The sequence below is a fragment of the Pseudopodoces humilis genome, chromosome 4, assembly GCF_049639895.1.
Source record: "Pseudopodoces humilis isolate 2021_Gansu_Grassland_sample_001 chromosome 4, ASM4963989v1, whole genome shotgun sequence".
NCBI classification, from domain to species: Eukaryota; Metazoa; Chordata; class Aves; order Passeriformes; family Paridae; genus Pseudopodoces; species Pseudopodoces humilis.
The window spans coordinates 53,807,592-53,879,680 of NC_142203.1; the positions used below are offsets into that span (position 1 = coordinate 53,807,592).

Sequence of the window (72,089 nt, forward strand, 5' to 3'; positions counted from 1 at the left end):
TGAAGGCATCTTTGAAGCAGGAGGGGAGAGCACCAGGGCTGCTTCAGTGTGAAGCTCATTCTCCATTTTGGTCAAAGATTGACTCCTGCGCAGACAGGAAGGAGTGACGATGATTTGGAAATGTTTCTACTGGTATTTCATTAAGGATATATCATTCACAGATTAATAAATGGAGGCATCTCTCCAAAGTGCCTAATAAAAGAGTAAGATCATCTGTTTAAGAGCTTTCCAAGGAAAATTAACAACGTTGTGAAATAGGGGAGGAAATTCATACAATCTTGTAATCAACTGACAAGCTTGGATAAAAGAGACATCTTTTATCACACACACAAAAAAGGAAGCCTATATTTGAGAACATAAAAACAACATTTGTGGAAGAGCCAGCAAGCCAATTGAAACAGACATGTGACTAGTGTGTAACTCAGAAATATAATTCTGCTGTATATAAAAAAATTTTTTTGAGACATTCCTATTATAGTGACAGCTATGTGGCAAAAAATATGGCACATTTTTGTAAATGTTTTTTAATGCAGAAATTGAATGTTACTTTGTGAGATCCTGTTTAATGCTGGAGAAATGTGGTCAGGCAAGAATCAAAACAAAGGATGAACTGAACCAACTTAATAAGGTGTGAATGAGTACAGAGGCATTTTGAGTTCCACTTTCCAGTATTTTGTTAATATATTGTAGCAGGACTTCCCCTCTACCACAGAAGAGCTGATCTGTTTTGTCTATCAGCTGGTGCAATAACTCAGGGCATTTCCCCCCTCACATGAATCTGCTGACTGGTGAGATAACCCAGGCTGGACAGCTTTTCAGTAGTGAGTTATTGCTGGCATCAAGGGGGTGGCACTCCCAGCTGACAATAAACATCTTGCCTTTAGAGCAAATTGAAGGGAGGTAAGCCTTACACTTCTGACTGACAGACACTTCACTTTACAAACTATAAAAGCTATACAAAACTTTCTCAAAGAAGAAATCTTCTGCACATTCCCCAGAAATTCCCTCATTCCTTCAAACTGAGGACACCTGTCTTGAGTTACTTTCCTGGGAACTGAGTGAAAGTTGTGTGCTCCATCATCAATTTGGTGGTAAATTACATTGATTTCCTAAATCTACGCTATTTCTTCATTAGCTGTAATATACGTACATTTATCATGCACTATTTATGTATGTGCTAGAAGTAATTTTGTTTATCCTGTGTAGTAAACACTCTGTTAAAATCTTTTGTCTGTTAATCTTGTGTCTATTCAATCCATAATTCATTTTATAATAGACCTAAGTGGCCATCCTTAAGAGCTTGTGAGCAAGAGCAATTTGGGGTGCAGGTCACCTTAAATAAACCTAGTGCTAGAAATCTGAGCCTAAGGGAGGACTTGTCTAAGCTCTCACCCCATTTCTAACAGATATATATTAAACATATATTCATATTATTTAGTGCAAACTTAGGAGACTCTCATAGAATCATAGAATCATTGAAGTCGGAAAAGACCTCCAAGATCATCAAACCAAACCACCTTGCTGTATGTGATCCTCAGATTGTGCAGGAGGAAAGAAGGTAAGGGCAAGGATCAAAACTCCTGCAGACACTGATGGATGAATCCTGTATAATCTGGTTTGACCTCATTGCTGACTCTATTCTGGGCAGGAATTCGCTCTCAGGAGTTCTGAAGGTCCCTTGTGACTTGAATTTCCTTCATTCTCTTAATCAGGCACATATATGGATATTATTGCTGAAAAGTGGAGATCACTACATTTTCCTGAAATCAGCCACCACAAATGACTTAATTCAATTCACAAAATTAACTTTATTTATCATTTTCATCTCTGTATTTAGTGTGTAACTCGACTTCTGAATAAGAGGGATGACTCCAGAGATGGCTATCTCAAAAGACAGCATCTTTTAAGTGTTAGGGTTGGAGTCAGATTTGCATTCATACACAGCATAGCCTATTGGTAGATGTCATGGCATGACAGAAAAGTTTTATCACATCATAGAGCTTTAGGCAAGAAACTGGTTTTTAAAGATCATTTTAAGAAAGAAAGGCACCTACATCTAGAACCCTATTTGTACAATATCCTAATTTAACTTGCAATTAAAAGTGTGCAGCTGGGGATTTAACTGGAGTCATTATAAGCTACAGTGGTGGCCTACCTGTCACCAACAGCCTTGAACTCACTTGTGACGGGAAGAAAGTCTCCCCTGCTGATCTTTGATTCAAATAGAGACAGCACAAATAATTTCCTTTGGTCTTCCTAAGAGAAGGCAGCTCCCAGCCTGAGCAGCTGGGGTTGGCTTTAAGCCCAAAAAAGGCTGAATGGATGGATTTAGGGACAGAGTCATAAAATGACTAATCGAAATACTAGTGCCTAACCCTCTCAATAGTCACATGCTGTGCTGACATTTTCAGGCAGGTCAACTCCAGGTGGCCCAGTTACTCAGTGGCATTCAAATCAAATCTTACAATGTGGCCCTATTAGGTCCAATCATTAATACCCATTTTCACCAATGCTAAAACACTTAGACGAGGCTCCAGGTGACTCTGCAAGAGCTTGAGACGAGAACCAGTAATGAATGTACAACCTGCTGAGTAATGAGGCCATTTCTAGGTAGAGATGAATGTTTACTTGCGAGCAATCTTATGGTCCACTTAATCTGAAAACCTTATCAGAAAAATGCAGATGCTGCCTTAATGGATTCCGAGGGGAAACACTGCCTAGAGAACTCTCCAAGGCTCTGAATTTTAAAAAAAATTGTTTCAAAGGATTTCATAGAGCAATCACTATGGGAAAAGATATTTACTTGATCAGATTTTTCAGGATGAAGCATCTTATTAGCATAGTTACTTTTTGGCTATAGGGAAGAATTTGTAACTTGTGGGACATTACCATGACCCACCACCACAGCGACTGGAAAGATGAATTACAGGCACTGATAACATCCACACAGAGTACTGAACATTAACGTTTTGCAACGTCTTATGGCTACAGTGGATTTCAAGCTGCCCTGCGTTTTTATTTGGAAAAAAACCCAAAGAGTCTGGACCTGAAATCTTACATAATGGAAACACCTGTTTTCAGTGAACTTGGTACATACAGAACTGTTTGCACTGGCTTGTGTGAGCTTGTATGAAGTGTGCAATGACTGCTCATGCCCTACAAGTGCAGAGCATGCCTTCTCTCAGACAGAGACACCTTCACCAAGTACTGATGTGTTCTTCCACATATTTTTGTGTTGGATTTCTGCCAATCTTCTGTATCTGTGGGGCATTTCAGGAGAACTGTTCCTTCTCATTTCTTATGACCTGGGAGATCTTTGCACACCAAAGGCACTGATTGTACAAACAGGAGCTTCCTTTTCCCTCCAAATCCTGCCCCAGCCTTCTCTTTTCCTCTTTCAGCCAGTGACTGGCAGATTTTCTGACTATGATAGAAAATATAAGCCTGACTATCAAATGACTCACCGTGTTGTGAGCCCACTAGAACTGCTGCAATTCCATTTGTGCTCATAGCCAGGGGCTGGGGCTCACCCAGAGGGGCAAAACCAGCTCATGTCACCTTGGAAAACCATGCCGTCAATGGCATGTGCTTGTACTGCAGTCAACCAGCACCTAACAGGATCAAAAGGTTTTTCTGAACAGAATAGAAGAACCATATTTTCAACCACTGTAGTCAGGTATCTCTGAGGTACCTTAAGAATTGCCACATATTTACATAATTTACACATATTTACTAAAGAAGTTTCTATTTTATTTACAGGACAACTCTGAATGCCAATCCTTTGTGAATATCACCACCTTTATATACCAATTCTGTGTACAGATAACTTAGTGAAATAAGATCCATATATGTAACTTCATGCTTCACCTGCTGCTTCGAAAAGAAGTACGCAAAACTTTTCACAATGTGCTTATACAAGTAGGCGAAGGCAGAAGACAGACATACAGTCTGCCACATGTCTTCCATACTTTCTCATGGGCTTTCTAATCTGGCTAGGGAAGCAACTGAAGGGACATCACAGCTGTTCTTGTGTGTACTGGATGCTTTATAAAATCTGCCTCTGACGCTTTATCTGTCTTGCATTAATGATTTATAGAGTGGTTGCTAGCAAGCAGGTTTATTTACAAAGCACAGTTCTATCCCTGGTAGTGTCTGTTACCAATTCTAGGAGTGGTTCAGCTCTGGTACTATGGTACCTGCCCAAGTTAAATTACATTTCTCTGCATGGACCAAATCCAAATACATTAAAGGCAGCAGCAAGAACTAGCTCTACCTTAAATCTGTCACTATAGGGTTTGAATCCTAGCTATAGGTAATGTACTGGTTTTCCTTGAATGAAGACCTGGAATGTATGCATACAAGAACATGCTAACTATTTAAAGCAAGTTAGTCCCTGGTTTGTCTGCAATATTTTGAGATAAAACAGTTAGGGAGAGCTATGGTTCTATATGTAAAAGGTGAGGTTAGTCACAGATGATGGATGAAGCAGAGCAACAGGTATCTCCTGAGTCCAAGCACAAAACCATACTGTGCTCAGGTCTCAGCTGCAATTCTTCATGGCCACCAGATCCTGCACATCACCCTAATGATAAGATCTTGCAGCTGTAAGGAGCAATACACTTTTCTCTGAGAGACAGAACATCTCAGCAGCCCACACAAGTACTCAAATACTCCCTCCCTACAAATTTTGTTAGAAATCCCTGAAAAAAATCTCATTAATCTTAAATTTTGACCACAACATCTCAAGAAAACTTGTCCCAAGAAGGGAGAGTCACATGAGTCTTGAAGAGTCCTCTCACATACATTCAGTATTTGCCTACAGCTATGTGAGGGCAGGGAAGTAGAAGGCTTGCTTGTGTAACTCCAGAAGCTGAGGAGAACCTTGGAGGGCTGAATAGTGATACACCACAGCTGAACTGCCACTAAAAAAATTCAAGCACATATCGGGACAATCCTGAGCACAATTCCCCAGGACATCACACTTGTACATCACACTGGCCGCACCTGTGGCCCCACCGCTCCTGCACAGGAAAGAAGGACCCTACTGGCCACCCTTGTCTTGGGATGGTGGGCAGCAGGCAGAGAAGCCAATGCCTCTTGGGTCTGGCTATGGCCAAGGTGAGAGCATGAGGAGCACAGAACCAGCAAGGACCTGCTTTTCCCTTTCCCATTCCAATCCTGCATATGCCAGAGGCACTCACAGACGTGCAGCGGCTGAGGGCTGGGGCCATGGAGGATGCAGCCGCTGCTACAGCTGTGGCCTTTGCCTGCTGTGTCAGTTCTCCACTCCTGTGAGAGGGACTGACTTTCCTTGTTTTTGTTCACCAAATTCAGGCTTGAGAGGCCAGATTTACAGTTGCTGCTGATGGCTTTTGAACAAGCTAGCCCCTGGCCCCAGGTATGAGCCTTTCGGAAATCTTTTCCATTAGCTGTAACCATCTGTAGTCAGACCTGACAGTCCAGCTCCCCAGATCCTTCACATAACCTTGTAGGGTATCAGAAAGACTGGAAAAAGGATCAAACTGGTCAGGGTGAAACTTCACCATCCTATGGAACAAAGTGGTCTGAGATGCTTGATTATAAGGAAGAATGTTTGTGTTGTGAAATTTTCCAGTTTTATCTGAAGAGCTGTTGGACAAAGGTGCACCATCGAAGTCACAAACTTCTGTCACTGGCAGCCATCCAGCCCCTCCAAGACTTCTAACGGCTTGAGAATATATTTATTTCTCAGTACATTGCTATTGAAATAAGTTCCTAATTCTTGTCCAGTTTCATATCAAAATCACCCAATATTTTTATCTCTCTGTCCCTCATAGTTACTTTGGCAGAAGATAATTTATTTGCTATTAAAATATTTTCACAAATCTAGTTAGCACAGAGCAGATTTTTTCCCCCTCTCATCTGAAAAGCTATTAGTATGTTCCTCGGGGTAGAGGTGATTAGTTCATACTAATGCAACATAGTAATAAAATTCTCTCATTAGCCCTCTCATTATGCAGATGAAAAATACAGATGTTTGCACCAGAGTTATGATGCCAGGACTGATTACTGACCAAGAAGTAATTTGAAAAGAGGCACAACAGCATGTAGCATTACATTTTAATACTACAGTATTCCTGACACGAATAGCTGGGTTCTGAACATCATTGTGGGCATGAAAAGCAACTTCTAGAAGTGCTTGTGCTCCATCTGCAATGAGAAAGAGGACTGCTAAATGACTCGGCACTGGCAATATGAACAGCAAGGAAGAGGAGAGAAAGAAAAAGAAAAAAAGGTAGCAGCCTCATATATAATCTAGATTTCCATTCAGTTTTGCTACTACTTCAAAGTTGATTTGTCACCACTAAGTCAGTAGCAGGATCAGGTACCAGAAACTGTACTAACAGCAAGAAGTTTGGCTTTCTGTTGGTCTCACTTGTAGATAGTCTCATACTCTTCAAAAACTGGGCAGGCAAACCGGCACTCTGGAGTGAAAACAAGAAATCCAAACAGTGAGTTTTGGTGTGATTAATCAACAAGAGGCAACTGTTATGCTCTACAGCTGATGGGGATCTAGACAGAAAATTTGTGGTGACTTGTGTATTTGCACATGTAAATCTCAACAGAAATTTAAGGGAATAATACAGTGGTAATCAAACAGTACAGGCTAGTCAGTATCAAGGAAATTATAGCTAAGGAATTTAGTGTATTTGTGTTGGCAAAGAGACAAAAGTAGCAATTGCCACTTGGGTAACAACATTCTCCTACATGTTTTTTTACACACTAACCCTGATGTGCCAATTATAAAGAGGGGCCTGTTAAACCCAAAGGTTTCAAAGCAGCTGATTTTTAAGAATCTCCATGTGGAAAGAAACCATTGTAATAGCTTCTGGTGAATACCAATATGAAGCAATATGAATTGAGGACTGCTTTGAGACCATGGTCTTGGTGGAATTTTCACTGCTCACCTTCCTGTTTTCAAAACACAGATGCATTCCTGTTTATTTGCTGCACTTTTCTAACACACAGCAAGAAAATAACTTTATCAGACCTCTCTTCATGCTAAAGAAATACTGCTTTTTGTGATTTACTTATGTTTGGGAGGCTAATGAAGCAGAGTGGTGAGAAAAGAAAGACACCACAAATTTCACCATCATGTAGAGGGAACCCTCTGAAACGTGATACATCTCCATACTCTGGCTTGTCAGCAGTGTTTTTGGAGTTGAGCTGAACCACAGCTATTGACCCAAAACACAGTGTGTCCCTTTGATAGCACAACACTCCTAGTCACGCCTTGTGTCTTCTTTGCAGCAAATATTACTCCTGATCTGTTCTAAGACCTGATGGAATATATTGCAGAAATAACATAAATATTTCTGATGAGGATTATGTGTGGGGAATAAGGAATACCCCTTTAAGTCACTCTATTTGAGTAACCCAAAAAACCTGCATTTTTTTTATGATAAAAACCCTAAACCCTCTTTGATTCTCATGTATGTGTGACATGAAAATACAAGTTAAATGCAGATACAAATTCTGACAGTATATTCACCTTTTTAAACCTTTTTAAAGTTTTTATAGAAAGACCTGTTTCACATGGCAAACTGAAAATACTACAGCCTGAAAGTTCTCTTTCAGGACAAATGGGCCCCCAGAAGGAGAAACCACAGGAAAATCATAGGGGTATAATTGGGAACAGGATATCATGTTGAACATTGCTTATCTGACACAACTTTTGTTCCATTCCATAGGGATGGAAGCTGTTCTGGATGTGAGGAATGAATCAGACTCAAGAGGCTGCTGAGAATGAAAAAAGCTACAACTCCACAATCCTAAGTGTTACTTTATTATAGAATAGAAAATCTGGTAATTTTTGCAGAAAATAACCCTATATACTAGATAAAAATCAGATGTATTGCCTATGTCAACCCAAAAACACATAAAAATTAAAAATTTGGCTTTGTATCAAAACCGCGGATAGCCTGGACATTGAGTTGGATTTGGTTCTCATTTAATTATCTAATAATTAATACTGAAATTACTTTTTTCTTTTTTAACAAGAATAAATTCCATTTGGCTCCAATTCAGATAATAAAGTTATAAAAATTATTTTAACTCATCAGAATTCCAGTGGAATGTCAGGTAATTCATATGGCCTATGTATTTAAACATGTCATACTTGATTTGTTCTTAATTAGAGCCTCAACATAATAGCATTTCAATATGAATAATTACATGCATCTGTCCACGACTATAAATGTCGACAGCAGTTTTGGGATCACTACTCCATCTACTTTTTAACACATAATACACCTATAGAATTTCTCATGAATTATGAGTCAGCTGAAGAAACCTGCCAGTTTAATTAACCTAGTGATGAGTTTGCTTTATTTGCTTCCTATTTTCCTGCACAAAACTCTCTTTCACTTTTCTTTTTGTTTTCCCCACAGTGACTCAGATTGAAAAGTACTGCATTTGCAAGAAAAATTCCTTTAAAGAGAGATTTTTAATTGTTAGCAATCTATTTAAGTGTTTCAAATTCACACCTGCACATCATCCAGTATTTCTGTGTTCCTTTTGATTCTTTAGTAAAACCAGAACTTTAAAATGTAACTTTTAACTGGGAGGAAATGGAAATACTGCAACTTCCACAAATATGTGTAAGAATTAATACTTTAAGTATTACAGTATTATTAGTAGCAATTACAATATTTAAGAATTGCTGATCAAACAGGTGTAAAATTCGCATGCTCTTACTGCGTAATTGGCCATGGAGAGGTGGGCACACTTTCTGCCCAGCTATCACATGACAAAAAAACCCACACAGGTGGTTTTCTTGGTCTTAGCCATCTCCTTTTATTGACCTGTGTGAAAGTTTCTCTTCCTGTAACACACACTGTCATCTTTGATCCTGGGGCATGCTACAGGCAGAGAAAGGCCCTGTAGGCAATGTGCAGGCAAACTACATACTTCTTTGTCATTGCCTGGCCATTGTTAGCCTAAGATTTGCCAGAGGCCAGGGTGAAGAGCAAGAGAAATGTCAGCAGGGCTGCTGCAGAAGTGTAGATGGAGCAGAGGAAATGGGTTTGCACCTGGATACTTGGACAGAGCACAGTGGAAAGGCATGCTCCTTGGGTGCAAGCATATGCCAGGCATTGGACACCACAACACCATACCCCAAAGAAAAGTAAGAACTATCTCTCTGGCTGCTGCACTGACCAAAGGGCATGCATGACACAAGCTAACGAATTCACCATGACTGTCATGCCAGTGGGATCCTTCTGCAATGATGATGTAGAGGTAGGTACCCTGCAAAGTGGATTACCTGCAACTATTTTGGCATCATAAGAATCAAATGTTGTTTTTTCCGGGATCTTCAGCCTGAACCCCAGATATTGAACTCTGCTGTCTTCAGAGACCAGCCTTCATTTACCACTTTGACTCTTACAGATGACTGCATTCATTTATTTTTGCCTTTAGAACTGAGCAAAGTTGTCAAAGTTTATTTACAATCACTAAGGAAAGATGTCAGATATTTGGAAGCTTTATGCCACTGAAAAAAAAATGTGTTGAATGGCCTTTATAGAACATGCATGCAAAGTTAGCAGCAAAGCCAAATAGTTTAATTTGATGCTGTCCCTGTGACCTGTCCCTGCTGGCAGGTGTATGGTGATTCACACATGCTCTGAATGCTCACGTGCTGTTTGAGACAAGCTCCTCAAGGGGTAATGATAAAATGCATGCAGTATTATCTCTCATACAGCAAGAAAGGTGCATCTACCTTTATTCCTCTGCATTAATAGCAAGTTCAGAAAAGAACATTGCACCTTTGGAGCAGCTCAGGTGTCTGTGCTCAGGTATCTGTTCACTCTACAGCATTAGGGATACAGGTATCTACCAGCAGCAGAGACTCCTAAGGAGAAGGGTAGAAAGAAGCTGTCCCTTAGAAGCAGTTGATTCACTCTCTTTAGGGTACCAACTCCTATAGATACAATAGGCAAATCTTGCTCCATTTCTCTGCTGGCAGCCCTTAGATCAGATCATCTCAAGGAATAGCCACAAGCCAATTTCAGTGACTGTCTCCAGCAGCTGGAAGGAGGGAGGAAATTAGGTTAGCAATCCATTTGGCCTAGTTAGGCAATTTTCAATACTGTGTTTCGCAGCATAAAAAAAAAAAAAAAAAATGCAACTCACTAACAAAACCCACAAAAACCACCAAAACCAATCCTCAAATGCCACCTAGTGGTAAAAGCTATTTTCTTTTACCATCCCTGCTTTATAGGGAAACAGAAGTGGAAAAGGACCACTGCATGAAGTCATGGTTAGACCGTTTGGATTTTCTGAGTTCACATGCTTATCCTTGAACGTCTCAAGGTCAGAAGTTCTAGGAATATTGCAAGTATGTCCATAGAGCTCAAGCTCTGCAGTGCTGTGTGCTATGATGTCTCATTCTCAAACGCCTCAACATGGGAGCAGTATCCCCAACTGCAAACTGGGGAGCCTGTCCCTGCAGAAGGACAGTGGGAAGGTCTACATCACGCTGGTGTCTGTGTGAACCCACAAGCCTTAAGATGCTGTGAAGGGAGACAGACACCCATGGCGCAGGCAGAAAAGGAATCTCACGCGCAGAAACGTTAAAGCCTTATTAATATTGGTGTCTTAAAACTTATTCAAAGTAGCTGCAGCAGGACTGCAGCAAGTAGTTCACTGATTCTATTGGAAATCTCTGTGGTTGCAAAACAAGCTGTCAACACTGGCTGAAACGGTGTCTACATAGCATGAATTCCATCTCAGATTACTGACCTTTCGCTGGTACCTGCAGCCTTTCACAAGCAGTTCGTGGTCCTGCTTGACAATACCCCTATGCTGCAAGGTCCTCAGTACTGTCATAGATAGGTAATATGATGATTGGCTCTCACAACTAGGTGATGAATATTGTGTGTCTGTTAAAAGAAGCTTCATTGATGTATGGTTATGTTATTGTGGTCTGTTCAGCTGTCCTCTGTTCTCCCCACAGCCTGCACCTGCACCCCATGCATGGGGCACGTGAGCTTGTTACTAGGGGGCGCGGCATGGCAACACCTGACCTCCAATCAAGTTGCAAGAAAGCAGTTTTCACCAATGAACGGCGAAGAAGAGTTGACTGACAGACTTGGGGTGGGGCCATGGTTGCCTGACGCACCACACCCCCCCCCCCCACCACACCAACCCGCCCCACAGGGGTATAAAAGGCGGAATAGCCACTTTGTAGGGTAGGATGTGGTTGCTGTATCCAATGTCGTTGTCCTTTTTTCCTTATTCAGTCTTTTGTTGTATTTTGTTAAAGTTCACTAAACGTTTAAAATTTTACAAAGTGACAATTGTTTCTCACAGTACCTATCAGAACAGAGGTCACTGACCTCTTCTGTTTGAAAACATGAGTGTTCTGGGGTGCCTTGCTGCAGAAATACCCCTCATGTCTCTGAGAAGATGCTGCTGGGACCCCAGACCAAAGCAAAGTTGAGCCAGTGATCTGCCCAAGTTCTGAGGAACTGCATGAAGTTCTCTGGCCTGACACATTCTGCTCTCCTGCAGTTTTGACTCCACGTGACAGCAAAGGAGCCTTTAAATCGCTCACAGGCAATCTGCCTTCTTCAAAGAAGCACCGTGGCAAGAGGTAGACAATGTGACTCCAGTGGATGCACTAAAGAGCTTGTTCTCTGAGAAGTGCCACTCTAGACAATGTTCTCACCTTAAAAAAGCTTAGGACCACACCAGAGATCCTAGATCCAATTTGGAAACATCTATTTTTCAAGTGATGTGCATCCTTATGGAAAGCAGAGTGCTAACAGGGAAGAAAATCTCTGGATTCCCTGCTGAAAAGATCTGCAGCTTGATCTACTTCAACTGGTTTTCATTTCCCTGTAACTGACTTCTCTTTAAGATACACGTGTAGGTTGTGATGTGCACAGTAGTGCTACTATAACTTTAATAGGATGTTAGAATGCACTGAACTTTGCATTTGTCATTGCCTCATTAAATGTGAGGTGCTGATGTAAGAACCATTAAGTTACAGGAAGATACTTGAGGATTTTGCTGTGAAAATCCATTTCTCAATGCATGCTATCACCACCTGAAAAACTTTTTCAGAACCTCCATGTAATTGCAAGGCTCAAAACATGTATCTGCCAAGCCCATGACCAACATTTCCTAAGAAACCTCAAACCAGAAAAGAGCAGCCAGAGATTTACCCCCAAACCTGAACTGTAGGGTTTACATGGAGAAAGAGAAGACAAGACACAAGAATACAGGACTATGAGCACCAAGCTTACAAATCTCAAAGAATTTGGAATCACTATGTTTAAGTTAATTCTTACAATAGAACATGTGTGATCATATTCATAGAAGCTTTTACCATCTCAGACACGGGACAATGCCTTGAAGATGTGATGGCAATGATGGTTTCAAGCTCTCGCCCACCTCTTTGCACACCCTCAGAAGGAGAAACCTGCAAAAATAGGTAAGGACCACATCCTCCACTGGGGTAGGGGAATGAGAAAACAGAGAGAGAAATCCTGGAGCCATGCAGGCTGGGCTGGCCCATGTTCCTGCAACTCTTGGTTGTTCCTGCATATCATCAGTATAGGGGAAGAACAGGCAGTAGCAGAGCTCTGTGTCTTCGCCCCTGCTTCACCTCCATCCCCTCTCTGACAGAGTTGGGATCCTGAATTTTGCTTGTGCAGGCAGCATGCATTGTGGCATTTTCTTTCATGCAGGTCTGGGCCTGTGAAAGCTTTTTGGTGAGGAAAGGTCTTCTGGAGGTAATGCTTTTGGCCAAACAAAAGTCTGTTTCAGCAGCCTTGCTGTCCCTGCTTCTTACAAGTCACTTAATCTTTATTCTACAGTCCTCTGTCCTTTGTTGGCAAATGTCCCTGCGATCAAAGTCTTCACCTCCTTTTAATACAGACGGTGCAGGAGCTAAGCATCTGTTTTCTGTCTAGCTGGATTGGGATCCCACCTATACTTCCAAGCGCAACTACCCGAACCTAGAGGATCAAGGAGTACAGAGAGGGTGGTGGCAACAGCAGTTCATCAGTCCATGTCAAGGGCCCACCAAGAGCATGGGTAGGAAAGTGATTATTCAGAGGCACTGACAGATTGGTGGCAGGGATGCATGTCACCTCCACCCTTTCCATTCTTGTCTACTGCAAACCTATAAGAATAGGCACTGTTTGGAGAGCTGGCATCACTTTTCATCTTCTTTTCATTGCCTAAACTGCAACATCTGTTACTTTTACAATTGAATATTTAACTTCTGGATCAAAGGCCAGTCTTTTAATCTTTCCCTAAACTTACCAGTTAACACACGGCAGTGAATGAAATCTGCTCTTTCAGGAAGTATCTCCCTCCAGCTCATGATCTTTTTTTATTTATACACATTAGGTGCAACCATCCTGATGCAAACAAAAGCCATTACCTAAAATATAACACTTTTTGAGACAATACACTAATTCTCAACTACTGAGACGTATTTTTTTCAATGAGAAATTACAGAGAAGAAAAACTGAGGTCTGAAACTCTGTTATTTTATTATCTCTTAGGATCTTCAGTCCACAGTAGAGCTTTACATTCCTTTTACAAAATACTTTACAAGAGAAGACAAAATACGTGTATTTTTTTCCAGTTTCCTTTAAGTTAGGATATGGACAGAAGTAGATTTGTTTCTTGCCTGCTCATGTAGCCCACCTTATAGAGATCAAGCACTTGATTCTGGAAGTTCCCGGTCAGAACAGCACTTAAGGGTGCATGACTGCATGTCTTTGCAGAGAACAGTAGTATTCCTGTAAAATTAGCACTGCCAATGGTACAATGGTGTTCAAACTCGGGTGTCTTTGGACTATATTTTTGGAAATGTAATATGTTAAAAATATAAAAATATAAAAAATATATGCATGTGAATGAAAATAATATATTACTTGAAGAAACCTGGTGAAATCTGAAGTGTAAAGGTGGTGCATCGTTCAGGACATACCTGAAAGCAGATGTAAATGTCAGTGTATGCAACACATTCACTGTTGTTAGATCTAGAAGCTATTAGGCTATGACTTACTATGATACAGTTCTCATTTCTGCAGCAAGACACAAAAACAGAGTGTATTACAGAGTTTATTAAAAACTGAGAAGCACTGTGGGGATCAGAGACAAAGCACACTTCATATAAGAAGCCTGTGAGGCTGTTTTGAAAATTATGATATTGAGATGGGGCTCAGGGGGAAAGCCTGAGAACCTTCTGCAGCTGCTTCTAGAAATCTCAGAAACAGAAATTTATCCAGGGCTGCAGTGCTGCAGTTCTCAGAACTGACTCTGAATGCTATTTAAAATGGCTCCAAATGCAACAATCTCCAGACACGACAATTTCTAGCCAGTGGATATAGTGGGGTTTGCCACACTTCCTTCCTGCCACTGTTGTGGAAGGAAGTCTCAAGAAGCTTTCCCCCTCCCCACTCTAAAACAAACAAACAAACAAACAAACAAACAAGCTTATACAAAAATGTGCCCTATTTTTGCATGAAAGTACACACTAGAATTGCTTTTCATACTGTTCACCACCAGCAGCAAACTGCCTGGCACGACCAAGCGTGACAGTGGAGGTCGGTAAGACTTCGAGCACGTCCGGCGCCGAGATCGCCTCGCCCTTTGGGGCTTGCTGCTCATCCTTCAGCTTCTCCCCGACGCTCCCGATGTACCACGAGCATCACGGCCAGCCCCAGCTCCCCGGGCCGGTCCATCCCGGAGAATCCCCGCCCCGCCGCAGCTCTCTCCCGAGCGCATGCGCGCTGTCGCGCGCGCCGCTTCCGGCTGCTCCCGCGCCCTTTCCGGGCCCCGCGCCGCGCTCCCGCCCCCGGGACCGACCCTCGCGCGTTGCGCGGGACAGCTCTCGGTGCGGTGGCGGCGCGCCCCCCGCGCCGCTTCCTGCCCTCGCGCCCGGTGGGCGCCATGGCCATGGCCGGGGCCAGCGGGCGGGGCCGCGCGGGCGCTGCGGGGCGGGCGAAGGGCGGGCGCTGAGCGGCGGCGTAGGGGCAGGCGGGCGACCATGGCCTCCGAGCCGGGTGCCGAGAGCCAGGCGGACCCGGGCGAACAGGAGGCGGCGGCAGCGGGGGCGTTGCAGGCGGGGAAGGGCGCCTGGCGCGCGCAGCTGGAGCGGGTGCGGCGGGGGGTGCGGCGCACTCAACGCCTGTACCGCCGGGAGCGGGAGGGCGCGGAGGCGCTCAGGAGGCAGGTAGGGCCCCCCACCCCGGATACCGCGGCCTCCGACCCTTCCACCCGGGCGGCATGGAACTCCTGTGGCCGGCACTGGCCGACCGGGTGCCACTCGCCCCGCGCTCCGATTGTTCCCTCCACCCGACGTGCCCGTTCCACGCGGTCCCTCGGCTCCCGGAGCCCGCCGGCCTCCCCTGGCCTCCGTGCGGCCAGAGCAGGTTTGAGGTCTTGAGTCAGAGCTTGGTGTGGTGAGAATGGTAACGCCGTTTCTACCACAGGGTTAGATCTGCCTTCCAAAGGAAAAATTACATAGAGCAGAGGAAAATAAGTTTATTAAATGGAGTGCGAAGTAAAGAAAGAGTGGCACAACTTCTCTGTGAATGCTTATGGCAAAAGAGGGAAGTTTAAGGGAAGCCTCATCGTGGTGTACAGCTTCCTTGTGAGGGATGGCAGACGGGCAGCACTGATCTCCTCTCTGGCAGAACCCGAGGGAACAGCCTGGAGTTGTGTCAGGAGCGTTTTAGATCGGATATTAGAAACAGGTTCTTCACACAGGGGATGCTTGGGCAATGGAGGAGGTTCTGCAGAGAAGTGGTCACACCACCAAGTCTGACAGAGCTCATGGAATGTTTGGAAAATGCTCTCAGGCACATGGTGTGATGCCTGGGGATGTCCTGTGCAGGGCCAAGGGTTGACCTAATGATCCTGGTGGGTTCTCTCTAGCTCAGAATATTCTGTGATTTATAAATGCCACAGTCATCACTACAGAGCAGTGATCATTGCTTGAAGTCCAACTTTACTGGGTGAGCATTTAGGAGTAACCTTGATTAAGTTTCTCTGCTCCTTAGTGAGCAGAAATTATGTGTTTCTTTATGCCAACCATTGAAATACAAAATTGTCTCCTGCCAAACAAAATCACTTGAAACACCTAGGATGCTATTATGTTTTGTTTGAATTATGGAATGCAGAATAGACTGACTTTTTTGAGATGGCAGACCACTAAAATGCAGTATTGTGTTTTTAACATGCAGTTTTTCTTTCAGGTAGAAGAACTCACTAAAGAAATCCATAATAGAAAGGAGAAAGTTACGACTAGCGTAGAAGTACAGACAGAAGACTGTGCTGCATGGTCACAAGCAGGTAGAAAGGGTGGTGACTGTTTAAATGGGGATATAGAACAATATCTTAGCTTGAAAATGTTATAATACAGAGTACATTTCAAGTCTGTAACCTTTGCTGAATTAAATTCAGTAATATGACAGTTATCTTTCAGACCACTTCCTATTTATTGCAGGCATTAATTCAGGATAAAATGTAGCATGGACTAGCAGATTCATGCCATTGTAATTCGTTATGTAGTAATCTCATGTTGCAAGCATACACACCTTACAAATTTTGAAGTATATTAAAACAAGACATTATTTTTTCAGTAGGATTAGAATAAATTCAAAGCAGAGGCATTACCTAATACTTGATTTTTCATTAGACTACTTACTTGCATAAATTTCCGGTTTAAGATTTGGCATCCTTAAACTGCATTAGTAAAATACTGCCATGCTAATTTATGCAACTTCAACTTTTCTTTCTCTTCCCCCTCTTCCCCACAGACTATTACTACTATGAAAATTATTACAATCACACTGATACTCAAGATTGTGCATCAGAACTGCCAATGCAGCTCAGTCATGGGACTGAAGGCACTGAGCGTAATTCCACAGAAGAATCAGAGACAGCTGTTAATATTCCATTAAGCTCAAAAGCTATTGAAGATGGAAAAGAGGATAATTTCGTCCAGAATTCACAGGTTTTTGGGCTGTCTGGAGTTTTACCAGTTTTGAAATCAGTACTCTGTTAATACACTATCTAAAAGATATGCTTGAGGTCCCAATGGCTTTATACAAAATATACCAAATTATTTTTTGTGATGGTCTAGTGCTGATAATATCCTTGTACTTCAAAAATAGTTCTTTTTGTAGTATGTTCCAAGTGGAGCATCCTCTTAGATTTGTGTCTTGGAGTTTGAGAGTTTTTGTAAAAAGGCATATGTATACTACATAGCCTAGAAACAGGATATTTTTATCAGCAGAATATGTCCAATATGTCCATGCTGATTTTCTTAAATAGTACTTTTTATTTTTTTGTCCATTGACATAAGGAAGCAAGATATAAGGAGAAGAACACTGGTGGTGATGCTTATTATTTTGTGGTGGGTTGGTTTTCTTCCCTGCTTTCCAGCCTTCTCTTAGGTCACTCACTTAACTGAGTTTGTGCCTTAGCATCTGACAACTGAAATGGAACAGAGGGCAGAAATCTGTCTTAGGAATGCTCTGAAAGATGTTTCCTGTGTGTATTTTTGATGTGAGTCACTTTTGAGTAAACCTGGGGAAAAATGAAAGGCGCAGGCTGAAGTCTTGGTCCTGTTGAAATCATTAGGAGTTTACCAGTAAACTACAGCCAGATTTTTTCCTTCTGAAAAAGTCCAATTTCATAGAGTACTTCTCTTTCTTTCTGTTACCAGGAGACAGAAGAAACTTTAATACCAGAAGGTTCTTTGGCAGAGAGCTTGAGAGCTGCTGCAGAGGCTGCTGTTTCACAAACTGGATTTATTTATGATGAAAATACGGGACTGTATTATGATCATAGCACTGGATTCTATTACAATTCAGTAAGGATAATTTCCAAAATCCTTGGAATTTTTTGTCTATTGCTAAAGTTTTGTTAGTAAAAGTTGATATGAGCAAAGAGCTAAGATCCAGGCTGAACTTAAATTTTAAAAAACAGGTTACTGAAGATGAATAGTGTTAAAAGTTTGTTAATCAGTTTTTAAATTATTTCAAAGATAGCAGGCTAAGATACAAATTTAGATTTTAATTCAGTTCTTTTTGGTGTCTCCTAGATCTCTAAGTTACTTGGCATTGTAGAAATTTTATGCTATAAAGCTCATCTGTAACACTTTCAAACCTAAAAGCTTGAGCTTAAAGATGTCTTAGAAAAGGACATCTTCCTGAAGTAAGTCAGTTGCTTCTGCCCGGTGAAAAGACTGCTGAGAGAAAATACACAAAATGTTTGTGCTGTTACCTGAATAGTAACAGCACAATAGTAATATTGTGTAAAAAATAGTAACCTGTCCTGTAGTTTCATTCTACAGGAAATAAAACACTTCTTTTAGAAGTGTTAGAAGAAGATAAGATGAGGGTTCAGAATTTCTTAATTGTTACTTTTTGCTATACATTTTTATATAGCTTTTGTGAAAGTTTTCTTTTTGTTCTATGAGGTGTATTTGTATATGTGTACAACTCTGTGGAGAGGTAAGTATACACAGTACTGCACTGAGAACAGAGAGTTTTTTTTGCAGTGTTATGTTCAACTCAACTGCAAAAAATGCATGAGGTATACAACTGTTTTCGGGATGCTTCTGGACCTAACTTTTAAAGTCTTAAAGGATACCATTGATTTTGACATAGTTTGTGGATTTAGTTATACATAAATGTTTGAGGTTACAGATTACAGTTTATGGCAGAATTATCCAAAATATCTTTCCTTGGTACGTAAGTCCTCTGAATTACAGGAAATGTCCTTGCATGAAGCTATGAATCCATAGGTTCCATGCTGAAGCTACTCATAGTACAGTCCATGGATGATCCCACACAGAAGCAGCTCCTTATGATGCCTTTTTTGTCTACCTAAAAACAGAGACCAGACAAAATGAAGGGAACAAAAAGTGGTTATATTTATTGAAAGGTCTTCAGGTACATTTAGGGCAGACAAAGCCCCCCAGGGGCTACACCCAAAAAATGCACTACAGGTCATGGGTTTTCATATTTTTATAAGTTTGTTCCATTTGCATATTGGGGGTTAATCATCCAATTACAGCATCAGGTAATGAAGTAATTTTCCCCAAGTTTGCTCCCCCACAACTCACTTTTGTGTACATTTCTCAGGGCCTGAGACAATCAAGTGTCCTTGATTCCCAGGCCTAGAGAGGAATTGTTTTGTCTGACCAAAATGGGAAAGCAGTAGCTAACGCTCTGTAGGGAGTTTACAGCTATACACTAAAGAATTGCAGGATTACAAATACATGAAAAATATAAAAGCTAAAATCCTAAGCCATTACTTAGGGGACTGGCCTGTGGAGAGCCTATTCAAGAGTTCAGAGCATGTCTTCCTGGTAGGAGGTGTGGCCTGCTTGAAGCAGTTCTTGAAGATCCCTTGCTGGGCAGGGGAGAAGTAGCAGCAGAGATGGACTTTCCATGAACTGATCTCAGCCCCTCTACTCCTCATTTCCCTGCACCACTTGGGTGGGGGAGGACAGGGAGAGGAGCTGCAGATGAAGTGGTACAGTTGAACAGTGAAAAAAGAGAGACTGAGAGAGATGTTTTTAATTTGATCCTTATTGTCCAGCTGTATTTTACTATTTCCAAGTCGAATCTCACTTGCCCTCCATGAGCTTTTCGTCTTACTTTGTTTCCCAGCCTTGTGGAGGAGGAGAATTGACAGTGGTTGGATGGGCATCTGGTAGCCATCAAGGATCAAGCCACCACAGTTCTTTCATGTTATCAAAATTCAAGTGTGGTTCTTAATTAATCAGATGATTCTTTGAACAATATATTTATTGAAGTAATGATAACATTGTTCTTCATTTCTTAAAAAGGAAAACCAACTGTATTATGACCCAGCAACTGGAATTTATTACTACTGTGATGTGGAAAGTGGCCGATACCAGTTTCATTCACGAGTGGATCTGCAGTCTTACCAGGCCTCTGGTAGTAAGCACACCAAAGATAAAAAGGGGAAGAAGAAGAGAAAAGAACCAGAGTGGGTTGGTGCAGATGAGTATAAGGTAACTTCAGAACTGACAGAGAGAAAATGCAAAATCTGTTGGGTTTTCGTCCATGATGCAACAGGCTGTGGGGCTTGGTTTTATGCGGAGAATGTATGCTTATTTTTTGAACAATTTAAACATATTTAAGCTATATACAGCAGGTTGCTAGTGTGTAGTTAGTGTTCAAATAACAATAACTAATTGTTCAAATTGAGTGATTAAGGATGAAACTTTTAACTTGGATCCCATTGCTTTTTCAGTATTTTTTTATTGCTACAAAACTGTAAGAGTCTAAAACTGATTGTCAGTGAAGTTTTTTGAATAGCAGGCACAATATAATGAATTCAGTGTTGTGTGGGCTGGATTTACATCAGAAATTCAGTGTTAGTGGTAGTGTATTAGGTTGGTGATTTTGCCTTGTGATTTGGTGGTGGTTTTTTTTTTGGTTGGGGTTTTTTTTCAAATTAACATTATGAATCAAAAAAATATAAATTTTGAAAATACACTCATACTCAATCCTTTCTCTGTGAGTACATTCCAGAGCTTAGTCCACTGGCATTTTACTCTTTTCTTGTCTCTGCTATCATCTGGGATTGGTGTTTTTGAAGTTGTATTTCTTCGCATATTATGCTCTCCTATTGATACTTGGTCACTGTATTTTCACGGTCAGAATGCTAAGAAAGCATACCATATGGTGTGCTGCCTTGAAAAACATCACTCACTCCTAGTTAGTACCAAGAAGTACTAACGCAGCTGTTAAACCTCAGGAAGCGTTTCCATTATGAACACTTACTGATGTTGAGTTCTATTCTGTCAATTTGTTCTGTTATTTTAAGATAAAATTGAATATATTGTTTTCTCTAGTTTGAGTTCTTCTTGGTTTACATTCCTCAAAGCTATTGCTTTAACTATTACATAGGTTCATTATTCAGGCCTCAGACATTGATTGAAATCTTGAAATAATTACATAACTGTCCAGGTACCTGTACCTAATAGTCACAAAGCATCAGTGCACAGTTAAAAAATTTTATCAGTAGTGAGGTCTTCTGAAAGACTTGAAAATGGAGACTATTTACATTAAGAAGAAGTATAATTAGGTCAAATGGATAGTGGTTGTTGTCTGATTACACATTTTGTAAACAAGTTGTGGCTAATGCAGGAATTTCTACCGCTTGAGGAAACTTCATGTGAACCCTTCTATTCGGAAAGCTTGATCTGGATACCTAGAGACACTAAGCATAATGATTCTTTAGACTTAAGAGAGCTAATGCAGTGGAAGCACAGTTTTGCCAGCAGCCAGGTTCTGGGCCTGCTCTGTGCAAATGCTGAATTAGCATTCTGCCACTCTCGAAAGACATTGGTCAGTACAGAACTCTATCCATCATATGTCAGGAAAGAATCAGGAAAAGCTCATAGGAATAAGTCTTTATCATAAACTGATTAATAAGTCTCTTAATTTTAGTTCTGTGATGAACTGTTACCTAAACCAGCAAGAGTGTTCATAAAATTTCAAAGGCATATATAGCTCTGACCTATCATATAATGTTGACTGCTTTTTAGAATACTATCACAGTCTGCTTCTGTAATCTGATTATACTAGAAATAGAGGTTTGTCTCTAGCTTGCTTTACCAATATTTATTTAGATAGTCTTGCTGACAGATCTTTTCTGTGAGACTTCCACAGTCACAAGGTAGGAGGTAAACATCCATTGTTTCTCGTGTGTTTTGTTGATGGTGAGCTGAGTACTTTGCTTTATCTGTGCAATAACTTGTTTGACCTACGAGGTAACAGGCAAAACGTTTAAAGTACACTGTAGTGCACAGATCTTTTCTTCTGTGAACAGGGGGTGAAGATCTATGTCAAAGAAGTAATCATGGTCTTTATCTTTTTTTAAAAAAACAGGGATAATACAAAGTGAAACATAAAATACTCTCCATTTTAAACTTCAAAAATAAAAGAATGCCTTTTTGTTAGTGCACTTCTTTGTAAATGCACTGCTGTATTTAGAAGAAAAAAGTACCTTACTGACATAGTTTATATAGCTGAGTTAAAACATTTTATTCTTGTACTATGGTTACTAATCACTTTAAAATTCCATGTTGCATTAATATAAAAGATTAAGATTTTCTAGAATAAAATATGGTATTTTTCTCTTCTAAAGTTAGAAAATTAATTTATAAGCTGCATAGTCAAGTGCTGCATAGATGCATGGTATTTTTTTGGTAGTATAAATGTTGTCCAGTTTAGTCTTGTATTGGCAAAGGCCCTAATTAGTTCATGAGAGAATAAAACCATCTGGTTTTAAATAGGACTTTGTAGTTGAAGCATTATATATTGAAATGAGTTTCTTCAAACTTACTGCCCAGCCTTCTCCCTTTTCTTTCCCTGAATGTTGTTTAAATTATTAAAGGTATGACAGCGCTTTTGAAGACTAGTACCTCAGTACTGCTTTTCCCAATGGATTATTAAATTGTGCTGCTAGCCTGAAAAATGGTCCCAGCATTGCCTCATTTCTTGACCAAAGTAGGTTTTCACTGTTTTTTTTTTCTACAGATGGTGCAGGTAGGAGAAGGGTTTGGTTTAATGCCTGGGCTGTAGACCACTAGTGTTAAGAAAGCAGGGTGTCTTTCTGGAACATGTCGTTCACCCCCTGAACTTTATAATTCTTGGATGAAGCTGAGGTGGTTTATAAGAAATCCATGTAAAGCATGGGAAGACAGCAGTTCTTACAGAATCATAACTATTTTTTCTCTCTTTTTCAGTTAAGGGAATAAATGTAAGCAAGTATTTATAGATATTTATTATCGCTTAAAAATTGTCAAGTACAAGAAATAAGGAGGTTTAGCAGCTATGTGTGTATGATAATCCACACACAGCTATGTAGCAGTGTGTGCATTATCAAGCATGTATTTCTAGGTAGATGGTGTTGGTAAGCAATAGTTTTTACCAAAAATGCATGTGATTTTTGAATGACCTAGTATAAACCAAAGTTAATACCTTTTTTATTTAAAAAACTATTGTAACTGGAGCAATCTATTAACTTTCTGTTTCTGGTTACAGGAGGGTTTTTTGTTGTGGTTTAGTTTCTTGCTGTTGTGAGGAACTTCATAAATTCAGCTATCTAACATATAGTATTTATTTGTTAGTAGGAGATTAGGATACTTTACAGAAATGGCAAGTGAGTTGTCCATAAATATTGTGGCATTCTTAAAGAAAACCCAATTCTGAGAATATAAAGGGTAAAAATAATATATTAAAATATTACTGTACTTCCAACAAGCTGGATAATCAAACAAGAAAATTCTCAAGTGTCAGCTAAAATGAATGCACTTCTAATTTTAAGAAAACAGCAGAGGGAAAATCATGTACTTGCTATTACCTGGGGAATGATCATAATTTAAACAAGAATTTTCCTTAAAGACATCCTTTTTTTTTTTTTAGTCACAAATTGAAACCATATTACAAATAGTTTTCTTTTGACTTGTGAAACAAAGTATGCTGTCTCTTCTTGCTTGCCTTTAATTGACAATCAGTATGGTTTTTTTGCCAGGATGAATTATTAGCCTCTGTGCAGGTTATATTGGTAGATTACCTTGAAACTTTTAGATACATAGTTTAGTTCTGGTATCTTTGTAGGGGTAGGTCTGAAAAAAGGTGGGACAAGAAACACAGTATTTTCTTCTGTATGTGGAAAGCCTTTAAATAAGTAAATTTGGAAAAGTTTAAAAAGAAAAAAAGGTGACATAAGTGATAATAGGATCCCTGGCCCAATATTAAGATCCAGAGCTTCCATACAGTTTGGAGAATAGACTGTGTACAGTAGTGATCCTGCAGTTCTACTTACTGCATTGGGGTCATTAGAAGTACATAGCAAAATTTGGAAGGAAGGTCTGATACATGCCTTTTTTTTCCAAAAATTGTTTTTAAATTTAATTTTTTTTTAATTTTCAAACTACCACCTAGTAATTTTTATTTCAGGGTGGTACTCAAAATTAACTTCTACCATATTCTTTTCCATTTTAGAGGCACTGTAGCTACTTCTGTAGGAGAGACAAGGTGGTTTTAGTAGTGTTTCCCATAGAACTCTTGAAGCAGTGATTTTTACTTTTTTTATCACATGTAGTTTACTTTTTGCTGATATTCATCCCATCTTTAGGTACGTCAATTGACAGAAACCATGGCTAATCTGAAGATTTCTTCTTTTGGATTGGCAACTTCTGGTAAAGGTAGAGTTGAGACAAACACACGTTAGTCCATGGATGTTTACCTTTAACCTTGATATTTTTAATAAAGGAAAAAGAATATCAACAATATAGTAATTGATGTTTAGATACATTTTTTTCTAAAGGAATTAATAAATTTTTAAAGCTGTTTAATCAAAATCTGTTCACCTGCAAAGTAGCTTTGAAATTTGAGATTTTAAGTACTGTGTACGTAACATCTGAAGAAAACTTTGATGGCACTCTAGAATATTTGGGAAGAGTTTAGCATCGCTGTGTAACATAAAGAGTCTGGACTAAAGAAACTGCTCGTTCTTTAGGTAAGGTTATTTAATTCAGAGCTGTCCATCAGCGCATAAAATGGCTCCTGTGTACTGTAGGAAGAGCTTTTTGTTTCTGGCATTTAATTCCATTTTTTGCACTGGAAAATTGAGTATTGTGTAGAGTGGATGGGAGTAACTGAAGTACTTGTGAAATGATTTTAGTACATGAAAGCTTAGTCATTTGACTGAAAGAGCTATTTTTAAGTGTTTGAGAATATTTCTGTAGTAAAATACTGAACTTCACATTAATATTACAAATTGAGAGAGTCAATGCTAAAGATGTTCTCTTCAGTCCTGTAGAAGAGTGCTGAGAGCCCATGATTCTGGTAAATCACCTTCTGAACTTCGAGCAAACCAAAAAACAGGCTATACATATGAGAAAAGTTGTATTTTTCTATATGCTTTCTATGCTTTGTATAAAATAAATTTAGGAAAAAAATAGTTTAAACAGTGTAGGTCTCAGAATTGAGCTAATCATGCTCATTATTTATGGTAATGCTAAAGAATTGCTTGAACATGGATGTTGGTCAGCTACAGTACAGAAAAATTGAAGTTTTGAAAGACAAAATGTCTTGCTCTATAACAGTAATACAAAAATTATACTTAAATCCTTAAAATGCTTTGACTTCGTCATTAAAAACAGTTCAATGGTAATGCTAATTATATATTTTCTAAATAGGACAGTCTGCATGTCAAAAGGTCATTGTAATCAGTAGTTTGTGGCATATTATTCATAAAGTAAAACTATCAATTCCACTCACATGAGCATGATTTATTATTTTTATAAGATCAATCTTCATGGGATACATAAATACCCAGATTTCAAAGTACTTTTGGCTGACTTTGTCAGAGTTGCAGAAATATGAACCATCTCAACTCTATAGTTAAAAAATAGTTTATTACCAGTCAGATTGATCACCTCTCTCAGCTTCAGCTTAGTGAGAAAAATCCTAGAGATCATGTGGCAATACCCAATAGATAGAAACTTTTACAAACCTGGATCACATTGAGTCAATCCATATCTAATTCATGACTGTTGGTGTCAGTCAAGATGTATTGGGCAAAGCACCAATGAAAAAAATGTATGTTCCTAATATCATTGTGTAAAAGATGGTTATAATGAACATCTACTTGCATACTTTGTGTCTTGTGGCATGAGTTTGGGATGAAGAGTTAGTCATTGAGAAATTTTGTGCATTGCTAGAATTTAATGCATAGTTTAGTATTTACTGAATGTTGTGCTTACCTCCAGTTCCCAGTTTTTAAGTGATGACTATGTGGAGGCAAGGCATTAGGTGCTGTTTGCCTAGTTAGACTTTAATACGTGCTACACATGTTCTGTGTTAGTACTGGTAGTCAGCCGTGGCTTAACCCCAGCAGCAACTGAGCCCAGGCAGCTGCTCACTCTACCACCAGCACAACTGGAGAGAGGATTGGAAGGACAGGAGTTAGAAAACTTGTGGGTTGAGATACAGCCACATGCACAATCAAAAGAAAATGCAAGAAACTAATTCACTGCTTCCCAGCCTGGGCAGACAGGTGTTCAGCCATCTCCAGGAAACCAGAGGTCCAGCACAGGTAATGGAGACAAAGGCCAAACTCTCAACATCCCTCCTGTTTCCTTGTCCCTCCCCCAGCATTTACTGGTAAGCATGATGCCATGTGGTATGGGATACCAGGTTGTGTCTTGCTTCCAGCTCCTTGTGCATCCAGCCTTCCTGCTGGTGGAGTGGTGTAAGAGGCAGAAGAGGCCTTGGGTTGTGTAAGCACTGCTCAGCAATAAATAAAAAAACAAACTGTGTTTTCAGACATGTCTTCAACAAATCCAAACCACAGCCCTACACTAGGCACTGTGAATTAAATTAGCTTTACCCCAGCCAAAACGAGTACATAGTCATACATAATGGAAAAGGATTTCTGCCCCACAAGATTGTTTCAAATGCTTTAAGGTTCATTCAGTATCTGTGTGATTAATGTTTATACACTTTGTCCAGATGTGCATTTTGGTACAGATCCGTGAAATCATGAAGTGCTCAGAATCCATATTCAATTTTAAAATCCTTGATTTCATACAAGGTTTTCTAAATGTGAAGACTGCATTTTTATCAGTACTTAGCTATTTAGTTTATTTGTTTTCCTAACAGCTGAATGTAGCAATTGTGAAAAAATGTGGAAACTGCTGAGAAGAGGCTTAATGGTCATATTGGCAAAATCATTGAATGAATGTATGTGTGGAATCCTTGGTCTGTTTATAAGAGTGTTTTTTAAAATTCCTGATTTCAACACAGAACCAAGAGTCTGCTCTTCAGGAGACTTCAGGCTTTGAAACAGTACCTTTTTACTTTCTAGTTTAAAATACCTGAAATTATGCCAAAAGTCATGGAATATCACAGGAGATATTTTTTCGTGGAGAAAGAGTTGAGTGGTTGGAGCCTTCTACTTGGGCATCAGTGCATTACAGTTGTGTCTTGTTTTGCCTTGCTTGTGATTTGAGCAGATGGTGTAGTTTCATTGTTTTCAGATTAGATTAGATTAGAATACCCTGAACTACTTTATCAGTTTACCCTACTATAGAAGTAAGTAGAGTGCAGAACACCTTGGTATGTTCAGTGTCAATCTAATATCCATACCAAACATAAATATAGACAAGACAAGTACACTGAAAATTATAACTCATAAAAGGAAAAATCTGATTTTTCCAGAAGTATTTCTAATGGAATTAATGTGTTTGACATGTCTAAACTATGTAGGTTTATTTGTGGCAGGATGACTACATTTTTTGTTTAAAATAACATTACACAGTGACCTTGCTATCCTGTTCCTGTCCATTCAAAGACTTAAAGGATTCAGGGAAGAAGGCTAGTGCATTATAGAGAAATCCTGAACAAACTGATAGTCTTTCAGTTAAAGCATGAAAACAGTTTTAAAAAAAGTTCTGGTTTTACCTAAGAACCTGCTGTCTTAGTGAAGGTGTTTCAAAGGTACACTGTCCTGTCCAGCAACTGAGAGGAATTCTTGTGTTTGTCACAGTCTGTGCCACTGATGTGTTTTTACAATTCTGAAAGTGCATTATGTTAACATTCACATTATTTCACGTACCTTGAAATGTAAACACACAGAAAGAAGTCAAGGATGTAATTTTTACCTGTTGTGTTTCAATATTTGAGACAATTCTAGGCAACTGAATGCATTTACTCTGAACTCAAAATGGCATGTAATTTAATCTGAGATTTTATTTATCTTTTAAAGCCACTTCTGTTCTTTTCTGTCTATTTCCTATTTTTTTCCCTTTATTTTTTTAAGATAGTTGTCAAGCTACTAGATGGAGAATTACATTTTCAAGGTACTCCAGCAAAATTAATGTGAAACTAGATTTCCCAGTTTAAAAATGTTGGGGTTTTTTTTATTATTATTTCTGATGATGAAATAAGTGGAAGTGGAAGAACCTGTAATGATCCAATCTGATATTCAGTAGAGAAATTGAGACATTTTTGCAGTAGAAAATGGATTTTTAGTAGAACTATTTCACATAGCATAAGTTAAGCCTGTACTCTTGATCTGCTATCTTGATTAAAGGCTCTGTTAAAAATATGGTTTTGAAAGGAGGAAGAACAGGTCCATAGTTAAAGCATGAGTGGGCATCTGGATATTCTGGACTCTGGTAATAAAAAAGAAGATGAAAGCAGGAGGAAGAGACAATGATCAATTAAAGGCCTTCTAAGCAAGTTGCAAGAACTGAGTAAGAGAGGGACAGAAGTGAGTGTCATGAAAGCAAAATAGGGAAATATTGAAAGTCATGTTGTACAAGTTTAAAAATGAGGACAAGATTCTAAAGTTTCTAAGCATTTCTAAGGTGTGTGAAAAGACTGATGTTTAGAAGAGGAGTTGGGGAAGTTTAGAAGAGGAGGGCAGTCACACAAATAGAAGATGGTCTCAGTCACATCTAACCAGATGTGAAAATATTTTTACTGAAATGTAAAAAGTTCTTCTGACTGCATGTGTAAAACTTTATGGAAATTAAACTATTTTTTAATAGTTCTAAAAATAATTCTACCTAAACAAAGAATTTACTTCCAGGCTAGTAGCATTCTTTAGAAAAGCTCATTCCATAAAGACTGTAACATTGTATAACTCCCCTCCAGGATTTGGACACAGAAGAACAGAAATCATCTAACAGTCTGAATTGCTTATTTGTCACTGAGCAAGTAAGTTCTACTGAAGAAGATGAGCCTCCGAATGTAAGAAAGAAGACTAAAATGGACACGAAACCACGAAACAGTCTAACAGCCAAAGAATCCATTTCTACAGATGGTATAAATTCACATTTGTACAAAAGCACACCAGATGCTGCAGCATATACAGATGACAGTAGAACAGCAGACACAGAGAGTGAACCAGAAGAAGGTGAAATTACAGATTCTGAGTGTGAAACCTACAGTGAGGAAGAATTAACAAGTGAAGAAACTGGTGATTCAGAATACTCAGAAAATGAAGGTGAATTATTGTGGATTATATATGATATTACTGTATTTTTCCAGGAGACAGTTAAAAAAACCAGTTTGGATAATTAAAAAAATATGTATAAAAGCATGTGACTTGAGGTACTTTCTCAAAGTGCTATATGTTGCCAACATTTCTTTCCCCTTCTTAACTTGCACAAAAGTAAGTAGTAGTGGTTTTATAAAAAGTTCTTACTGAGTATAACATCTGTGCTTGTGTAGAAACTTCAGGGACTGCAAAAATTTGGTTTGATTAGGAAAGTGAAAGGAGGAAAGAAACTGCTGCTAAAATAGGGGTTCTAGGATAGTAATTCACAGTTATTCTGTATATTATCTTAAGTTAATATACAGTACTTTTGATACTGTTTGTAAACCATTGTGTACAATAGAATGGAAGATGCATCTACTGTGGTGAAAAGCAAGATGGAGTAGACAGTACTAGTTGAAATACTATTTTTGTATATTCCAGTGGCAACTTGTAAGAAATTGATACAGACAGGAAACCTGTATACTGTTTTAAACCAAAGAGTTCTGCTAGGTCCTTAAAAAACAAAAAACTGAAGGTAACCTATGAAATGCTTGATACAGCCAGTCAGAACTGTGTATGTGCAAAGGATATTCCAAATCACAGAATGAAATACAACCTGTAGAAAACTGTATTGTAGCTGTGTCCTGCTCACATTTTATTACCAGTTTGTTTCTTACGTTTTCATTACTTAACTACTCAGATTCTAGGTGATTAATGCTAAACAAAAAGTGCTTGCTACCATCAGGCTTTCAGACTAAATTGTCTTTTCTTAATATCCAGTTTTGCAGTAATGCTGAAGTAATAAAAACTGGGGGCAGTTTCTCTTCCCCTAGTACTTTTTAAGGTAGTGTCTTCTCATCTATATCTGCACCTAGCTGAGGTCATTGGAGATGGTTTCTAGAAATGTACACCCAAGTACAGAATTCATACAGCTGTCATAACATAGTATCTTAATGGATAATCAGGCAAAAAAGCATATACAGCTGTAGGTTCTGTCTATTATTTTTTCTTATCCATGTTGATGAAGAGAGAAAAAACACTAAAAGTACATTTGACATAGAAATTGTCAGATTGGAAGTTCTATATGTGGTAGGTCTGTGATGTGGAACAAAAATATGCTGCCTTTTCTCAGAGTAAAATTGTTTTCTAATCTGTTACAACTAATGATCCATAAATTTATAATATATTAATAATTTTTGTGAATGTGTATATATTTTACTGCTGTAAGAAATACAAACATAAACCAGAATTAGGATAACATTTTTAATACTTGGTGGGCTATGAGAAAGCCTTTGAAACAATAATCTCATCAAAGTTTTCTCTCAGATGTTGTTACACATTTTCTTGTTATGAAAGTTGTATATTATTCAGCCAGGTAATGGCTGAATTTTTTTCTGTTTTTTGAAAACTATGGACTATAAGGTTAAAACTGTAATGTTTTGGTAGTAATGGTGGTGGTTTTTTTCCTATATAATTACAGATGAAGAAAAGATCTGGCCTCCTTGTATCAGAGTAATTGTAATAAGATCACCAGTTCTACAGACTGGGTCACTTTATATTATCACTGCTGTGAAACCTGCTACAATTGGAAGGTAAAAATGAGTGAATTTTTTTATATATATGTGTATATATATCTGCAACTACCTCTTTGAAGGCTGTGGAAAGCACTTAGGATGGCTTGTCTCTACTCTTCATGCTTGTCTTCCTAGCTTGCAGCAGTTGTGAGGTAGTCTGAGTTTGGTTAGTTTTTTACACAGTAAGAAATTCAAGTCAGGTCACATAACAACATGTTGTCGTTATAATGTCACAGCATACACAGTTAATGCAGCTCATCAGACCTGAAAATTTGTTAGTGATAACTCGATGTTGTGACTGTGCCCCAGTGGCAGCATAGCTGCAAGCTCTCTTGCTTCCTAGAAAGTAAGTAAATTTGCCCCAGGCCACTGAAGTACTTTTTTTTCAGAAATGGAAGAATGCCCCTCAGAAATTCAGGACCTCTAGGAAGCATATCCTAGACTTCCTCACACATAGAAATTTCAGTAGGCTCTGTTCATTTGCTTTCAATAATAAGCTGGTTTGTGCTCAACTGTATGCATTCTTACCTTTCTAAATCTGGCTCATTGTGGATGATGAATTTAATTATGATGTAAAGCTTTCTTCCATGCTTACTGAAAACTTCACCCTGGAAAAGCTGTTTCTATCTAATAGATGGATGTGTTTTGATTTGCTCTTAAAGGTTGAGTCCACACGTATATGAAGATCAACTGACAGCTGTGCTTTGAATTTGCATATAGGTTTTATACTAACTGCATTGCTTTTTAGTACAAGAATCTAATACACAAATCCTTTCTTCCCACTGCATTGTTTTGATAACAAAAAATGCAAGGGACTGGAAGCAAGTCTTTACATTGTGTATACAGCAAAACTATTTTGTATCTGCAAAAATTCCTAATAGCTTAGAAAATAAATATGATAATACAGTTCAACTGAAATACATCTTTCATAAGCCACTTGTAAGACCTATTTCTACTTTGTTGTGATTTATATATCAAATTGCCTTTCCAGAGAAAAAGATGTTGGACACACACTTCAGATTCCTGAAGTTGGAGTCAGTAAGGTAACTCTTGTTCATGTCTGCTGAAAGGTAGATCAGAAGACATAAATGTATGAATGAAGCTTTAGATTTCATGGTTTTAAATCTGGAACATTGTATTAATTTTTTGAAAGAACTTTCACAATGAGATAGGGGTTTAGCCAGACTAGAAATTAGAGAAAAGGAAAACATACACTATTTTACTTAGTGGGAAATTAATACAAACAACAGTGTGTTTTCAAAATCTTTGTGTCTTTAATTTCATAGTTATTGAGCTTGAGGGAAAACCCTGTTAAGTACTAATGGTATATAAATTTTCCTGTCAGATAGTAAGAATTTCTTTACCAAGTAATGCAATCCTTGCAATTTTGCTCAGAGCAAAAGGATTTTTTTTTTTTCAAACAACTGTGGAAATTGTTTGAAAAATTAACATAATTCCTTTCAATGATAGATTGAATGGAAATTACTGTTATAAATTCTGTGCTCTGTTTTACTAAATACTTCAACACAGACCCTCAATACAGCACTCCTAATAGAAGAAAATGGTACATTAACAAAGTTGTGTCATCCAAGCAAAAAACTGGTTAAAAAAAATCTGTAAATGCAAGTATCTCGTGAAACACACTTTACTATGTCTATTTTAAACAATAGTTCTCATTAATCAGCCATTATATTTCATAGTGAATGATTTCCAGAGTAAATATTTCCCTGCTATTAATAAGTTTTTCAGACATGTGTTTGAAACTGAGCAAATAAGCCAAAAGGCTTTTATTTTTCTGTAACGTTACCATTTTAGTACTTCACTGGTACTGACAGTTTATATAAGAAGTTACTTCACTTTTCAGATAAGGAGTCAAAGGTGAAAAAATAAATTACATATCTGCAGAAATGAAAAATAGTTTTCCTCACTATTCCTACTTCTTAGCTGTGGTCAACTTTGGTGTTTGCTCTTCTTGAGTGGAAAGTGAGATTTTAAAAAATGCTACACCCTGCAGATTTAGCCTCTTTAGAAGATATTTTAGTTATATTCTGTAAAGCAGAAGTAGGAAATAAAGCATCTATTGAATGAACCAGTTGGTCTCCACCATTATGGGAACATTCTCATAGTAAGAAATGCAAGCCAATCTTCAATTATTTTTTTTTAATACTGAAACCAGCAACTACAATTGCTCTAAATTGTCACATTCTCTAGACTTACTGCTTGTACTGGAAGTTCTAGTAGGTTGGAGAAATTGGTACTTTCTTTGGTTTGTACAGTGCCCTTTTTTTGAGGTAGTGCGTATCTTTATGAATTTGGCCAGGAGTTGTGCTTTTTCTGGTCTGTGTGGGCTTGGGAGCAATACCTATACAGAACTGTAACAAAGACAAGAAACCCTCATTTATTAGTCTCAATATCAGAAAGGAGATAAAAGAAACAGCAAAAGATTGGTACTGATTGTGTCCTAAGGATGCAGGAGAAGGTGAATTGTGTGAAAAGCATGGCATTTAGGGAGTTATTTCAGATACAGAAGACCAAGTGAATGGCAGCAGAATGAGATCTTTTTTTAAATGAGAGTGCTATGAAACACCTTACAAGCAAAAAGCCTGTTATTTAGAAAAAGAGTTAAGAAGGCTTTATTACTGAATCTTGCAGTTCTTTAAGTAAAGCATACTTGCCACATTGGAAGAATATTGTTGTCCAGTACTGAATCAGCTTATGAACAGAATAGTTACATGATTAACTATATATGTCAGCTCATGCTGTTGTGGCACATTCATTTACATTTCACAAGAATGAAATCATAAGTTGTGAAATACTTCATTAAACTTAGAGTACCAGAGCCACTCATTTTAAAGGTCTCAAAATATATTCTGAAATCTTACCTTTAAACTACATTTAAGTTGTGAAGTATTCACTTAACAAGAATATTTAACTCAGGCTTCTGTTTGTCAGTTTCATGCAGAAGTATATTTTGATCACGATTTGCAAAATTATGTTCTTGTGGATCAAGGCAGTCAGAATGGAACAGTTGTTAATGGAAATCAGATTCTCCAGGTGAGTACCTATTGTTTTAGTGGTTTATAATTACAGAAAAATAATCTTGTTGTAATTTTGAATGTTTTATGACAAATCACTTAGAATGGCATTGTATGTCTTCTTTCATACATTAATGCCTGCCTTGGTTCCCTTCTGATTTTAAGACCACTTGGAGAACTTAATGTTTGTTTATTACTAGGAAAAATTCACTATGGTTGCAGTTAGCTAGAGTGACTAGAGCTACTACCCACTGTAGTTAAACAGCTGCCTACATTTGTGAAACGAAACTGAACTTACGAGTTGTAGGCATTGTGCATGAAATAGAGTTCATGTCCTTCATGAGCAGTTAACTTGGCTGCCAAAACTTTCTTTTACTGTAGCCTAAAACAAAGTGTGATCCCTACATCCTGGAACATGGAGATGAGGTGAAGATTGGCGAAACTGTGCTTTCTTTTCATATTCACCCCGGCAGTGATACTTGTGATGGATGTGAACCAGGACAAGTTAGAGCACATCTTCGCCTGGACAAGAAAAAAGAGTCTTCTGGTTAGTCATATAATCACAGAATACATTTTTTCTTATGGCTGTTTACTTTAAAAACATAATAATGAGTTCAGTTTTCATAAAATTTTCTTGTCTACTGGGAATAGTTGTCAATAATGATATATTTTCTTCTTGGTATATGTGTCTGTGTACAATAATGGCAGAACAAAAATTCTCTCATTTGTCTTCTGATTCAGAACATTGTTACATTAGTAATTACAAATTCAATCCTGTGTTCCTCCTTTTAGTTTGTCCAGCACTTAGCAAAGAAGAGAGAGAGTTGGTCAGAAGAAAAGCATTAAAACAAATACGGGTAAAATATGGTTTACAGGTGAGTTTGCAGTAGAAGTTGATTAAGTTTTTGTAATCTTGTGGTTCTTACATTTTTTTTTGTGCTTTTTGATTCCTGTTTTAAGCCATGGACTTAGTTGAATAAGGGAAGTTTTCAAATGCCCTTTAGCTTAGCCTGGTTTTTCTTTTGTACCCTAAATTCTTATTCTTTGCAAACTTCTACAAAGAAAGATGATGGTAACAGGGCATGAAAGTTCCATTGAAAATTAGAAGGAAGATACTTTCAAAGTGTACAAGATTCCTAATCCTTTTGAAGTTAAGATTTTGCAAGATATTTATATTTGTATTTCTGTAGATTAAGTTTTCACTGAATTGCAGTCCTAGATTTCATTTGGAAAAAATGAAAATTTTCATTTTTCAACTGAAAAAAATATGGAAGGAAATGGGAATTTTTTTTAGTTTTTAAGTCCATAGAAGAATACCTACCTGAACATACAGGCAATATAATATATATGTATTCAAATTACAACTATGCAGTTGCTTCCAGCATTTGTACTAAGTATTCATGTAGAAAACAGAATGCCATCATTTCTATCAAATTCTTCAGGTACCAAAATAATACTGATACAGAATCTGTAAACATACTTAATTCTGTAATTTATTCTGAAAAAAAATAGTTGCTGAGGAACAGGATAAATGTTTATATAAAAAGCCAGTGGCATGTCTACATGGTTTTCTCCTTAATATGAAGAGATGTACCTTCTCTTGGTATGAAGAGTGAAAGAAAATCTGTTACTTTATTTTCAGCTTCTGAGAATTTACTGAATTTGGCAATGCTGTGTGATGTTGGCAATAATGTGGTTTACAAGCTAATGTGTCTGTAAGCTAAGAAAATATTAAGTGAGGACTGCAGGTTTTGTTACAAGATTTAGAATTAATAAAAAAGACTGAAACTGGCATACTTTTGGAGAGAAAAAGGGAAGTTAACATAAATAAAGAATTTAAACCCTGCTCTCTTTGTCTTAATGCAATTTAATCTGCTTGGAAAGAACACAGAATATGAAGACAACAAGGCAGTGAAAAATCCAAAGTACAAAGACAGAGCAGGAAAACGCAGAGAGACCGTTGGAAGTGAAGGAACCTTCCAGAGAGATGATAGTTCAGCTTCTGTTCATATGTAAGTTTGGAGTGGGGGCAAGTATCCCATGTCTTTCTCTTGTCAATCTTAAAAAAATAGGTATCTTATGTGAATGTGAATCTTATAAAATAGGTATCAATTTGTTACTAGCATGCAGTTTGTTAGATTACAGATTACCTGTATATATTGTGTTAGGAGACCTGGAAAATTTTAAGCTTTTCACAGTCCCCATTTAATGTGGTTTTATTTATTAACTCCTCACTTTCCATATAAAATGTATTTTTTATATATATATGTGTGTGTGTGTGTGCGTGTGTGTGTATATATGTATATATTCCATATATTTTTATATGGAAGGTGAGGAATTAAGGGTGGCAGTAAGGACGCTTACATCACTTCCTTACCAACTCAAAAATGTAAAGAACTCCCCAGCTGCACTACTGACATCTCTGTTTTTCAAGTGGCTCAACTGTTACTTTTCCTATTCAATCACAGTAATAGTACACATGCAGATTTCTCACCTGCAGCTTCTCTCACTGTCAATATCCAGCCACTCACAGGACATGTGTTTACATACCTCTCTAATGACACTTGATGTTCCTTCAGTTGTTACTTTGCCTCTGTAGCTGTTGTTGGGAATTTTTTTTTAAGAATCGTGAACTTGTAGGTGCTAATAAAAGTGTGAGATGATTTAGTAGGTGCAGTAGGATGAACTGGGAGCAATACTAGCATTTCCATATTGTAATCCATACCCTCCTCCCCATGATGTATCTTTTAACTCCTAAAGCATGCAAGTAGTTCAGGAGTTTCGAGAAAGCTGATATTGGCCAGGGGCCTGTTAACCAAAGCTGTTCTTGGAGGAACTTGTGAAAGGTAGCAAAGATCTTCTGGATAGCTCTTAATGGACTGATTCCCAGTTTCTGTATGTATGTACATTTCTGTTGTTCAGTATTTGAAAGCATACTCTTAATATTAACTCTTGCTTATCAGTTATCTTGAACTTTCTTCAAAGTGAAATCAGCAACAGCAACAAAGGACATAAAATGTTGGAGAAGATGGGATGGAAGAAGGGGGAAGGTCTGGGAAAGGATGGTGGTGGCATGAAGGATCCGGTAGGTGTTTCAGATTTTCATTTGAACCAAAAATAATAGAAATGTATTTGTAGTGAAAAGTATGTAATTGTATGCCACTATTCACATGAAATTCATCAAAACCCTGATTTGGGAGGAATAATCTCAGTAGGACTAATCTCAAATTATTTTTTCTTTGATTAATGAGTTATTTTGAAATTTCTCAGTAGCGTTGTCCCTTCACTACACTGTATTCATTAGAAAACTAAGCAAAGGAGTACAGACAGCTTCTAGCCATTGAATTAATAATCTCATATTTGAATACACAGTCAGGAGGAAAATTGGAATCATTTAAGTGACGTGAATTGAAGATCAGCTTAGGGTGCAATTCTTTCTCAGAGAGTGCTGTAGCACAGAAAGCTAGATGATGGGCACTGAGAGGGGAAAAGCTGGAAGTCACTGTAGCCAGCAAGCTGTGGGCCTCTGCGGCAGCCACATTAGCCCCATTTTTGTCACCAGAGATGTGTTGTCTTTTGGCAGTAGTGCTGCTCAGAGCCACACCATGCCCTGTTTTGTCAAACTAGCCAGCATAGGGATCATAAGCTGCTCACTTGGTGAGGTATATCTCACAATAATGTTAGTGGCAAGGGACGTAATTCAGGACTCTAGATCATAGTTCCAGAGGTGGTGATGTGACACATCATTTTCCTGGCACTGTTCATGTATGATCTAGGTGTTTTGGAACATGAAAGAGAAGTGCTGGGGGAGAGGGGGGTGGAATGTGTATTAGAAAAACAGAAATTGTAGTATTTAGAATACCTAACTTGCAATTATAACAATATTTCATGTATTTGACAGATCCAACTGGAGTTACATCAGAAGCATGCAGGTTTAGGAACCAGGAGACCAACCTCAATTGAAGATGTTCAGCTTGTCCAGAGCAAGAATAAAAAGAACTGGGATAAAGCAAGAGAGAGATTTGCTGAAAACTTCCAAGACCCTAAACCACAAAGGGATACACCTAAGAGTACACCTTGGGTTAGAGGGACTGTAGACTGAAGTATCTAGTCACACAGCAAGGTAATTCCGAGTATAAATAGTTGGGAGAGAATTTATTTTTTATTCTTTTTGCTTTTGCTAAAGCAGGAATTATATGTAAAATACAGTTGTGGATTCAAGATTAACTCTGTTATGTTAATTTGTTTTCTGTAGTCTTCATGCTTTTATACACATTTTTAATAAGATATGAATGGAGTTTAGAGGGATATTCAAATTTAAGTACTTGAAAATTATTTTCATCACAAGCAGGAATCTTCTGTTGGTTTTTTTACACTTCACAGAAAGTTATACAAAACATCTGTTACACTTAAATATGATACCTTTAACATCTGAACAGTGGTTTAAAATCAAGATGAAAAAATGAATCCCCCAGATTCCCAGTAAAAATGTACCATATTGCTGTTTCTTCATGTTTGCCATGAAGTGCTCACCAAGAGACACACCACTCTTAAATTCATACAGTTCAGTACTAGCTACAGGTTTTAGCATATATTTTGCAAAGGAAAAGGGGGTAAATGCTTGTTTTTAAATGATTCATCATTACTGTCCAAAAATACCATTGTCCATGAAAAACTACCAGCATTAGTGAAGAAAACAATGTTCAGAGACAGCTTGTAGCAAAATTTTCTTCTGTGAAGAACTTGTGTGAGATTTGTTTAGTAAATCTGTATCATGCCTTTAAAAAGGGAGGTATGTTTAGAAAACTGCTGTCTGTTTGTATTTATTAAATTCTTTTTCTGATACATCCATTGCTGGCAATGGAGTTTATGCCAGAAAAAAAAAAAAACAACACAAACAACTGATTTTTGATGGGGAAGGATTTCCAAACTGAAACTAAAAGATTGGTATTTATTGAATGTTCCTAAACACAATAAATCATTGTCAATTTAAGCAGTGTGCTTCTTCATACTATCTTGTCCATATGTTGAAGTCTTCCTCTAAAATTGAGTAAAACTTAATCCCACTTTGTTCAAGTTGAAGTTCTGGTACTTGTCCAAGGAAACACAGTAGTCTCACCACCCTACCAGATCATGCAGGCAACTTTGAAGCACTGTGGAGTAAAACCAGAACAAGTTACCAGGCATTTGTCTTAATCGAGATACACACAGTATAAAGCAAAAGGTTTGAGCTATTATTTAAATCATGAAACACACCCATGCTTACAACTTGAAGCACACCTTACTTCTGCAGACAGAAAACAGGACAGGTGAAAATAAATTATCTGCACTCAATATGTGGAGCAGCTTAACTAAAATGAGGTCACTATTTGCCATTGTAAGCAGTTAGTTTTCTACTGACTTAGTGATAGACATGTATTATTGCTTTTACAATAATATACAAGTATTGCTGTACTATGTACTTTGCTGTTGCATTCCTTTTTATTGGCAACTTCACATTTTCAGTGGCTTTTTCCTAGCTGTGAAAAAATGTTCTGTGAGTTCTGTTCTCTACGTGTTAAGTTTTAGTTCACCATTTATCTAAAAAGCTGCTCCTGCTAGTAGGAGAAAAAAAACACTGTATTCTATAATACTTCTTTTGCTTCTTTTTACCTCTGTAGTCTTCAGAGTAAATCAAACTATAAATGTTAATTTGATTTACTTTGATGTACTAATTGTAACTTTCCCTGTCCCCAGTTATTCAAGTGTAACAGCTCTAAGAACAGTGAATCAACAAGTTTGTATTTCATGAAGTTTTTGAAGTAAGACATCATTTGCCTTCTGTGAGAGGCATGGTGTCACGCAGTCAAGACTGACTGCTTTCAGTACTGCAGCTTCCTCTTTCAGCAGTTCCATATAAAAGGCTGAAGCTTAGTCTTGGTTCAGCGTTGGTGTGACAAATCCTATTCTCTTGATGCTGCCTAGGGAAGTGGAAATACACAGATTGTTAAGAAAACAACTGGAAGTAAGTTTGAGTAATCTTCATCAAGCAGTTGTGTGCCTTAATTATTGGGTAGGAAGACTTGTATTGGCTAAATATGACTTTTCATCCTTTACCTTAGTGACCTCCTAAAAAGTTTTAAGTACAAATGAGTGAGGTGAAAATCACCAATTTTGTGCAAGCCTTATGTGCAAATGCAGTACTGCTTTCCCTCATGTCAGAAGGGGAACATGAGTTGCTATTGCACTCTTATAATTTTGGAGGTTATAACCAGTAAGATACAGCATAAAATTTAACTGTCTTACCTTCTCAGTCCTCCAACCATCCTGTTGCCTTTCCCAGCTTATGATACTTAGAGTTGCTTTTTTATACAGCCAAAGTTTTAGCAGTTTGCTTTATACATAAATACTGCTAGTGATACATATAATCCTAAAGTTCTTAAGGATAAAATTAATCGGTTTATATAAATAATTTTCTGTAGTCCTCGCAGTGGGTTTTGCCAATTTAGCAAACATATTTCTGAAATTTAAAATAAGGACTAGTAGGTACATTCTTATCTTAAGATCTGAACAATACAGCTGGCACATAAAAACACGGAGTGCAATCAGTATTGTGTGCAAGGCCCTGAACTATCTGCATATGAACTGCTTTTACAAAACATATCGCAGGATGAAACTGGAGTGTTCGAGCAAAGCTGCTGCAGCTCGTTGTGTTTAGTGAAAGACTGAGGCTTTCTGCCAGCAGATAACTAATCCACAGCAGCAGGAAGAGAGATAAAAACCAGCATCTTGGTTTCCAAAAGGATGTACTGAAAGGTGCATTCCAATGGATTTTTTTCCGTGTGACCTTTTTCAAAGTGCTGCGACCTCTTAACGTGAGATTTTTTTATTTTTTTTCTCGGCGAGTTTGTGATTTCTAAACGGGTTTCATCTGGACCTTATTTTAATCCAGCAATGCCTCTCTGTTGATGAACATACCTGCGTACGGGTTTACAGTAGCAGTGATCCTTATTCAGAACACCAGGGCACCATCCCCTCTCCTCCGTCCGCGCCCAAGTGTCCCGGTGTCATTTCAGCGCTGCAAACAGGACACATGCTGCCTCTCCTGCCATTCCTCGTTTAATAGGGCGGGGGAAGAAACAGGGGTGACGGCCTGTGTTCCTGCGCTGTGCCGGGAGGCCGCGCAGCCAGCCGGGCGCGACAACACCTCCCGCCGCAGGCAGCGGCTCCGCGCCCGCCGCCAGCCTCCGCCCCGCCGCCATCTTGCCTGGCCTCAGGGCGCGGGGGAAGAGCGGAGCGGGGCCCGCCCAGCCCGGCGCGGCCTCGGCCGGCACCGCCCCGCCCCGCCCGGGGCTTCCACCGCCGGGCTGGGCAGGGGCACGGCGCCGGGATGTGCCCCTGAGTGGCGTGCTGGTGTGCTGCTCTGCAGATCAGGAGGAGTGAAGGTGGTAGGGGCGTCACATTACCAGAGGGCAAGCAGGCAAACGAAAACGGCACCCATAGGTACTAATTTAAAAGTACACCTGTATAACTTTTTTTTTTACATTTAGGCTTAGAAATGATCCTATGAATGAACGAGTGTTGTCTCAAGAGTAATATTGAGAAAGTTGCCAGGAAGAGCCAGCACGGCTCACCAAGGGAGCCAGCACAGCAGCAGTCTCAGAGTACCTTATTCGCACAGACCTGACTTGTAAATTAAATCTGCCGTGCCCTTCTCATCTGTTGTAAAAAGCCTTACAGCCCTTGCTCCTTAGCCTATCCAGGCCCTCTCTTCGTCTTCCTTCCCTTTTCTGCCCAAGGACAATGGTGTTTCCTTGGCAGTCTTATGGCAAGCCTGGTTCTTACTGCAGATGGTGTGCTTTGGCCTGAGCTTCATGGGACTGAAAGTTCTCAGATTGTCAAGCTAGAATGTGTAGCAGTCTGAACCTTGCACAAAAACCTGTTCACCTCCAACATTTTCCTTCTTTAGCCCTTTGTTGTTTCCTCTGGCTAATTTTTTTCTTCTAGATAATCAGATTTAATTTAGCTTCTTTCTACACATCAAAATACAATGTGCTGATTAAGTAAAACTGTGATACTTGAGTTGCCACAATCAGATTGCTTACTGGGCTTGTTTTCACAGCCTTTTATCCTCTTTACTCAGCCTGTACCACCACCAGGGAGGAATAGTCTAAAGTGCCCAGTGATGTTGAGTAAGGCTTATTGTGAATCAAAATTATAGGTTCTCTTCCATAACTTCATTGGCAAATCCCTAGTCTTTCGGTTTGATCTTTAGCTAACTGGAAATAATACTATCTTTTCCCCTTTTCAGAGGTATTCAAAAAGCAACCAGTTCTATGTGGCCCTGCTTGAGAAGGGAGTTGGACAAGATGGTCACCAGAGGTTCTTTCCAACCTCAGCTGCTTTGCAACTCCATTATTACCACAGAAGGTGCAGTGAAGAACTGATTGACATTTGGATATTGCAGGGGAGAGGCCGTAGACATATTAGGCAAGCAGAAGGAAGTGTTGAACTCACAATAGTAAGAAAACCAACAAAAAGCCTAAGGAGGGGGGGCAATTGAAGACTTGCAAGCAAGGCAAAATCTGCTGACCACTCTGCCTTTCACCAGCTATCCTTGAAGATAGCATGAGATTTATGATCCTACAGATCCTACAGAAGTTGCAAGAACAATAAGTATGTTATGAGTCTGAATGGTAAAGATTAAACCAGAGTTTTGGAAATGGCTTGGCAGGCTGGCAAGTCCAGTATTCCTCTACTGAGCATAACAAAGAAACATAAGTTTAAAAAAAGAAAGTGATACAATCAGTAAGTGGCACAGCACTGGACCATTTTGGTTTTTTAAATGTTGTCACATGTTTTTTAAGGAGGCATTCTCTGTTGTGTAACATTGTGCAAAGTCCTGGTGTTCCCAAACATCTGCTCAGAGGCAGGTCTGCAGGCAACTATCTATAAATGGATAGTTGCACAGTGTAATATAGGTACACTCATCTTCCACAAATACATTGGCAGGAAAAACCCCACTGAGGCATATCTGCAATGTATTTTCTGTTTGGAAGTATTTCTGAGAGACTTTCTGAACTGTGTTGACCAAGAGGTTTGCGTTTTTTTGGTTGTGATTGACTTGAGAGAGCAGAGCTTCTGTCTGGGTAAGTTATTTGATCATGAGCAGTTGATACCTATCACACAGTCAGTGTGATGTGAACATGGTAACCAGGGGGCACTAGAAGTGGGCTTCTCTGTGTTCAGGTTGAGCGCCATATAACTCAGTGGACAAGTGGCCTGTCCAGCAGTTTAGAGCTTTTTTAAGCACTTGATGAGAAGGAGAGTATAATTATAACTGGGATGTTCTTGAAAGGAATTTTTTTTTATGCAGTAATTCCATTTTTCATTTTACCATATAAATGCTTCATTTGAGACTTTTACCTTTAAATAATAAAGACTCAACTTGGAAGTTGCTCAGAGTACACAAGTTCCTTAAAATGGCTTTGTCCACTGTATATCTTTAGTGTATTTAAAGACAGATATATTTTCTGATGAATTTGCAATATGTGGAGGTTTATTACAAACTGAGATGCTCTTTTTGTGCTTTGACTTGATGGAGAAATACACACAGAAGATGACTGTGACTTTCAACTTGACCTGTTTTCCCACGTGTCTATACATGTGGCACCCTGCAGACACCCTACCATTAGGATGACGATTGAAGTCAGCACCTTGCTTGCTCAAATGCCCATTTACGTTGAATTTTGCCACAGCCAGAGTTGAGTGAAAATGGAATGTGGTTTTAATGCTTGTAACCTTTCACACTTTGGAAGTGTGAACAAGCTGCTACATTCCTTCTTCCTCAGGTCTTCTGCAAAAACCGTGTATGCTTATTTGGAGTTATTTGAGTGATGGTGGAACATTGCAAAAATGTTTAAACAACTGTCTACAAAATGTGACATGTTCCTCACCTCTTTCCTCGCTGCCCTGTGACTTGCATTCCGTGAAGCATTTTCTTTCCCCTAGACACTGCTGACACCTGGCCATGGTAATATGCCAATTCCCAGTATGCACCATTAAAACTAGCGAACTGTTGAAGCCTAGATAAATCACTTTAGTCATTACAAATAAAGATTAAGAAGGCTTAACTGAGTGTAAGGCTCATTTTTAAAATGCTGCAGTAAATGCATTATCAGGAGACCTTTAAGTTGAGATCTCAATACACTTCAAAGGCCTCCTGTAACAGCTGGCAGGATTATTAATTGCTGCCACTACTGATTTAGTTAAAGAGTGTGTTTCCTTGGGGGATTTTAACTAATGAGTCATGTCATTTTGTTCACCATAGTTTTTATTTGTTTTGCTTTGAAAGAAACAAGTTTCTGTTCACTAGACAGTGTGGCTGGGTTTGACAGCTCAAAAGAGGAACCTACAGATTCTGGAATGTAAGGGTAGGAGCCTCAACTGGGATTTCACCATGACTTCAGTGAGTGTACACTGGATGCCATCACCTAATGATCTGACTGCTGAAGCTCATAGGCCAGTGTTACTAAATAGATAATGACTTGGATGCTGGTACAGAACTCTACACACACATGCACACCTAGCTCTTCAAGCTGGAGGAGAAATCAAAATGCTTGTGTCAGATATGGCAGGAACAAAGTAGTGGTTTGATGCTGGCTGGATGCCAGACACCCACCAAGTCCACACTCTCCCCTCTGCCAGTGGACAGGAGAGAGAAAATGTTACAAAGGGTTCATGGGTTGAGATAAGGACCTGGAGAAGTCGTTCACCAAATACCATTGCAGACAAAACAAACTGAACATGGGGATATTAACTGAATTGATTGCTAACGAAATCGGAACAGGATAATGAAGAGTAAGATAAAATCTTAAAAACTCCTTCCCCACATCCCTCCCTCCGAGCTTTTCCAAGCTCTACTTCCTACCTGTGCAGGGAAACAGGAAATAGGGGTTACAGTCTGTTCATCACAAGTTGTTCCTGCCACTGCACAGGAAGAGCAGTCCTTCCCCTGCTCCAGTGTGGGGTCCCTCCCACAGGAGACAGTCCTCCACAAACCTCTCCAATGCGAGTCCATCCTACAGGCAACAGTTCTCCATGAACTGCTCCAGCTTGCGTCCCTTTTCACAGGGCGCAGTCCTTCAGGCACAGTCTGCTCCATTATGGGTCCTCCACAGGGACGTAAGTCCTACCAGGAAACCTGCTCCAGCATGAGCTCCTCTTTCTGTGGATTCATGTATCCCTGCCAGGTCTGTGCTCCAACACAAGTTCCACAGGCTCCTTTCAGGCGTTCACCTGCTCTGATGTGGGGCTCCTCCAGAGGCTGCAGGTGGAACTCTATTCCACCATGGATCTCCATGGGCTGCAGGGGCACGGCTGCTTCACCATGGGCTGCATCATGGCTCCAGGAGAATCCCAGCTCCAGTGCCTGGATCATCTTCTTCCCATCCTTCTCCACTGCACAGTTGTTCCTCTCACACATTCTCACTCTGCTGCATCTGCACAATAACTTTTTTCTTCTTAAATCTGTTATCCAAGAGACCTTACCACCATTTCAGATTGGCCCAGCCTTGGCCAGCAGTGGGTCCATCTCTGAGCCAGCTGGCTCTGTCTTTGTCAGAAATGGGGGAAGCTTCTGGCAATTTCTCACAGAAGCCACCTCTTTTAGCTCCCCTGCTACCAAAATCAGTCCATGCAAACTGAATACATTGTTGATATAGAAGTCTACACACAAATACACATGCCTAACTCTTCAAGCTCGAGGAGAAATTTCACAGAATCACAGAATATTCTGAGTTGGAAGGGATCCACAAGGATTATCAAGTCCAGCACTTAAGTGAATGGTCCATATGGGGATCAAGCCCACAACGTTGGCATTATTAGCGCTATGCTCTAACTGAGCTAATTTCATTTTGTGACTTAAAATGGTTATATCAGACTTCACAGGAACATGATACCAAACTGAGAAAATGTGTTCTCCTTTTGCGGCACCAGCCTCCTGACAGCTATGTGTGTTGCACTGCTGCAGTTAGCCAAGGAAGATCTCTCTGTTGTCATTGATTTAGATCCCCTATGTTTGCTCACCTAAACGAAGCATTTACTGGCTGTTTGGATTCAGCATTTTGGGTGACAGCTGCACTAAGAATTTGTGTTATCATAGTGCTGGCCAAATTGCAGCAATGTTACATGTGTCAGGATACTTGCTTATTTAGAAAACACTGCACTTTTCAGATTGTGTGTATTTCTTTTGGATAATTCCATGTCTTATGTTTTTCTACATACAGTTTAAAATATTCTAGAGCCTTGAAATACCTAACTCTTGACAGCTGCAGTGGCATGATTTTTTCTACTGGCTTCACTTGGAGCGACTCAGTTGACAGTTAGGAATGATTTTACAAAGTGTATTTTTGAATCCATAAGGCTCATGTAGAGTAAAAAATCATTTTATGCAAAGTAAGATAAAAATCTTCACTTTAGGCTTTCAGAATGTTATTTTTCACCAGCTACTTGCCACTTTTAACTTTTGTTGATTATGTAAGAATGGGGTGTTACTCATTGATGGTTGCATCTGTTTGTTTATTGGGGATTTTTAATGTTGACACCTCTTTGAGTTCAATGCAGTTACTTGGAATTTATCCTACTATTAATAAGAACAGAAATTCATTCCTAGCCCTAGATCCTCAGAATGTGAGATAGTAACCAAAGCCAAAACATGTCTGAGCACGCTGATACTTCACAAAGAAAATCAACATGAAGATAACGTTGTTATCATTGCACTAAGGCCCTCAAGTGTTGCAGAAATGCAAGAACTGTAGTTTCCAGTTGTTGACTGGTTTAACTACTGTCGCCCTGAAAACTCAGCTTCTGAGCTTGCTAACATAGTTTTCTAAGGACTTTCCCAGGACAGTAACTAGAAACACAGATATGTGTACATTCTTTCTGTTACACGTCTTGTGATGAGCATCTCTCATGGCTAGTGCAGTGAGAAAGTGTTATCCTGACCATCCAACCCCTGGCCGTGGTAAGAAGCCTATAAATCCTGGGAAGAAAAATAAACTCTGCTCTTTCCTTCACCACACCTCGACCTGTGTCCGCGTGATCAATTGATCTTCAGCGGTAACAACTACATGTTGCTAAAACTGTGATCTCAGTGAAGTTTTCTTGCTTTATGATTTAATGTATAAATATATTGTCATGTCCTCTTTACTCTCAGAGTCCCTAGTTTTACTGCACAGGACAGAATAGATTTAGCAAGAAAGCAACTGGATCAGATTTTTTGCCTTCAGTTTCCCTTTTCGCAGTCACGTCTCCTATTCACATCTTCTGACCTACAGCAAAAATCTCATATTGTTCCTTGGATGCACCCATTTCATCACTGGGATTCCCGTGCTGTCTGGTCTGCACTCTACATCAGCACACTTAAAACCAGTGCATGAACACGAGGCTGAAGAAGCTGCAGTAAGTGGCGGCAGCAGTTGAATTAATGACTCTTTTATGATTTAAAATGTAAGCACATCTGCTACCTACTGTTTTCAAGTGATAGAATCATGGGTTCATAAAATAGTTTGGGTTCCAAAGGACCTTAAAGATCTACTTCCACACTCTGCCATGGTCAAGGAAGCCTTCCAGTAGATCAGGTTGCTCCATCCAACCTGGCCTTTAACACTTCCAGGGATGGGGCATCCACAGCTTCCCTGAGCAACTTCTTCCAGTGCCTCAATGCACTCAAAGTACAGAATTCTTCCAGATATCTAATATAAACTATCCTCTTTCAGTTCAAAGCCATTTCCCCCTGTCCTATAATTACACTCCATGTAAAAAACCCTCCCCATCTTTTCTGGAGGTCTCCCTTAGGTACTGGGATATATCCCCTTCTGCAAACTGAACAACCCCAACTTTCTCATCCTTTTCACGTAACAGAGGTGCTACAGCTCCTCCTGATCAGGCCCTTCTCTGGATCTGCTCCAGCAGGTTCGTGTCTTACGCTGGAGGCACCTCCCACGTGTTGGGGCCCCGCATGACACCACAAAGCTTGGTGCCATCAGCCAAGCTGCTGATGGTGCACCTGATCCCACTGTCTGTGTCCCTGACAAAGATGTTACATAATACTGGCCCCAGTGCAGACCCCTGAGGAGCACCACTCGTCACTCGTCACTCCACTGGACTCTTGGCCATTGGCCTCAACTCTTTGAGCAGGACCTTCCAGGCAATTCCTTATCCACTGTGTGCTCCACCTGTCAAATCCAGGCTCTCCACTCTATAGTCAAGGGTGTGCATGGAAGCATCAAATGTTTTGCACAGCTCCAGTTATATGACATTACCTTATCCACTGATGCTGGAGGCTGCCAAAATGATCAGGCATTATTTGTCCTTAGTGAAGCCATGTTGACCATCATGTTGGTAACTGACATACGTAAAGTCTATGAACAAACTTTAGTGCTTTGATGCACAAAACCAATCTTTGAAATCTCTTAACATTCATTACATGGTCAATGTCTTACTGTGCTGCAGTCTTCCAGAAGAGGTGAAAGTCCAAGATCTTTGGACTGTTAAAGTTTCCATCAGGCATTCAACACACGTGGAAGACTTTGACCAAATTTCAGCCTTAAGGACTGTAATTTCCATTGGATAAATTTAATGTGCCAGACTTTCCCTATGCTTTTCCCAGTTGTTTCATGTCGAAAATGATCATGCTTTAGCTGTCCACTGGCATACAATTGCCTTTTTCCTGTAGGGCACTGATATTATCACGAGGGGTGCAAAAGGTAGAGACCACTTAATATCCAGCATGGCCATCTAAGTAGTGATTATGATCAGAGTAATGTCACAGAGGAACACACCCACACAACATCTCCCAGGAGCAGAAAACAGGCCTGACATGGCATGTTAAAGGTTGTTGAGGTAGAGGCACCCTGAAGATACGCAGAGAATCTGTTATCACCAATCTGGTGGTTTCAATATTCCTTATAATTGCAGTCACAATTGAAAATTCAGCTGCCTATTTGGCTGATGGTCAGAGGGACATGAGAACTAGGTTTTCTCAGGTTGGAAAAGTGACATATACATCTCTGCCCTCATGATGAAAGCCCTTCTTCTACCTGTAGGAGGAGTACTAGAAATTTTGTAAAGGCTGATTTCACTAAGAAATGGCAGTGGGTTTTCTGATTACTTAGAGCTTCATCTAAATAATCTAAGCATTTATTTGCCCTTCAGAAACCTCTTTGTCTGTGCATGCCCTCCTCTCAGGTCCTACTGTGCCAGAAGTTGGAACTAGTCTGGGGGAGCATAGCAAGAATGACTAGAGAACTTGAAAACATGGTTGGGATGACAAGCTAAAGAATTTGTTTTATTAGTTCCTAAAAAAAAAAAAGAGATGAGTGCATGGACAGAGTTTGCAGCATGGTGTTGAGGAGAATAACAACCAGTTGTCTACCAAATTTATGAGGGAAGAAACTAGTATGAATGAGTCTAATGTGAAGCACAAGATGACTGGATTTGGAATTTTTTTCACATTCATGGGTGTCATGGAACCTCCAAGCAGAATGCACATTCATTATAGCAAATTTGCACGACTGTCCCTAATGAGTTCATGTTTTGTACAAGGTCCTGCTTCCAAGAAGAGTAGATGTCCAGGAGCTTCTTCCTGCCCTATTCTAACTGCTGTTGTGTGCTTCAGGGAGCATATACAGGAGCAACCTAGTAATGTTGTTGGATGACTTAGGTAGGGAGTCAGTCAGATCACCTCTTGAAGTGCCCTCTGCCTTCAACTGTGAGTTATAGAACACGTGTTTGGGTGTGCACCTCATCCTATTATCGGTACATCTCTTAAATTCAGGCATTTGCAAAAGCAACAGAAACCTTTACTTTTCTGAACTTACTTTCCTAAACACTTTTTCAGAGTTAAATGAATTCACATGATGCCACTGACCTCCATACTGTGCAACCTTTACATCTTGATGGAGTTGGACTCCCTGTTTTGCATTTCATTTCCGTGTATTCTGTGAGACTAAGTGGAACTTACTAGGAAATTGATTTTCTTCAAATTATTTTTCTAATTTATGTCTCTTGTTCATGTTTTCCATTTCATCTCTGATTTCATAGATCTCTGTGTTCTTGGTCTCAATTTTTCCTGCTGAGAAGTGCTGACTGCTGTGTAGCATACATTTTTCTTGTAGAAACACAGTGATAACAGTAAAAAAAAGAAAAAAGAAAAATATTACCTTCATATTAATCAGGAAAGAACATGTCTCCAGCAGCTTCTGTTTCAATCTGAGCCCAACATGGAGGATGATATAATAACTTGCAATACTGATTTAAGTGCCATGTCTGTTACTGAGAAATAAAAGCCTGATAAGTAAGCTTTTATCAAGACTTATTTGTACATCTAGAAAGTCAAAGGCATTTTTAATGTATAGTTGTAGATTAGATGTAAATCAGCATAGATTCTGCCATGCAGTTTTACACCACTTACTGTATTTTATTGTATTGTGGTTTTGCACCAAACACTGTCCTTTGTATTGGCAATGTTACCTCTAGCTATGTAACACTATAATTTGTGGATATATGGATTGACACATGTGAACGTGGCTAAGCAATCCTCAACAGGTCAAAAGCTCTGGAGCATGGTTTTCTTTAAGGTTGGCCTCATTCTCCAGGTCTGCACTGCTCAGTTTTGATGATTTAACCTCCCAAGATCATTCAGTGTGAACAAACTGAACAAATGTACTTTCTAATAAAGCTGCCAGGACTCAGGCTGCTGAGGTCCTGCAATAACCTAATTCCTCTTCAGACTGCTTTCAGAAAATTCAGTGGAAGTGAATTCGAAGCAAGAGATTTGCACATATGGTAGCCTGATGTCTGTTATGGCTACAAGTCCTGGCAGCAGGTCCTGTCTTCACATAATTGAGGTGGGCTAATTAGAGTACTGTAAGCCTAAATGCAGACTTTGCTTTGGGCTGAATGGCTTGTTTCAGTATAAGTCTGTGCTTCTCTGAGCCAAACCTGATGAAAATACTGGGTTTAAACTAAAGGAGGACTGATTTTTGCTGACTTTTGCACTGGAAAAACTAAAAGGTTTAAATCACCTCTTTGAAAGAAGACACCACAACTCTGCATGCAGACAAGCCTTTAAGCTTTGTTTGTGTGATATACAGACCAGACAATACAAAGGGCATCCTTATTCTCCCACCAGCTCTGATCCACACATCTCTCTCTTTACTTGTTGTTCTCTGCTGGACCCATGAGGTCATCTCAGTTTAACTGTTGATTTGTGACTGCAATAATAATTTTTTAGAAAATGACTCGTGGTGAGAATACCTGTCCTAATACCATTAACAGCATGGTGAAAGACAGGCTGATCTCCTGGCCAGGGCTGAAAGTAGACTTTGTAAGTGCTGTTTTCTTTACCTGGGGCTGATTTCAGTCTCAAGTCTATTTGCCAGTGTAACATGCCAACATGCCATCAGATTTCCAAAGTACTCCGAGGAAGGATTTGCACTTACAGCTGCAATAATGAGTGCCCCTTCTGATTCCCCTCCCCCAGCTCATTAATATGCATGTCTTCCCTTATTAGTGTTCGTCATTATATGAACAGCTGGTAACTGTTCTGTTTTTCTTCTCATCAAAAAGAGGGCTTCACAGCCATGAAGAAAATTAGTATTAGGTGCAAGCAATTTCTAATACTGACTCCAGGTTCATTAATTTTTTCATTATCATTCTCATCATCATCATGGCAAGGGTGGGCAGGTAGGCTGCGGGCCTGATTCTCATCTCACCTGGAGGAGTGTAAAGGGAAAGAAAGTCTTTCAAAGGCAGCAGGCTTACACCAATGCAAAGTGGGGTAAATGCAGATCAGTGTCTTGCTCTCAATACATTTTTCATGGCTGCCTTTAAAATATGAGTAGTTTCTCTTCCAAATCCATTTTAACTGTAATGAAGATTTTTTTCTCTGCTTGTATTTCTGAAATATATGGTCCACCAAAGATTTTAAATGACCCCTCTGCTACATATCTTATAATCAAGGTATAAATTATTTAGCTCTTGTATTTAAGGAGAAGATGAGAAACTAACAGATAATTGGTAACTAAACACATTTGCTAGGGCTCTCTCATTTTTCTCTCAGTAGATAACTAGTTAAGAAAGAATTCGCATTTTTAGTGGACCTGTATTCAGCACTCTGAGCAAGGACAAGTAAAGATATTTTGTGAGCTGTCTGAAACACTCCAGCATTTAGATCTCCATACTCCAGGCTGTTGACCATTTTGGAGTGATATTTTGCCCTGGATTTTTAAATTACTTAGGAGGGTTATTGTCTTCCATGCTTTTCATCCAGCATGTAAGATATTTTCCATTTTCTCTTCTCACCCCGTAAGCCTGAGAGCATAATTGTTTTCCGTAGGAACCCAAGCAATATATGCATGATTTTTTTTTTTTCTGCTGTGGGAAACTTAGGTAAGAGGTAAGAGAATATAAGAATATGGTAAATATGAGATTTCCATAGGAAAAAGATCTCATGCTATCTCAGATTACTTTTTTTTTTTTTCTTTTAATAGTGTTTTTAAGTTCAAGTGGACTTGAAGCACTACACAACCACTCCCTCAAGCCCCACTCTCTTCCCATCCCACCCTGGTGGAATGGGGAGAAAAATTGAAATAAAACTTGTATGTTGAGATAAGAACAGTTTAATAATTGAAAGTAAAGTAAAACACAATAATAGTGGTTAATAATAATGCTAATGGTAAGAAGAAGAGAAAAAAACAAGTGCTGCACTCTGCAATAGCTGAACACCCAATGACCAATGCCAAGCCACCCCTCCCAGTCTGGCCCCCCTTCTGAGTAACTCCCCCCAGTTTATGTACTGGACATGAGGTTCTGTGATGTGGAGTACCCCTTCGGGCAGTTTGGGTTACCTGTCCCAGCTATGCTTCCTCCCAGTTTATTTAGTTATCTCCTCACTGGCAGAGCAAGGGGCAAAGGGAAAAAAGAGTATTTGGCTTAGGATAAACAGGGCTTAGCAAAAAGCCAAAACATCAGTGTGTTATCAAGACTATTCTCATTGGGAATCCAAAACACATCACTGTCAGGGCTACTGAGAAGAAATTTACTCTACCCAGGCTGAAACCATGACAAACAGTAAACTGTTTTTACACTTCTTGAGTGTTGAACCCAACTGATAACAGACTTTAAGTCAAATAATTATGGAAAAGAGCAAACTTGAAACACTCTGTACATATGTAAAAATATCTACTGATAGAAAATTAAGTTTAATTTTTTTTCCTGAAAAATAAGGAACTATAAAGCTATGATGTGTGAGCACTGATATTAGATCACTCCACTATTTTTCCAGGTTAAATACAAGTGCAAAATAGTGAATAGCCTTGCATTCAAACCAAATAAATTCAGTATGTTTTGCAATTAAGTTAAAAGATAAAGACTTTGACACCACCAGTATATTGGAAAGCAGTTCAAAATTTACTTCTGTTCCCTTCATATCTCCCTTCCAGTATTTTTATACTGTCTTATTATTTTTCATTTGATTCTAATCTCACATTCCAAAGATAATTAGTTTACAACAAATTCGTAGAAGAGTTTTAAATGAACAGATATTTTTAGCAGTCAGATGACCTGAAAATTAAGGAAATTCTGGGAGCATGATACAAAAAGATAAATAACTAAATTGCTTTGAATGTTGAGTTGTTCCCATCTTCCAATGAGAACATGCATACAGTGATCAATTGTCCAAACAAAGTCAGTGGGACATTATGTTCTTCTGCGTTCTTCCCCTTGTGGGATGGCTTTTTCATTTCTGGACCTGTTCACTCTCGGCCACTAGGGGATGCTCAGATAGCAGTATTACTGGGAATTTGTAAATAGTCCTTTCAGAGATTTGGGGCTTTCATGCAGCTAGCCATGCCTTTAATTCTCATGTACCTATTTGTTTTGGCTGGTTTGTTTATTTGCTTGTTTATTTTTTCTGTGTCTGTTTTTAGAGCTTCTGCAAGGTGAGGGGTTCTTGCTGAATGAGTTAGTTCATCGTCTTGGAGTTGTTTTAATGATCAGCACAGCACAAATACTCTTACTGCATTGCTCCTCATATGGCCAAACATGCCTTACTACTTTGCAAATGTGAAATCAGCAGTAAACAACAGCTTCCAAGTGATTAAAATAGATGTAATAGAATCCAGTAATTCAGGACCACTGCAGGGTAAGCAAACATGTAGTACACATCTCACTCCCTTCTCTGTCCCCTTCCAAGAAATAAGCATATACACGTTCTCCAAACTTACCAATTTCCACTTGCCATGCAAGGAGACATTCCATGTCCTAAAACTATTCACTCTGTCACCTGTATAAAAAGCCAAAGCAAATGCAGAGAACTTGCATAAGCCTCATGCATGATGAGTGTTGCCACTCTTCTGTAAGCGCTATGTAATATCATACTGTGTTAAAAACCTCCACCAGGTGGGAGCCTTTGTGGTGACCTCAAAAACTCCATGTGTAGACTCTTCTATACTCTCCAGGGACAAAGATAGGAAATTTTAAATAATCAGGATGTCTAACAGCTAGCAGCCAGACTTGCAGATTAACTAGGCTTTGGCAGTAACTGAGTAATCTGTGGAACACCACATACCTAGATAGTGCCAATAAAACCCAAACAACATTATTTTTATTCCCCATTTTTGCTTCGGTCTACAAGATAGGCTGAAAAACTGTAAAGAACTGTTATTTAATTAAAGATAAGTTTGAGAGATTATAGGTCAAAAAAACCCCAAACCAAAACCAAGCTCACCTTTTAGGAGATTCCTGGAATGAGTAGATTGGAAGGAAAGAGAGCACCCAAAGGACAAGAGGAAAAGTGTGTATGATTGAAGGCTATTGGCAATTTTCAAAGATGGGTGAGGAAAAGGAGATAAAGTCTCTGTAAAGAAAGTGCTCCAGAAAAATGTCTGACCACCCTGTGGATACAGAATTGAGTGCCTTTGCTGTATACAGCTCTGCAGGCATATTGTGGATGAAATTGTTCCAGAGGAAGCCAGAGTTTTTAGTTACTTGAGTTAGAATGTATTTTTTTCAGGGACAAAGATCAGGAGTTTTCTTAGAGTTTCAATGAATTCACTCATTTTGAGAACAAATTGTACCTCTGATTATTTCTTTTTCGTTGTCCTGTGTAGAACAATTTTTTCAGGGAGGTTTTGTTGACCTGCTGAAACAAATGTATCTGTATAATTTTAGTCCTATTAAGTACTAACTGATGCTAAACTACTTCTTGTACAAAAGAAGATGGGAAAATCATCCATCTGCCTTCAGTATTTTTGATCAGTATTATTTCAGAGTCATGTGAGTAAAAGAGCAGCAGTATCTGTAGATAATAATCTTGCAATGGGCAGAATTATGGTATGTATATGGCAGTTAGATTAATTTAATTTTGATTGTCCTGCTACTCTTGGTCATAAGAGAGGATGAACATGTGATGATGGTTACAGATAGGAGAAGGCAGGACTGCTTTGGGGTAATTTTTCTCTCTTGCTTTCATTGGATCTTTTCGTATTTAGAATCATATTTTTAGAAATAATGGTTTCCCTGTGAGTGAATGGTCACTGTCACTATTGACTCTTCTAGCAATATGGAGAACTCAGATGGTATATCTTCAGCCTTTAATAGAACTATTTGATGGATTAGCAAGAAAGCATAAAGCAGAAAGCTGATTTAAGGGCTCACCACTTAATTACAGGAAAATTAGGTAGAGAAAGCAAACAGAATAATCCAAAATCTTGGAGATGAGAGAAAGATGGTGTGAGAAGGTAGTAGTTTTACAAACTATTTACAAACTATTGCTGAGGAAAAGGTTTTTTGGAACAGAAAGCCAAGATGTGACCCTGTAGACAGGTGGGGCAGAAGAGTAAAAACTGCAAGAGAGAAAATGCTCACAGAGATGGAAAAAGATAGAGGGAAGGGAGAAGCAATGGGATTAATTTTGAAGTTTGAAGGGAAACTGAGGCAGGGTAGTCTCTGCAAAAGCATATTTTAATAAAAAATATGGATACTGTCATAAATCTAAGACAGCACAATTTTATTACTGATGTTTGTTTCCTTCTTTAGCTGAAGTTGTGCTAGTATCTGAACTAATCCACTATGGAAAAATAATCCCTCTCATACAATGCACTGAGAAACCCATTATATAGTTTTAAAGGTCAGATTTTTAAATGTATTTTCAGTTTGTTTATTGATACAGGCCTGTAAACATTGCACACAGTGATTTGCAGCTGCAAATAAAGAATGTTGTACGTACCTGACTTGCAGATGAAAATTATCGGGTCAGCAAACAAGTTGCAGGGAGTTGTATATTGTTGCAAATGGTCTTGCTTCCCTAGGTTTTTCTAGGAGGTGTTTTCCAGAAGTAGGTAGGACTGCCCTCTGACCTGTGATCTCATGTGTTTATTCTGTTACCAGAAATAAGCTGGAGAAGAAAGGTAGCTTTCATACCTTTTTTCCTTGCACCAGAAGTTGTCACTCACCTAAGGAGTACCTTTGCCTTTGTCTGTGAGTTCTGTGAGGAGTCCTTTGCTTCTGGAGATCCCACAGTCTGTGTAGTGTGATTTTCCAGCCTAGGGGGCTTAGGGTTAGGGAGCCAGTCTCCCAAAGGGGAGCACATTCAGCTGCTGTAAGCACAAAAGGCACTACAAAGCCATGCAGAGCATACACACCAGCCCAGCACAATGGCAAAGAAGGTGGCAAGATAGGTAGGACCTGGTTTCCACCCCTCCAGCAATCCATCCATACCTGTGTGGAGTCTACAGAGTGGATGAACTGCAGACTGCGACCTGCGACTGGACTGGGAGTTCTTGGCTTGGCAGATACCATGTTGCCACTTTTTGAGTTAAACTACTGGCGTGCAGCAAGCAGTTCAGTGACTCTACCCTCCAGGTTTATGAAATTTCAGGCTGTCTTCAGGGCTGAGGAGCAAAGGGGTAACTGCACTTCTTTGTTGCAGCCCTTAGAGCGTTATGCCTTGAGCACACCACAGCTTTTTATATTTTCATTTGCCATGTGCAAAGGACTTCTGTGCCTTTAGCACAGGTATGTTTTTAACCTATCTGCTACCACAGCTGGGAAGAAGGTAGTGAAGACACTACTTGGATGCCTCTTGGAGGGCAACACAAGTCATCTTCAGTTGCTTGTGGAAATAAGCAGATTGCAGCTGTTGTACTAAAGACAGGGCTGTACCGATGAGAAAGAAATGTGTTGTTCTGCCACCACCAGATCCTTCACAAATCGGTATGTCTTATTATGCTCTTTATGCATTTGGTTGTTTTGGGGTTTTTTTAAATGTTGCTGCTTTTCAATTCCTGCTCTGGATTTTCTCCATGCCTGACGTAACTACGACTAATTTGTAGATACCCTAAGACTAGTGTATGCGAAGGATATGCAATTTTAATATTACATGAGGAAGAATGGTTTGGTGAGGGGTTTTTTCTGCCAGCTGCTGAACCTAAGGAACATTCACTGCATTTCAAAGATTAAATCACTTTAGTCATTCCTAGAATAACTCATTCTTGTATGTGCTACACTAGTTCATCTGTATGTGTAACAGAAAGCAAAAATGCCAAAAAGAGTGCCAGACTTTCTAAACTGAGTGTATTTGTAGAAAGCCATGACTTGCACATCTGTATAAACTATTTTTTGGTGCAATGGCTCTGCATTAGACATTATAACATGCAACAGAAAGGATTCTTTCTGCTGTATCTGTCTCATTAGTTGTTCAGGACTGATTGTGTTTGTGCATGTTTGCTGCATTATTGCAAAGAGATGAAAAAATTAGATTATTTCTGTATAATGAGCTGGGTATTGTTTTCTTAAGCAATAACATTGGAGAGTTTTCAAATGCACCTGTTAAAATATTTGTGTTCTAGCAGGTGCAGAAAGCATTCATTTGTAAACACCATATTAGGACACATTTTGCACAGGTATATTGTCTTTTGTCCCAGAACTGATGAGTTTTTAAAATGTCAGTGACTCACGTGAAGTTTGTATTCATCATAGTTAACCTTGGCATGAGCCCTGTGCCTGTCCATCCATGCATGGGTGTCACACAAGTATGCAGTCTGTGACGTAATAATTATCTTTAACAAAGGATTGCTTACAACATGGTCCTGCTGTGGAGTGCTCTAAAATAGTGAATTCATGTTTGTGTGTTTGAAGTGTTACCCTGAGAGATTACAGGCACAGAATGATTCATGCCGCTTCCTTCTTTTGTACCCCAGCCAAGTAACTGGGTTCTGCCAAGTATTTGTAGCTCTTGAAAGTCATGTTCATGTCTTTCCAGGATGGAAGATATCCTCAGTAAGTACACAGCCTGCCAAAATGCAAAGAAGAATTTCCCTACAATGGCTAAGATGAATACTCCTAATACTATTTTATAGCAAAATTTATGTCAGTGAATACTCAGCAGCAAATTCCCAAAGCTATTAGTTACTGTTCATTTCTGGGAGACAGCAGAAAGTACAAAGAACTTTGTTTGAGCTAGAGAAGATTTTCTATTTTACACTACTTGTAATATAAAAGTTTGATCTGCAGTTCCTTATTTTTTGAAGAATACTGTGCAAGTGAGGAATTGCTGAGTTCCTTTAAACTGTTTCCCAATTAGAGAATGTCTCCTTCCTCTGATGCTATTAGTAGCATTACTATGGAACCAGGAGTGCACCATATGTTTCACCAATGATGTATAATGATAGAACAAAACAATATCTTCATGCTGACCAAAGGATCCTTAGGTATCCAAAATATATTTAAGAATGAGAAAATCTCAGATGAAATATGTGGTGAAACGTGTTCCCTATTCTAGACAAAAATATCTTAGAATACTTAATTCTGCTAGTCTGGCTCTGATTTGTACTAAATCTAGAGAGAAGTAATATCCCTCATGAATATTTGCCTTGTGTGATGTTTGTGGCTTTCTAGGTTGTAGTTTACAAATTCTTCTGTGCTATTTTTTTACTATTTTTATATTTAATTATGTTTTTTTACTTCATAAGAACATAAAATAGTTCCATCCAGCCGTATGTGTAACAACAGTTCGTCTATCAACCAACGAACCCCTCCAAGGCAAGGTAAGAACCTACTGTATATATCAGCTGATGCCATTATGGCATTGACTGCATAGAAAGATTACACTGTGGGCGATTAACTATGGCAAATTAAATAATTGATACATTCTGAAGCCTATAGATAAGAGGATGAGTGAAGTATCCTGCAGCCTTTCACTCATGTTAGCATGTTGTCCTGTCAAAGTCAAATGCTATCAGGACTGTCTGAAGTCTGCTGGAAATTCTTTAAAGTGGCACCCCTCCCTCTCAAGTGACCAGCAATTCCATTTCATCCCCTGTGATTCTGAAGTCCAGGCTCAAGAAGAGGTTCTGGGAGTGCCCAAGAACCTAAAAAGCAGCATAAAGCCCACAGCTTTGTCACCTTTCTCTTTTATATACAATGGCAGTGAATTGTCCAGGAATGTAAATCTTTAACTATTGTTACTATTTATTAGCATTACTATAATTACTATTTCTGAATGACATTTGCTGTCTGAAAAAGTGGTTCCTTCTTTGCCACAAACAATACTTTTCTGAGTAAATGTTACATGATAAATCTCTGTCAGGTAGATCTCCTGTTCATCCAACTGTGCTCTACTAGACAGTTTTGTTAGATATCTGTTTATTTCAGCTCCTAATATCAACCATTTTTTTTTTCTGTTTGTTCTTGTGATGGTCTGAAAACCTGAGGAGAGATTAAATTCAAGCTGGTATATAAGGGCTGCATTCAATTAAGCAATTAAGGAGAAATGCAGGGAAAGGACTGTGAGAAAACTGCCAAAAGTCTATGTTGCTGTATCCAAAACTTAGTGTTGGGGACACCTTTGAGCTCCTGTGTCCAGATGAGCACCCTTCCCTTTTTGTGGTGGCATGCCTGAGCAAGATACTACTTCTGGGTTTTTTTGGGTTTTTTTTGCAAAGATAGCATGGCTGCACAGAATGGCAAGAGTAATTAATTAGTCCCTAATTTGTCCACCTGGGGAAGCAGGGTACCAGGGCAGATTGTGATGCTTTCTTCTCTGACAGTTATTGGAAGTAACTGGGCAAAGCTGATTCTGAGATTTCCTGTTGGCTGACTGAGACCAGGCAGAGGTTCTGAAGAAAAAAAGTTATACCTCCTCTGAGACCACATCAGGGCTGCAGTCCCAGGTACCCAAGAAGATCGCTGTGTGCAGCTGAGGCCACCCAGCTCGTCCATGCAGGACCAGGACCTTTGAGAGAGTGTCAAGGTCACTCTGTTACATGACCTCCCAAACAACAGCTTTTGCACATGAAGAGCCACAAAAAGGGGGGTGTTCTGACCTGCTTTTGAGGATGTTTCAATATGTGCACTGTCTAGCATTTCTGGGGAGCTCAAGGATTGTATTTGCTGACTATGTTTCTTTTTCCCTAGAAATAGGGCAGATCTTCACAGTCCTTAGCCTTAATCTGACATAACTTGCTGATCAATGCTGGTTCTGCTTCTTCTGTCTAGAACTAATTTTCTGCACAAGGTTTAGTGCATTTGGTTTATTTTGTGTAGTAGTTTGTTTTGGGGGTTTGGTTAGTTCGTAGTGGGGTTTTGGTGGTTTTGGTTAGACAGTTGCTGTGACTTGACCACTACTTGTCCCAAAGCTCCCAGTCATCTTAAATGTTGCTCTGCTTATGTGACATTCAGACGTTCTCCACTGCCTTGTGTGCAAGCCTTTGATTTTTTTGTGGGGTAGGGATTGTTTTTTTTGATGTTATCTGAGTACCTTATAAAGTTCCCTCATTAAGGCCTTGTACACCTTTACAAAGCATTGACAATATTAATGAACTTTGCAGAAATAGCAATACTCCAAAAGGAAAAACAGCTGTTTTTAAGGCATGGGGGGATGAATAACAAAGTGAGAGAGTCAAGTCAGGCCCAAAGATATCATTCCAAAGATGATGCTTTCCACCTACGTCATACTTGCTGTATACTATACTATCTCAAGATACAAGTCTATAAAGATTAAAACAGGCTGTTTGAAAGATGTTTCTGGTGCCACCTCTGGCAGTTTAGATTTGCTCCAGATCGTGGTTATGCTAGTCTTTCTCAACTCAACATAAAGGCAATTTGTGTCCCTTCTCCTCGGGTGTGAGGGTGGGTTTTACTGGAGGATCCTGAAAAGCAAGGAGCTGTTAGCTCTGCATGTGGATTTACCACTCTAGAAGGCTGTGTATCTCTTAGCCATGTGAACCACGCTAGGCTCAGAGCCCTTAGTTTGCAGTACTTTCCTCGGGCGCTTTACCCCATTACTGAACGTTCCCTATCAGGGCAAACAGTGACCAATAGAGCACAGGGGCAGGAGGGGCGGCCCGTGGGGCAGGGTAACTCGGGGAAGCCTTTTGGCGCTCTGGCAGCTCGGAGGCTAAACTCATCTTTCCGAAGTGCTTCCAGCAGAGCGGGGGCCGGGCTCGGGGCGGCGGCGGGAGCTGCGGGGGCGGGCCGGCCCCGAGGAAGGTGGTGGCGGCGGCCGCCGCGCCCGCCCTGCTCACCTGGGCAGCAGCGCCAGAGCTTCGGCGCCGCTCCCTTCCGCTCCTTGGAGGATGAACGGGCCGGGGAGGAAGGTAAGGGGAAGCCGGGAGGGTCAGGGGGTGGCGGGGCGACCACAAGAGCTGCACCTAGCTCCAGAGTGCTGGAAGCCGGGACACCACGGCATCAGGTGCGGACACTTCCCGGGCATTCTCCCGCTCCGGTCGGCGGGGCTGGAGGAGATGTGTCCCACCGCCCGTGCTGCGCGGCTCGGCTTCTCCGGGAGCTGTGTTCAGCAGTGCCCGGAGCCCCAAAGCCAAGGAGTCAACTTTTCCGGTGGCGCCGTGACCGCCCGAGAGGGTTTTTTCTGTACAGATATTCCCGGAGAGGAATAAATCAAGGGAGGAGAGTTCTGTTGTTGAAGTAATAACTAGCAAAGAACAAGCTGCTTGTGAGGAAACGACCACAGAAGCACTGCTTGGGGGAACTAGTGCTGTCAGGAGAGCTGCAGCTGCATTTCTTAACTTTGGAGTGCTGTGAAGCCAACCCAAAGAGTTTGCTCTAGGGCAGCAGCCTAAGCCTTTTAAATAGGGTGTGATCAGTGCTGTTCTAGAAAATTTGCTCACACCTAGAAGTATGTGGCCACTGTACTGCCAGAAGTTAAGCTCCTCGGGTAAATGCTAACACCTATTTCTACTGCTAGCGGCAGAAGACTGTTGTTACGTGTTTCTATGTTACTCTTCCTTTTCAAAACGGTGTAGTAAAGGTTTCTTGTGTCTCTCAAAATAAAGCTGACAGTAAGGACAGTACCATTTTGCCCCGTTCTAGGGAAAATGACTGCAGGTGTCCATCCCCAGGAGGGAATCTGCATCCCTGGGGCAACTCATCACCTCTCAGCAGTGAGGAGCAAAATGCCAGGACTGCATCTTCTCCTACCCCTAGGGAGGGAGAAACAACTGCAAACGGAGACGGGCAGGAACCGATACACTTCCTTGCTCGTACACAAAGCAGTGTGGAGAAAGTGGAGAAGGCAGAGAGTGAAGGCAGGCCACCTGCCTTTCTGTGCACTCAGAACAATTTGTGCCTGGCAACTTATATAGTCGCAAGGGCTGCTAGTGGAAAGGAAACCAGAGGAGAGTTTCATCTTCAGCTTTGCTGTCTTGCAAAATATCCATAATGTAAAGTATTTTATGAACTTCAGGGCAAAACTGAACTAAGTGGTATTGTTCAAGCCCATCAAAATCTGACTTTTAAAGGAAGATCAAAGTCAAGTTATTGGTGTGATTAACAAGCAATTCCAGGAATCTCATTCTAGTGAACATTCTACCTACCAGAGGGTATCTTTTTTGTAGGATTTTGCAACTGGGAGACTGTTATACGCAGCAGTCACAGAGATGGTGTAATAGTGTAAAACTAAAGTGTACACTAAAGTGTAAAAGGTAAATTAAAACACAGTTTTGCTGCAATGAGTGATTTTTCAAAGTTATGAAAGTAAAGGATTTTGCGGCAGGAATTTTAAAAGAAGGATTATTTTGATTTTTGGTTGAGTTTGAGAGAGGGTGTTGCTGTCAGTGATGTTCCTCTTTATATTTATTGAGTGAGTCATTGGATTTGTGGACTGAAAACCACACTTTGCTCTTTCTCAAGCAAAAGTAAACTTCACCTCTTGTATTTAGTATCTTTGATTTCCAAGTGTCATGATGTGCTGTTGATGAATAAGATCATGAAGTTAGAGTTTGATAATATTTATACATTATCAAAGTACCATAAAGATGGGGTTTTTTTTAACAAACAGAGGTGCACAGATGAAAGTTCTATTCTAGCTGTCATTATTATTTTTCTCATCTTTACTTTAAGTAAAAAACAGTGCATGTAGTCTGGACAATCTAAATAACTTTTAGGTATTGACTTCGCTGTAATCTGGGTGTACAGGGTGTTATTTTTTACTGTAGTTAAGAAATTTGTTGGACCAATATGAAAGGACTGAGAAACTGTTGAGCCTCCTAAGAGCCTAGTAAAATTTTTTTGTACAGGCTTATTTATACATCCTTAAACTGGTTTTACAGTAAATGAACCATGAATAGAGGTAACTGTCTTCAATAGCGGGTTGTCAAGTACCAGATTTTCAAGTCTCTGTAAAATATGACCTCTGAAGTAGTATATTCTTACTGCAATGAAATGGGATTTACAGATGATACTTCCAATAATACCAACATAAACTTAGCAATCTACTTGTAGCATAAAGCCTTAATATTGAGGTCAGAGTGAAGCCTATGACTGGCTTTGGAAGGGATATAAAGTTTTGAGGAGTGTATTTGCCTCATTCTGGAGGGATTTGCAGGTGTAAACATCATATAGAATGTATATCCACTGCTTTCTTCTGGGAAAAAAACAACCAAACAAATACAAGATGCTTCAGGGTTCCACTGCTGGCTTCCAAAATCACTCATATGCTTAAACTCATCATGTTGAAATTAGTCATGTGTAAGAAATTGGTTTCCTGTGAGCATAAAATTTGTTAGGATTTATAAAGTTGCAGTTAAAGCCAGCAAAGGCTCTTTAGCAGTGGAAAAACTGATATGTGTGAATATTTTCCAGTGCCTGGATGCACTGACTTCATTCTGGGGCCATACTAAATATGCATTTCTGAGGGCAGATTCTACTTCAATATAGATGTCCATTCTGTATGTCCTTGGTAGGCACATGCTGCTTGCAGAAAAGCCTTCTGCTTTAGTGCTCATCAGTTAGGTCATACTGTGGCAAGGTGACTTCAGGAGCATGACTGGAGTGTGCTATAAGAAGTGGTGCAAGTGTGCACCTTCTTTAAATATTCCCTTTCTCCTTGTTCAGTAAATCCATGGTTGTCTTCTCACAGGCAAGATGCAGAAAGACCACTGATGGTAGGAAAAGAAGTATTTAACTTTCCTTCAATTCCTACTTCAGTGACAGACATACTTCCCCTCTTGCAGCCACGCACTCAGCTCCACTCCAACTTCTGCTCACACTGATCATCACTTACTTCTTCTGTCTCTCTAAGTTCCTTCTGAGCACTGTGCTTCTGAGGAGAGGCTGAGTTGAGATTCTTGAGCCTGGAGAAGAGCAGACTCAGGGCATATCTCATCAATGTAAAACTGAAGGGAGGGTGCAAGGAGGACAGACTACTTCAGTGGTGCCTAGTGACAGGTCCAGAGGCAATGGACATGAAAGAAACCGTAAAAGGGGAGAGCCTCTCTGAACATCAGCAGGGAACAGAGGGTGACTGCAGGTGGTATCAGTAAGGGTGACTGAGCACTGGAATTAATAGGTAGTCCAGAGTTGTTGTGTTCATGCTTAGAGATACTAACAACTGCATCCAGATAGCCCATCCCAAACAACCAGCTATTGATTGACCTTCTTAGGTGTGTGGGGGATTTGACCAGATGACCTTTTCAAACTCAAGCATCCTTTGGTTCTTTGCTTCTTTGATTCTGCTGTCAGGCAAAACACTGTTACTCTTCACACTTTCCTGTTGCTTTTCAGCAGTCAACATAGCTCCCCATCCCGCAGCCTTCACTCCTCTCAAGCACTCTGGCACATTGCACAGAGAGACTCATCCTCTTTAGGTGTGCTCTTTCACCATTAACCTAAAGTAAACAGCATAGGGGTTGTTGCTTGAGGGCTGCATTTAGCAATGCTTCTCCAGAGTTGTGACTTCTTGTTCCTTAAGAAGAAATACAACAAATTCCTTAAGAAAAAATACAATTTCTTTTCTGTCATCAGCTCAAATGTATACCTAAGCAAGGGAAATCCATGTGAGAATGAGCAGATTCCTGCAATGCTGTCTGAAATCAATAGCAAAATTGTCACTGAACTCAATGAGAACAGGGCAGGAACTGGAATACTAGGATGTTAAGGAAACCTGACTAACTGACTAACAAAATAGTTTATCTCATAATGGATATCAATTCAGAAACAAGCACTGTGAATAGCTAGTAACACAGTTTAGGGTATGACATAATATTTTCACCAAGCTCAGTCTGCAAAGTCAAAATATGGTTTATGTTCACATCCTTTATTAAAAATCTAAATGTCATTGATATCTGGGATCGGTAAATTCCCATGAAAAAGAATCTCAAACTAGATAGTCAACAAATCTTAGAGATCTTTTGGGTAATACTGCTTACCCAAAAGTGATAGGTTTTGGGGGTACCCCACAAGTGTATGGGTTCTGAGTGGCATTTCTGAGTTCCTGGCTTTTTTCCAAATCTCAGTTGTGGCATAGGGCAAGTAGCTCAAATCCCAACTTAAATTTCCCAGCCATTAATAGAAAGGAAGTGAGACTTGAGAGTATTGCAATGAATGCATAAAACTGTCTGCTCCTGTTACTAAGTGAGGTTTTAGGACACGTTCATCTGCAACTAAGTGCATTATGTTCTGGGAGGCAGTGAGGTCTCATCCAGAGCTGCAGTCTAAACATGGTTGAGTAATGAAACACAATCTGCTTCATTTTACTTATACTGAGCCTATCTTCAAGGTTGTCCTCAAAGATAGCCACCAGAAGAGCACTATGGCAAGTGGGCAAACCTGCAAATATGTAGTGTATGCAGGACGTAAGCCACAACTTGATTTGTGAACAGTGACAACTAGTGGGCAAAACAGTTACCTAGAAATTTGTTATTACCAGGGCCAACATGGGCTCACTGTGGTAACTGGAAAACTGAAAAAACTTTGTCAAACAGATTGATAATCTCAGTCCAGTTCCTTGATGGATTAGTGCCTGTCAATATTGCCATAATTGCAACGACCCATGAACTGCATGAAGAGAGACAGAGGCTAGAGGCTCATGGTCTCTCTAAACTGAGGCGTTTTAGTGAAACCATCACTTATGAATAAACTGAAATCTAATTCATGAAAGTGCTTCAAAAGAATTAAGAACCAAAAATAACTTATTCAGACCATTTTGTCATACAACATCACAATCATTGTAGCAACCATGCTTTGTGTTTCTAGTACTTTTACATTACTCATTAAAACTAGGGGGAGAAACAGTGGTCAAATGTCAGGTTATATTCCAAGAGGAAGAAAAGGTATATACACAAGTGTTCCTTGGTGACTGGCTTTCAGATAAATGCTTTATTAGGCAGGAAGTGTACTGCTTGGATGACATTACCAATTCTTGAAGGATTTATTATGTGCCATTTAAAACAGAGAGATTTAAACTAAAATCTTGCAAAGACTTAAAACCCCCATATTTAGCTTTACACCTCCTACATAGTTTCTCTGAGGTCAATGAAACTATTCACCATGGAAAGCTAAGAAGGTGTGTAAATCTCTGTAGCATTAAACATTTTTCTTGATTATCTCCCAAGGGACTGGAAACAGGGATTGGCAGCTATCAGACACCCAGGGTAAAATGGCAACTTGTGTCATTGAATATTGGCTTAATTAAAAAGCAGCATTAAAACTGAAACAATTCTGGCCTTTTCCCCCTAACTTGCAGTGGGTGCTACGTGGCTCTAAACTGCTCCTTTTAGTACCTCCAAACGACTGAGATGTGCTCACCCTTGACTAGGGCACATTTTGACTGTCAAAATAAGTATTTGTAACTTTTTTTCAAAAAGTATTTAGCCCATCTGGGGTTGCTGGGGACGAGTGTGTGTGCGTGCGTGTGTGTGCGTGTGTGTGTTTGCAATGTTGTCCATACGGGAGGCTTGAAAGCAGACCTGCCTGGGTCGCGATGGGGCCGCACCACCGATAATGATCCTTCTTCTCACTCTTCTCCTTATCCTCCTCCGCTTCCCCCTACCCCAGGCGGACACAGCCCGGTGGTCGCAGGCGCTTCCTAAGACGCTGCCGAGGAGGGGAAGGGGCTTAGCAGGTCTGGGGACCCCGGAGGCAGCGCGGGGAGCTGGTGGGGGTGACGGGGAGGCGCCGCAGGGGCGGGAGTGGCCGGGGCAGCGCCAGCGGCGGGGGGAGGCGCCGGTGCCGGCGGCGCGGGGCGCGCGGCGCAGGGGCGGCGGCCCCGCAGCCCGGGCGGGCGGGCGGCAGGTGGGAGCGGAGCGGAGCGGAGCGGCGGTGCAGCGGGGCGGGGTGGCTGGGAAGGGAAGGGATGGGCTGCGCACCCAGCATCCACGTCTCGCATAGCGGTGTGATATACTGCCGGGACTCGGAGGAGTCCAACTCCCCCCACCAGACCACCACGATCTCGCAGGGCACCACCACCCTGCACGGCCTCTTCGTTAAGACAGACGCGGCCGGCTCCATCCCCTCCGTCCTCGCCTACCAGAGCCGGCAGCCGCCGCCCTCCGCCGGCCCCCGCCGCAAGGAGCGCAGGGAGTCCGGCGGCGCCTCCGCCCGGTCCAGGACGCCCCACTGCTGCAGCGTCGAGGCGGAGACCCAGACCAGCAGCTCCAGCGGCAAGGTAAGCGTCCCCGCTCCGGAGGGATCTCCGGCTGTGCTAGTGCGGGTCCCCGCCGGCCGCGGCAGAGGGAGGACGGTGCGCGGAGCCAGCGCCTCCCCCGCCGGAGGATGCTCGGCGGGCGGGATGCAGCTGGCAGGAGCGGTGCCCTGGTGCCCACTGACTCACCGCAGCTGCGGCGGCCGGGCCGGGCCGGGCTGGCACTGCTGCGGGGGGGCCCCCTCGCCTGGGGCTCGCCGGGGGGGAGCAGCAGGCGCCCGGGCCCTCGGGCTCTCTCCCCCTCCCTCCGCCCCGAGCCCACAGCCTTGGTGAGGCTCCGGCGCACCCTGTGCTGGGATCGGTCACGCATACCCAGCGAGCGGGGAAAGGGTTTGTTTAGAGCTCTGTGACTGATGGCAGAGAGTGGGAGCCTCTGGGAGAGGCGGAATAGAATCTCCCCTCAGAGTAATTCTCAACTGCAACAAGCCCATACTTGGTGCCGGCTTTACTTCACCCCTTTTTCTTCCCGCCATATCTGGTTAAAATGAGCTGTTGCTGCTAGGCGTGGATGTTCGGCTGAGAACCGAACCGCCGTGATCTGCACACGTATGCCAGTGCACCTTGCTGGTGTTGGGCTGGAGATGCTCCTGGAGGAGCGGCGCGGGCTGTGTCTGTAGGGTACCTGGAAGGCTTGGGTCCCCCTCTCAGTGGCTGAGACAGGCACTGCTGCAACCTGCCTGTCAACGTCTTCACTTAAGTTTAGCACTTGAAAAGAGATCATTGCGCTGGATTTTTTTTTTTCCGTGAGGTTTGTTTGGTTTGTTGTTTTTTTGTTTGTTTGTTGGTTTTTTAAAATATCAGAGTAGGTTTTTCATGCACTTCCCTGAAAGCCTTTTTAGAAATTAAATTTTGCTTTGTTGTCCTCCTCCAAAGTTTATTAATTTAAAAAAAACCAAAAAACAGGCCAGTGTCGTGGTCCTAGCAGCTGCTTAGATTACTTTTCTGTTGTACTAAGAAAGCAGAATATCATGTTACGAAGTAATCCTTGTATTTTATTAGAATATAAGTAAGAAATTCTGAAGTTATAAAATATTCTTTAATAATTTACAAATTCAGTAGTCACCTTAAGGAAAACACAAGTGGGAGAAACCACAGAAAAAACTCCAAACACTCCCACAGCCCATTGTCAATTTGTTAGTTCAAATGCTGAGAAACTTGTAGAATTGTCTGTAGTCACATTGATTGCTTTACTCATTCAGTTGAAGAATGTGCATCACCAACTGGGACAAAATTCAAGCATGACTGGAGTAAAACAATTCTTGGATTTGTAGATTCATTTATATTTTTTTTGCTTGTCAGAGTGCAATTCTTAAGATAAATCATAACTTCTTTTTTAATGCAAAGGAGAGCAAAATCAAAACACTTTTGCAATTGTTTTAAGTTGAGAATTGAAAAAAAAATTAAAGAATTTGAAAAAAAGCGTTTGTTTAGAGTTTTTTATTATATGTTTTTACATTATGTCCTGTTACAAACAAATATATTTCCCAACTTTCTAATTATTTAAACTGAATGTATTTCAGAGGTTTTTGAGCTTCCTGATTGGTATTGTAATGTTTTGGGTTCAACAAGGCCCATAGCTGGGTCCTGCCCTTGGGTCACAACAACCCCAGGCAGCGCCACAGGCTGGGGCAGAGTGGCTGGAAAGGACCTGGGGGTGCTGGTGACAGCAGCTGAACATGAGCCAGGCTGTGCCCAGGTGGCCAAGAAGGCCAATGGCATCCTGGCCTGGCTCAGCAATAGTGTGGCCAGCAGGAGCAGGGCAGGGATTGTCCCCCTGTCCTGGGCACTGGTGAGGCCACATCTCAAATCCTATGTTCAGCTCTGGGCTCTTCACTACAAGACATTGAGAGGCTGGAACAAGTTCAGAGAAGGGAAACAGAGCTGGTGAAGGGTTGGGAGCACAAGTCCTGTGAAGAACAGCTGAGGGGACTGGGGCTGTGCAGCCTGGAGAAAAGGAAGCTCAGAGGGGACCTTCCTGTACTGTACAACTGCCTGAACAGAGTGTAGTCAAGTGGAGGTTGTTATATTCTCTCAGGCAACAAGAGACAGGATGAGAGGAAACAGCCTCAAACTGCTCCAGTGGAAGTTCAGGCAAGACATCAGGAAGAATTTCTTCACATAAAGGATTGTCAAGCATTGGAAAGGACTGCCCAGGAAAGTGATAAACTCACCATCCCTGGAGTTGTTCAAGAAATGACTGGATGTGGAACTTAGTGCCATGGTCTTGTTGACAAGGTGATGTTATGTCATAAGTTTGATGATCTCAAAAGTCTTTTCCAACCTAGTTAATTCTGTGATTTTGTGAAAAGACATCCAAGATCCAATCTTTGACCAATCACCACTGTTCCAAGGAGAGCATGCCACAAAGTGCCACATCCAATCTTTTCCAACCTAAATGATTCTGTGGTTCAGTGATTATTTTTGGTAGCTTCGCTTCTTTTTAAAAATTATGAGTTTGTTAGGTGTCTCAGATTTTTAAAGTTATTTAACAACTGTTTCAATTATATAGTATAAATATTTCCACTCTTATAAGAATTAAGATCTGTTATATTTTTATTATTATTTTAAATTAAATTAGGGCTGCCATTCTTACTGCCAGTCCTGGCATGATTTTGTACATCACATTAAAGTATTGACTAAAACAGGGTTGTATTGTTACAGAACTACCATAAAGGCAAAATAGTATACTATACTTGATAGATTACAAGAAGTGGAAAAGTGTGGAAACATGCTTCTGCAGTAGTATATGATAACAAGACTTATTTCTATAAATGCTCAAAAGTGAAGAAAAATGTTATGTTTCAGCTGCTGTAATGCTTGGTTGCGTGTATGAGCTGTATTGGATATTCCGTAACATGTGGCATCACACTGAGGGAAAGAAGGAGGAAGGAGGGGGACATTTGGAGTGATGGTGTTTGTCTTCCCAAGTAGCCACAGCACATGATGGGCCCTGCTCTCCTGGGGATGGCTTTACACCTGCCTGTCCACGGGAAGTGGTGACTTAATTCCTTGTTTTGTTTTGCTCATATGTGCTCCTCTTCCTTTACCTGTTAAAGTGTCAAAATTCATGAGTTATTTTACTTTTACTCTTCAGATTCTCTCCCCATCCTGTGGGTGGTGGAGTGAGTGAGCAGCTGCCTGGGGTTTAGTTGCCATCTGGGGTTAAACCACCACAAAATCTCATCTAAGTGTATTAGGGGCAAAACCAATATACTGGTCAAATGGCTGTTAGCACTATTATATATTAAAATAATTTCCAGTTGTGTAACTGCTCAAACCACTTAAACCATGTTGCTTGGTGTGTCTTCACTTTGTTCTTTAGTTGTTTACACAATTAAATATTGCACTACTTATATTTGATTCTGGCTTTATACAATATATTAAAACTCATCTACACCATGACATGAAACTAGCATTAAAATAAATCAACCTGTAATAATTGCAACTCTATTCAGTTCAAATAAAGATAAAATAAAAGCCAAACAAACAAAAAATTATCCCATGCCACTTGAAATATAAGGCTTATCTACACCTTACTTTCAAAGTTTATTTGATCTGTATTCATTTGGTGTGAGGTCAGTGTTACAAAAGGCAGGTTTTTATTGTTTTCTTTTCTTCTCCTTTCCTTAATGAAAAGTTCTGAACTGTTCAGAGCGTTGAGATGTGTTGGTCCCATCCCATTCACACTGTAACCATTCAACAGATTTTGTGGGTGGGTGAGTTTCTTTTGATCTTGAAAGCTTGATAAAAAATTATCTACAGGCTGCCTGACAAGCATCTCAAGTGGATTTTTTAAGGATTAGAAGATGCATCTGTACCTTGGTTTCAGAGAGGACCTACAGTTTCTCGTGCCCAGCCATATGCTCTATTGTTAAGGTACTTGGACAGAAGCACTCCATTGAAAAAAACCAGACATTCCTTCCCCTTGTACCTTCCTTAACAAACCCAAAGAGTGTAATGAAAAGAAAGAGTATTAGTATCTCAAATGCTCCATCAGCTTTGTATGAAGATACAAGGCATTTAGCTTCCATCACGGATGCATAACTATGAAGATGCTGACTGTATAATGGTTGCTTGACCCATTGCTCAGTTATTGCTAGTTCTGAAGTGCAACTGTGCCAGCTGTTAAGCAAGAAAATAACAGTTTTTTGGACACTTCCTTGGGGACTTGAAAATGTAAAAAAAATGCTTACCTTATATATGTTTACATCTTTTAATTATGGCCAAATCTTAACCAGAAGTTATGAATAGTTCTGCTTTTCTTGAATATCTTGAGGCTTCAGAATTAATGAAACTTTACAGCAACAGACAAGTTTCAAAGCTCATGTTGCTAACATATTAGATGGAAAAAAAACCTCCAAACAACTTGCAGTCTTCCATTGATTGCTT

At 40.1% G+C, this 72,089-nt stretch overlaps 1 protein-coding gene and 1 non-coding gene across 2 annotated transcripts; one reads left to right on the plus strand and one right to left on the minus strand.

Moving 5' to 3' along the window:
- The first annotated feature begins 15,052 nt into the window (after positions 1 to 15,052).
- Positions 15,053 to 38,729, plus strand: AGGF1 (angiogenic factor with G-patch and FHA domains 1). Its single transcript, XM_088054526.1, is given in 16 exon segments — positions 15,053 to 15,238; positions 16,263 to 16,359; positions 16,827 to 17,023; positions 17,738 to 17,884; positions 19,871 to 20,059; positions 24,199 to 24,237; positions 24,239 to 24,268; positions 28,728 to 29,079; positions 30,593 to 30,704; positions 31,678 to 31,729; positions 33,639 to 33,740; positions 34,103 to 34,268; positions 34,514 to 34,596; positions 35,606 to 35,733; positions 36,707 to 36,806; positions 37,623 to 38,729. Coding segments are annotated over 16 exon segments (2,181 nt in total). The 3' UTR covers positions 37,824 to 38,729.
- A 1,163-nt stretch (positions 38,730 to 39,892) lies between these two features.
- LOC148184508 (small nucleolar RNA SNORA47) lies at positions 39,893 to 40,021 on the minus strand. Its single transcript, XR_015772442.1, has one exon. It is a non-coding gene; the product is annotated as a small nucleolar RNA SNORA47 (small nucleolar RNA).
- Positions 40,022 to 72,089: the final 32,068 nt, after the last annotated feature.